General features: G+C 47.7%; 1 long non-coding RNA gene across 1 annotated transcript; it reads right to left on the bottom strand.

The window, feature by feature from the left end:
- Nucleotides 1–55434: 55434 nt before the first annotated feature.
- Nucleotides 55435–62949, bottom strand: LOC132252207 (uncharacterized). Its single transcript, XR_009464106.1, has 4 exons — nucleotides 62810–62949; nucleotides 59219–59332; nucleotides 57940–58055; nucleotides 55435–55983 (listed from the first exon to the last, which is right to left on the bottom strand). It is a non-coding gene; the product is annotated as an uncharacterized LOC132252207 (long non-coding RNA).
- Nucleotides 62950–72089: the final 9140 nt, after the last annotated feature.

The following is a 72089-nucleotide window of genomic DNA, read 5'->3' as shown; positions in this document are numbered from 1 at the left end:
ACATGCCTGCAGTAGCTCAGGCTAGAAGCTGGGAGGCACTAGAGCAACCCTACCTTCCCTTTTATAGTGCTGAGCTGAGGGGGCATGGCCAGGCTCCAGCAGGATGCTCTGATTAGGGAGTGTTCCCCCTCCCCCCCAATTGATAACACAGCATTTCATAGATTTCATAAACATTAGGGCTAAAAGGAACCTCATAAGATCATCGGGTCCAGCCCCCTGTGCAAGGGGCAGGAAGTCGTCTAGGGTCAAAGGATCTCAGCAAGATAAGCATTCAAATGTTTCTTAAAAGTGTCCAGAGTAGGTGCTTGCTAGGGGGAGTCTGTTCCAGGCCTTGGGGGCTCAGACAGTACAGAAATTTTTCCTTATGTCCAGCCTAAAATGGTCTTGCAGGAGTTTGTGACTGTTGGAGCTTGTCATCCCTTGGAGTGCTCTCGTGAACAGGCATTCCCCCAGATCCTGCTGCACACCCCTTATGTACTTATAGGCTGCCACCAAGTCACCCCTGAGCCTGCGCTTCTCCAGGCTGAAGAGTCCCATAGCTCACAGCCTCTTTTCATAAAGCCTGTTCTCATGGCCTCTGATCATGTATGTGGCTCTCCTCTGGACTCTTTCAAGCTTCTCCACGTCCTCCCTGAATTGTGGAGGCCAGAATTGGATGCAGTACTCCAGCTGCGGCCTCACCAAGGCCGAGTACGTCAGGAGGATGACATCCTGGGTCTTGCTCGAGATATATTGGTAGATGCAAGCCACAGTTTTATTCGCTTTGCCAGCTGTGGTATCGCATTGGTGGCTCATGTTCATCTTGTGGTCAGTCATGACCCCCTGTGGTGCTAGTGAGTGTAGCATTGCTGAGCCTATAAGCGTGATGTACAACCCCATCAGAAAACAAAGACTCTCTCATTAGTTAAACCTCTTCTTAAACAGCTTTTTCCAAGGAAGGAATGGAGGGACATTACCAGCTACCTGTTGATTAGCTCCAAAAAGCCCTAAGTGGACACTGTCCTGTTTGCCTTACACAGACACCTCTCAGCATTAGCTAGCATACCACATGCTGGCTACAGCCCATGCTGTGGGAGGGAGGAAGGGTGGGGGTCCCTGCTTGAGCGGAGGGAAGGGAGGGGGTGGGGGAGTTGGAGTAGGGGGAAGCCAGGCAGCTGCTGTTGTGCCTGCAAGTCTCTGCCAGAGCTCCAGCCAGGGAGCAGAGGGGAGGGCCAGCCCAGCTCTTTGGAGCAGAGAGCCCAGCCCAGAGAGCATGCTGGGATGCTGGGAAACTCTGGTTTAACTTAAAACCAGGAAGGAGTCTGAGATAGGCATTGCATAAACTGGTTTGATCCAAATCAGTTAAGTTTGGTACTACATTCAACCAGGTTTATCTCAAACTGGTTTCAGCCATTTTTAAACTGGTTTACATGCACTGAATGTCTGTTCTGTTAAATCAGTTTCTGATCACTTAAACTGGTTTGTTTGTAATGTCTGTCCCAAGCCACAATGTCATCTAATCTATGTCCCTGCTTATGGCAGGATCATCTTGCCATGGCTTTTTCTTGTGTAATATGTGAGCAACCTGCCCCCTTCCCTTTGTGGCTCCTGACCTGCCTGCCCCTAAAGCAACAACAGATGAGCTAGGAATTAAGACCTTGGCCTCTCACTAAAAGACCTGGGTGGGTTCAGTTCTTTGCTTTTCAGAAGACTTCTGTAGGACCCTTCATCTTTCTGAGCCCCAGTTCCCCCATCTGTATAATGGGAATTATTTTAATTTTGCTTGCTGTCACAGAGGTATTATATAGGTATACTCAGCAGTTTTTGCAAGTGTTGGGTACTAAGGGCCAGATTCTATTCCTCCTATTGGGTGTGTAAGCACACTGAGGTCTCTACATTAAATCCTATTCCACCTGCACAAGCCCCTGAAATATAGTGAATGCAAAAGGCAGGTGTGTTCTCCTGTTCCTGACTGCTCTTTTTGGACTCAGTCATAAGGGTTACATGATGGTTCATTACAAAAGTAGATGTGTGTGCAGATGCCTGTCCAAAAATGCTTACTCCAGATTATTTTACACCAGAGCAAATCTAGGCCAGAGTAAATGCATGTGTAGATGCACCAAGTAAGACTCTCACATAGAGGATAGGTATAGCAATACTGGGCAAAGAATAGATGCTTCCTCCCCAGATATCCCCAAACAGCCAACTGGCCATGACCTCTTCACTGTTTCTCTGTCCCAATATGGTAGTATCTGCCTCTTCCACTGAAAAATGGCATGGAGCCCTGGATCACTGTAACAAGTTGCCTTCCCCAGCGGCATTTTTTTTTCTTCTTATTTGCCATCTGCCACCTATGAGAGGTGCTCTTGCAGTCCCTTAATACTTCTTTTCTATCTTTTGTTGCATATCCTGCTTTTACTTTCCTGCCATATCTTGATGTCAATATTATTTAGATGTTCTTTCAAGTGGGAGACTGCCTATTGTACTTCTGTGTTGGGGTCCTCAGCCACCATGGGCCTTGCCCCCCGACTTTCTCTAGTTAGGCCTACCAGTCTAAACCCACCAGACAGGGTTTGACTCCAAGGTTCTAGCTCCTTAACCCTCTCTGGGCCTATGGCCCTCCTTTTGCTTTTGATCTGAAGCTCAGGCTTTCTGGCCCAGAGGCATGTTGGCAGGACACAAAACTAGATAGCCACAAGTTCAAGGCTAGGTAACAGCCTAGAACTCCTACTGCCTATGGCCACCCTTTCTTTCAGCCCAGACTACTAGCCAAGATTTCCCCACTAGGACCTAGTTTAGAAGTCCTGCACCCAGATCTGAGATGCTGGCCCTACATGGCTGCACACCCCTGTGCACTAGGCCCCTTGGCCTTTTAAGACTGCACCCAAAGCACTAATGAGGTCTCCTCCTCTCCTACAGCCTCAACCACAAACCAACAATCTATTCATCAAAAAAAATATAAACAGTAAGTCCACGGGCTGTAACTACAAACAAATAAAAATTAAAGAAGGCAGTGTGCCAGCTTACATTATTTCATGGCTCTGTGCTTCTGCTCCCCATTGTCTGTTGCGCTTCTCCTTGTGGTGCTACTGCCACTTCTCTGAGAGCCCTTGGAAATTCCCCTCACAGCAGCCAGACAGGCAGCCAAGCCTCTCTGTGGAGCTCTTGAGCACAAACTCCTTCCCCTTTGGCTGCTGCCCCAAACTGCCGCCAAGCCCAGGGATTTAAAGTTCTGGCTTGCCCCCTTCTGATCTCCTGCACCTCCGTTACAAGCCCCTCAGAACATTCAGTGGACATCCTCCTTATCGGGCCAAAGCAGTGGCAGACAGTTCCTCTGCAAGAGTCAAAATACCCCAGCCAATGCAGAGCAGGCTTAGCAGCAAGATACAAACTGAGCACAAATGTGTGGCAGGGAACTGGGGAAGTGGCAAAGGACTGGCAGGGTTTGTGAGCCCATGGTAGAACCACAACACTTTTGGGGATTTAATGCAGAAATGCACCCTGTGTGAGTGGTTTCTGGGTTTCAGCTCTGTGCCATTTTGCAAAGTATAGAAGCTGTTTACAGCCACCGGCTGCAGACCCCTGGCTATTTCGTTCCAGTTTTAGCAACTCCTGCTTTTAGTTCTGGACATGAATGCCGCATACCCCCAGAGGTTGGGAGGGCATGGCGAGCTCCTGCAGGTGGCAGCGGCGCTATTGGTGGTGGGAGTGTGCCGGCAGTGAGCAGTGAACTCCCGCACTGTCAGCGGTGGGGGGGGGTGGCAAGTGCCAACCAGTGGTCTGCAACCACTCGCAGACATCACCGGCAGTGTCGGCAACAGCCAGTGGCGACTGGGGACTGCCCACAGATGCTGCTGGTGGTGTCAGCGACGAGGTGTGGGGATGGCAAGCGGCAACTGCCAGCAGGCACTGCTGGCAATGTCAGCAGTGCCTTTTTGCAGGGGGTGCGCTGCCAAGCTCAGGGGGTGCATGAACACCCACATGCACCCCCTACATGTTGCCTATGGTTCTGGAGGTGCTTATGGTAGTCCCTGGCATATCAGTCATGAGGGCAGCAGGCAGGTGACCTTTAACAGAGCAAAGTGACATGGAGGAGCATCCAGTCATAGAAGGAAAGAAGGCAAAGACAGCCAGGAGTGTATGAATCATTGGAATTCTGCTATGTCTTCTTGGAACCAGAGCCCTTGATATAGGAGGGGAAGTTGTCTTGGGCTTCCATTTGCTTAGGGTCTGCTGAATGCCCTCTCCCCTCAGGTCATACCCCACAAACCAGGGAGCTGCATCAGATTTTTGCTTCTCTTTTACAAAATCTGTCCAGGTTCTGCTGTGGCATTGTAAGCATTATGCATAATCAACATTAGCCCTTTTTTCCTGTCATGATGGAACTTGCAGTTTACAGAGAGAGAGAAGTGACCTCTTTGTGCTGTGATATACATATTAAGAAGGTATTGTAAAGCTGATGAAACACTCCTGCACTGTTACTTAATACAGTCATTTGGTATCAGGCACCAGGAAAAACACAGCTACAAGGGCAAACTGAGGGAAAAAAAAAATGGTAGGAAATGGATGGAGCTGTGATTCCTTTTGTTGGAAAATCAATAAGTCAGTGGGTCTTGCAGTCCATTTGGCATTCTTATCCTACTTATAAATCCAAGCAGGAGACAGGCAACAAAGGGAGTGGGTGGCATTTCAGAGAGAGACAAATGCTGGATTCTGTCAACATAAAAAAACACAGGACATTTAAAGGTAACAGTTGCATAGCATTGCCCTGTGCTGTTACTCAGCCTTCTGCTTAAGAAAGCAGGAGGCCAGTCCAGGCCCTGCAAGTCTGTCTGCCTGCACTGAGTAAGCAGGACCCATTAAAACTCTGCAGGTGAAATAATGCTTTTTTGTCTGCAATGGCCTCCTGCACAAAGGACAGTTTGTGCACAAGGAGGTAGGGGTTCTCAGGCTTCCTGAAAGAGGCACTGAGACAGAGGCAGGGTAAAGCAATGGGGTGCCTGGGGCAGCAATGACATACGGAGGGAGCAGCAACTTCCAGCTGCTGCTGTCACCAGCATGATTGTGCCGCTGACAGTAACTCTTACTTTTTGCTCTCCCTTTCCCAAGGTCAGTGTCTGGGATAGCTTCCATTAGTAGTAGTTACACTACTGCACCAAGACACCTATATCTGGCTTTTGGAACACGCTAATTTAGGTCCAGACTTGGCATAGCATCAACTCTGTGGGTTCTCCAGGGCTCAAGCACTCACCAAAAAAAATCAGTGGGTTCTCAGCACCAAGGGAGCTGCTTGCAGATGTTAAAAAAAATTGCGTTAGCAGAAGGAACAGTGGGTGACTTCAACCTGGCTCTGCAGCATCTGTAAAGATTGGGTACTTCAGCAAGGCTTTTAGGTACTTTTAATCAGCTATTATATAAAAGTCCCTAAAAAGGCCTACTAAAGCACCTGATCTTTACAGACGCTGAAGAGCTGGCCAGAAGTAATGAAGTAATATATTGCCTCTTCTGGGCATGTGTGGGCTCTGCATGGGAACATACTGAGTTAAAAGTAAAGAGCCGGGGTTTTTTTGTTTGTTTGTTGTGGGTTTTTTTTAAATGTCTGCAAGCACCCACTGGCAAAAAAAAGAAAAGTCAGTACCTATGAGCTTTGGAAAATTTTGGCTCAAGTGTCTAAGAACCATCATTAGTCCAACAGGATTCCCAGACCGTGAGTGAGGACACATGGCATACATCATTGTAAGAGCATGTGATTTAAAAGGCGTTCATATCATGTGTGTTATAAGAGGAGCTGATGACTGCTGGGCCAATTGTTGCTATGCTGAAACGTCAAAAGCAACCCAAATCAGTCTGAAGACAGTACATCAAATGCCTTCAGACCCCTAGACACTGCAAAGCCCTCCAAACATCTCTCAGAAAGAAACTTACCAAATTTAGGATTGAAAATGATGACACTCAGGTTGAGGAAGAGTGGCAAGCTCTAAAGGAGATCATCCATGAGGATTGCACAGAATCAGTTGGCTTTATCACCCAATGCCATCAGGACTGGTTTGATGAAAACAATGCTGAGATCAAAGCCCTTCTCAATTGGAAGAGGAAAGTTTTCTGTTACGGGCAAAATCATCTTATGTCCAGTCAGAATTAGGAAACTTTATGACAGCTTAAAGTTGAAGCCAAGAGGAAGATTTAAGAAATCAAAAACAAATAGAAGAGAAGGTAAAAGAAATCCAACAATTTTTTGACAATCATGACATGGAGGTTCTTCAGTACAATCAAACATGTGTACGGATCAAGCTCTTGTGGACTCACCCCACTTAGAACTAAGGATGGCAGTACACTCCATCAAAAACCACAGGAAGGAGCACTAACAAAGCTCCTGAACTGAGAATCGATGGTGATGGATGAACCATAGAATCCATCCTACAGCATCTGTTAAGGGAAGCACTTACCAGTCCACCAACCTCTGAAGAAGTCCACCAGGTGATAAGACTGATGAAGAACAACAAAGCATCTGGCCCTAATGGCATACCAGCTGAGGTCTTCCCAGTCAGTGGGGAAACTATGACCAACAAGCTCCTCATGCTGTTTCTCAAAACTTGGAACACTCAGGAAATTCCCTCTGATCCAAGGAATGTCAATACCGGCGTTTTTAAAAAAGGAGATGTCTGACTTTGGAAACTATTGAGGTATTGCCCTCCTCTCCATCATTGGGAAATTCCTTGATCAAATTCTGTGGAATCAACTGCTCCCTCTTGCTGATGAAATCTTTCCTGAGCATCAGTGAGGCTTCAGACCATTGAGAGGCACCATGGACATGATTTTTGCAGCCTGGCAGATCCAGGAAAAATACTAAGAACAACACCAGAAATTGTATATGGTCCTTATTGATTTGACCAAAGCCTTTGACTCTGTTAACCATGAGGCTCTGTGGAAGATCTTGTTGAAGTTTGGCTGCCCAAGGAAATTTATCACCATCCTAAATCTTCTTCATGACCAGATGACTGCCTCCATCCTATGCAGTGGCCCTGCTATGGAGCCCTTTGCCATTTAAACTATTGTCAAGCAGAGCTGAATGATTACACCAATTCTGTTTTCCAACTTTCTTGTGGTCACCAAGATGCTTATCCATGACTCTCTGCCATGTGAACCTCAGGGTTACAGTGGACAATAAGTTGAATATGAGTCAACAATGTTCACTTGTTGCCAAGAAGGTTCACAGCATACTGGGTTGCATTAGTAGAAGCATTGCCAGCAGATTGAGGGAAGTAATTATACCCCTCTATTCTGTACTGGTGGGGCCATATCTGGAGTACTGTGTCCAGTTTTGGGCCCCTACTATAGAAAGGATGTGGACAAGTTGGAAAGAGTCCAGCAGCAACAAAAATGGTTAAGGGGCTAGGGCACATGACTTCTGAGGAGAGACTGAGGGAACTGGATTTTATTTAGTCTGTGAAAGAGAAGACTGAGGGAGGATTTGATAGCAGCTTTTAACTACCTGAAGGGTTGGTCCAAAGAGGATGGAGCTAGACTGTTCTCAGTGGTGGCAGATGACAGAACATGGAGCAATGGTCTCAAGTTGCAGCAAGGAAAGCTTAGGTTGGACATTACAAAAAAACTTTCTCACTAGGAGGGTGGTGAAGCATGGGAACAGGTTACCTAGCGAGGTGTTGGAATCTCCATCTTCAGAGGTTTTTAAGGCAGGCTTGACAAATGGGGATGTTCCAACTTTGAGCAGGGGGTTGGACTACATAATCTTCTGAGGTCCCTTCCAACACTAATTTTCTATGATTCTATGGTATCAGCATCGAATACAGGATGGCTGGTAACCTTTTCAATCTCTTCTGCCTTCGTGCCAAAACCAAAAATACTTCGGTCTTGATTGTGGAACTTAAGTTCTGATGATTGTACTGTCATTGCACATATTGAGGAGGACCTACAAATGACCCATAACCGCTTCTCTCAAGCATACCAGTTTGTGGGTCTGACTCAACATGAGAAAACAAAGGTGCTTCATCAGCCTGTTCTGGGTCAATCAACTCCACCTCTCCGCCCCCCCCCCCCCCCTCCGGAAAAGATGCTCATTGATGGACATGAGCTGGAGCATGTTGAACACTTTGCATACCTTGGCAGTCATCTCTCAGAGGAGGCCAACATCAATTAGGAGGTGCAGTATAGGATCCGATGTGCCAGCTCTGCCTTTGGAAGACTAAATCATCATGTGTGCAATGTTCACAACATCAGAACTCAAACAAAGCTATTACTATTATAAGGCTGTGGTAATCCTAACTCTTCTCTATGGCTGTGAAGCTTGGGTGACCTACAGGGACAACTTGAAAAGCTTTGAATGCTGTCACCAGCACTACCTTTGGACAATCCTTGGCATAAGTGAGAAGATAGTCACACAAATGCCAGTGTCCTCACTGACAGTGGTTCTCAACCTTTTTTGGACCAGGACCCAACTGTAAACATTGATGGCCAGTCCCAACCCAGTGCCCCTCACTCCCAACCCACTGCCCACTGCCCCCTGCCCCTGGGCCCCAGACCCCCAGTGTGTGGGGCAGGAGGTATGTGTGTGGGGCAGGGGGATGATATGGGGCATGGGTGGCCCCAAGCAGCCCCTCGCAAGCTGGAACTCTGCCAGCCTGCAAAGGAAAAGCCACAGTTTCCCATGTCTTTCTCTTTCAAAGGAAAATTCACTTTTAAAGTTTGTTGATGCATTTTTAAATTTGTTTGCAACCCGTTCGTATATTCTTGTGACCCATTTTTGGGTTATGACCCCTTGGTTGAGAAATGCTCCTCACCGGCACTTAAGACAACCAATATGGAAACATTGATTATTCAACATCAGCTGCAGTGGACAGGACATTGTGTGTGCATGCCTGATGTATGTTTACAAAAACACCTGCTATATTTCCAACTCATCCAAGGACAAAGGACACATGGGGGCCAGGAGAAATGCTTCAAGGACACCCTTAAGGTGAACATTAAGAAGTGCGGCATTGACATCACAGATTGGAAAAAACTTGCCTGGGACAGGGCTACATGGTGACACCTTGTGAGGAAAGGTACATCTTCCTTTGAGGAAAAGTATCTCACTCTGAAGGCAGAAAAATGACAGACTGGAAGGAAAGGAAACAAGACCAAGAAGTCTTGTTCAACTCTCTCATTAACCATCATCTCGTTCAACTTTCTCATTAATCGTCATCTATGGCGTTTTCCAGAGAGTCTATTACTCTAGGATCAGCCTTTGTAGCCATCAATGAACTCATCTCCAACCCTTTACTTGAGCCATGGGAGTGATCATCCTTGACTGTGAAGGATTGCCACTGCCATGGACTATGGATTAGTTTACTTGGATGTTACTCTATAGTAAATTTATTTCACAGTAAGGAGAGTACAGTGACTTGTTCTTCTAACCCAGCTCCTTGCAGTTGGTGCTGTTAAAGTCCTTGGCCAGTAGATCTTGAAAGACCACATGCACTTAGTGAACCATTACTCCAGTATGTAATTGATTAAGGGAAGAGTCTGATATGTTCTATATAGTAAATTTCCCATGCTGTAAAGTTACTGCACATCTTTCAAGGGATTACTTTACCCTGGATTTAAGTGATTTACTAGGTAGTAGGGCTGCGAGTTATGTATCTGCTTCACATTTACTACATAGTAAGCATGTCTATTTCCACACCCTGTGTTTTGCTTTAACAGCTGCAGGGTAGATACCCCAAGTAGCTAAAGATACTAGGTTCTATGCAGAATCTCCAATGAGTTTTTCTCTTCTGTTCAAAACCATCTCAGGGTATGTTTGTGATCTAGGGTATGTTTGAACCAGCTGCTTGTCTTCTATGGGTGTGGCCAGTAGTCATTTTAATCTGCAATTTAAATATTTGGTTCACCCTCCAGTTCTGCTTATTGGTAACACAACTAAGGATTCTTTATTTACTCTCTGGTTTTTATTATACAAAATAGGCCTGTGTGAATAGGGTCCTATTCGATTTGGATTTGGCTGAATGGACTCAATATAGATTAGACAGTGGCATTCTGATACATTGCAACCTGCCAGACATCTGACTCCTCAGGTACCTCAGCACTTTTACCTGTGCTGCTACATCCCCCTTCCCCCTCCCACCCCAGCCTGACACACAAACTGCAGGTACTTACTCAACCTGACAAAGGATTTTTCATCCCAAAAGCTGGCATCCCAGGCAGCTAAGCTGAGCTCACCTGGAGCCTCACAACTCCACTGCAACTGGCAAGCCTCAGGCCTGTCAAAGACGTGACAGGTCTGGGCTTTCCCCAGCCAGGACTGTGCATGTGTGTGGTAGCCGGAGGTTACGGTGCCTCCTAGCCACCTTTGACCAGGGGATCCTTGGTCCTGGCATTTACGGGGATGCCGTGCTGCCAGCAGTCCCACCAGGCCTCCCTGACCCTGACAGAGTGCAGTTTTAGTGGTTATGACCAGGACCAGGGGCTTCTTCTTTCCCCATAGCCCCAGCCAATAGCTCCAAGTTTGTCCTGTCACTCATCAGGGACATGTTTTTCTCCTGCTGGCTGGTGATGCAGTGAGTGCCCCCTCCAGCTCTGAGAGTGGGGCAGTAACGCTAACTGGTGAAAAAAAATCAAATGGAAATAGGTGCAGATGGAGTGAGGAGGGTGGCACTCAGCCTGTCTGCAGGTGGAGCTTGGGGAACCCCAGCAGCGGGAGGTTCACCTACAAGAACAGCAGCTGCTCCACCAACATAGGATCCAAGCAGGTATGGTGAAGTGTCACAACATCCCCAGCAATGCTGAACACCATCTCACTTGGAAGACTGGTTGATGGACAGGACAGGTGTTGCCGGGCAACTCTGGATAGATCCTGCCCCATCTGGCTGTGGATTGCCCAGTAGGACAAGGGGTCACAATACAGCAGCTCCAAGTCCTCGGTGAAATAGGTAGCCACCAAACCCTTGGCACTACCTACCCGAGGCTGAGGTCTGGTGCATTTGGACCCCAGCATTGAAGCCATGCCCTTGTCCCACATTGGCAGCAACTGGCATGGAGGAGACTGGCTGGTGCCAGTGCCGGTGCTGGGAGTGCTGGCACAGGAAAGTGGATCCTCCTCTTCCACACCTCCTTGCCTCTGCCTTTCTGCCTCTCTGACTCTGTTGACCAGCACCTACGTCCAGTGATCAAGCATTTTGGTGCTGCCAGTGCACAAGCTCCCCTTCACCCTTGGGTCACACATGCCCACCAGGATATGGACTGTACTGGACCACAAGGGATCCAGCCATCTCCTGATGCTCTCCTTCAGCCACCTCACCAGTGCCTGCACATCTGGTGACAGCAGCTTGCCCCAGCCAGGAACCTTGATCCCCTGGAATTTCTCCATTTGTTTTTCCAGTTCCCTCAGTATGGGGATAACCTGGCTAAGGAGGGCATTGGCAATGCTGAAGGTCTCGACGGCCTCGAGGAAGGGCTTGAAGACCACCAAGATCTGGGAAATGGTACCCCACTCAGCTCTGTTAAGGGGACCACTGATCCTGATCTCCCTGAGCAAGGTCATTTCACAGATGGCCTTCTGTTGCTCCACCAGCCTTCCCAGCAACAGGTATGTGGAGTTCCACCGAGTCTCCACGTCCTGCATGATTTTGTGCTGTGGGATGCTCAGCTCTGCCTGTTTCTCCCACAGCATCTTGCCCTGCTTGATGCTGCGGTGGAAGTAGCCCACCACCTTCCTGCATTTTAAAATAAGCTGTCTGGTAGTGCTAGTGGCGGTGTCATCACCAGCAGCCCTGTCCCCCTCCAAGGCATCCCTGACTATGAGGTGCAGCCTGTGTGCCATACAGCAGATGCCAAGAAAATTGGCATCAATGATGGCCTTGACCATATTGGCCCTGTTGTCAGTGACCATGAACCCGTGGGTGAGCTCGCCCTGCCCAACAAGCACCCCTGTACCATGTGGTACATGGCCACCATAATCTTCCTTGCCGTGTGCGACTCATCCAGCACCTTGGCTTGGAGAAGAGCCCACGATGGCCTGACTGATTGCACCAATGCCCTGTGAGTGAAAGGTAGGCATGATTGCCACCCTGGTTGCTCCAGATGTCCGAGGTGAAGTATAAGGCTACCTGCGGCCCTGCCTTGTGCAGCTCATCCTGCAAGTAGTCCCTGCATGCCTCATACAGGGAGGGCACCACTGTCCTGGTAAAGGTGGTGTATGTGGGCACTTAGTAAGATGGAACCACAAGCGCCTGAACCCTGGCCACTCAACTAAGGAGAAGGACTGGCTATCCAGAGCAAGCATCTCCCCAGTGCTTTGGGTGATCTCGTTCACCTTGGGCATGCACCTCACTTTGTCTGCAGCTTTCCCTCACCACTCCAGGGTGGCCTGCCTCTGCTTTGGGGGGAGGGGAGCTTTTGAGTGAGAGGGAGACTTCCCTTTGGGCATGCTCACACTAGTGCTAGGCTGAGCAGGAAGAAGGGAAAGGGGGTCCTGCCTCCTGAGTTGCAGAAGCTTTGCTGCAGTGGTGAAGTGTTTCACCTTCTTGCCCCAGCTGATCTGCCTTTGGCAGGGCTGGCATATAGCAAACCTGGGATCATCTGCCACCTCAGACTGATCCTGCACTACACTACTCCCCCACTTCTGAGTTGAGGGTGGGAATCCTGCCTTATTCCCCTCCTCAGCAGGCTGAAGCACAACAGCAGGAGGAGCTGACTCAGCTGAGCCATTTGCCTGAGCCTCCACAACTTCCACAACCACAACCTCAACCTCTTCTGAGGTGCTTTCTGGAGAAGGAGACCTGGGTCTAGGGGAACTCTGAGGGGTGTGGAGCACAAAGTCATATTTCTCCTTGGTCCCCATAATTGCTTTAGAAAGGGTGCCAAGGTCCCCTGGTTCCAGCTCCAGCTCCTCCTTTGGAAGTGGGAGGCTCATGCTGGGAGATGAAATTGGGGTGGAGGAGATGGTTATTCTGCTGCTGGTGCCTATTTCTGGAGTTAGGGGAGGTGGTGCAGGTACAGGGACATCAGGTACTGCTCCCTCCTCCTTGCTTCCACTGGCAGCAGAAGCCTCATGGCTGCTAGGGAGGAGGATGGATCTATGTTTGGGGGAGGGGGGCAGAACTTGTAGCTCTAGCCCTCCCTTTAGCCCCTCTCCCTCCTCTGCCAGAAGACCTGGCACCTGCCTTCCCAACATGGTTCATATTAATCTTTCCTGTGCTGGAAAATGTGTGTGTGTGATTTCTTCTGCGTTGTGTTTTCTTTACTCTGTGTTGTGTGTGGACTCTGCTATGATGATTATTGCTTATTAATAACTATATATAGTGTCTTCTGTGATGTGATATATGAATTAGGAATATGAATGTGTGACTTCTTCTTCTTCTTCCTCTGTGATGTGTTTCTTTCCTGTACTGTTCTGTGTTGTGTACCTAAAATACTGTATCTTCTTCTTCTTCTAGGACTCTGAGTTCTGTGTTGTGTGTGTTAATTTCAGTCTGAATCTGTATCTGACTTCTTCTTCTGTGTTGTCTTTAGTCTGTATGTAAACTAATTATAACAAATAATATTAATAACTAATAACTATATATAATCTCTTCTTCTTCTATGAATATCTGACTTCTTCTATGATGTGTGTGAGTGTGTGTAATATGTGCTTCCCTGCACAGTGATGGATCACACTGCCAGGGAAAACACTGAGCTTTCTCTTTAAAAAGTATTGGGAAAAAAAAGGCAAGAAATATAAATTGAAAGAAATGAATTGGATAAATAAAGTAGAGGGCTTCTAAGCTAAGCTAAGCTAAGCTATATCCTATCCAATCCTTTCTAAGAGCAAAAAGGAGCAGGTGACTGACTAGGAAGCCAAGCCAGTCCAGTACATTTCAGATGCTGTTGCTCATTCAGGTGAAACAGCTCACAAAAGGCACAGAAAGCCTGCAAACAGAGGCATTTATGCTGTTTCTATGTCCCTCCCCCAGAAACCATCATTGGAAGGGGACTCAGGGAGAGACCACACTCACTGGCTAGCTAGAGATATCAGTCCTTCCCCCCCTGCTCCCCCTCCCTCTTCTAAGTTTATGTTTCCCCTGAAATACCACCTCCGAATCTTCAAATCTTTTCTGAATCAATTCAGAGGCTCCAAATCGATTCAGAAAGTTTTAAGCTTCTAGCAATTCGATTAGGATTTGGAGATTCGGACTCCGAATTGGGCCAAATCTTCTCCAAATTCAATTGTGAACTGAAGCTTATAACAGCCCTATTACAAAGCACCCCCTTAATCTTTTTACTGGCAGATTTTTCTTGAGATGAGAGCTGAAATTTCTCTGTGATTGCCTGTTGAGCTCTCACCAGAAATGTATGTTTTATAGTTTCACTGTAGTTGGACATTTGTTGTTGTCTCTGACTGAAGTCACAGTGAAAACAACTTGGGAAACTGATTTCAGTCCAATGATAACATAACTAGGATTTTTTCCCTCCTTCCCTCACCACCCCGAATCTAGCATTACTGTAGTCTGTGTTTTGTTCGGAGTTTCAGGACTTGTTACTGATATTTGTGTGTTTCACAGTTATTTCCTGGAATGTGCCTGTCAATCCTTCCTATGTCAATCCTTCCTAAGGCTTGTTAGCTTCAAGATGATTTATTATGCAAGCACAATGCTTACCAAATGGAAGCATTGTCTTTTTTTCTTTCCCTGTGTGTGAATTGCTGGCATTTTATTTGTATACCCTTCTTAATGTTTGCATACTGATTGGTACTTATCTGTTACCATTTATTTTTTATTAGCTTGTGATGGAATTAGCACATCATTCATTAAGAACATGAACATAAACACCAAGTACAAAGAATGTAGAAAATTAACATGTAATACTCTGACAAATGACAACTATATTCCACTTCCATTTAGTTCATGACATTTATGAGGATAATAGTATTTCTCTAATTCTCTAATTTCTCTATAATTTTTTATTCTCCTAATGAATGAATTAGAAACACAGAACATATCACATAAAACATAGAAGGATCTTCTTCTCTAAATTACCTATGCCCTGTTAGAATCATAGAAAAGTAGGGTTGGAAGGGACCAGGAGGTCATCTAGTCCAACTCGCTACTTAAGGCAGGGTGATCTCCATCTAAATAATTCTAAACATCTGCTTGTCTAGATGCTGGCAACTTTTCAAGAATGGCAGGACAAACAAATGCAGCTCGATCTAAGCAGGCCACTGCTTATGACCTGACCATTGCTGCTACTACTGCTTACCTTGCTGCTGAATTGCTGCTGATGTCTAGACTCTGGAGGCCATGTAAAATCTCTTGGTTAGATGGATCTGGCCCACAGACATAGGTTGCTGACCCCTATTCTTTAAAATTTTTTGAAAATCCCTCTTGTACAAATATCAGGTGCAGTATCTGAAACATCAAAACCACTTTAACTTGTTCAGGTACAGCAGGAAGATGAGCAGATTTAGACTGGACATTAGGAAGAACTTCTTCACAGTTAGAGTGGCCAAGGTCTGGAACGGGCTCCCAAGGGAGGTGGTACTCTCCCCTACCCTGGGGGTCTTCAAGAAGAGATTGGATATGCATCTAGCTGGGGTCATCTAGACCCAGCACTCTTTCCTGCCTATGCAGGGGGTCGGACTCGATGATCTATTGAGGCCCCTTCTGACCCTAACATCTATGAATCTATGAGGGCACTGTCATGCCACTCCAAAGAGAGGAAGTGGTTGTTAAATATGCTTTAGAAATCCATGGAAAAGAACCATGTCTCCCACTATAGAGGAAGGCAAAATTGACCCCCCCGGGGCCTCTCCTCCAGTCAACACTGTGAAATTGGCTCTTCGAACTGTGATCAAGCCATGAAAATTGCTTTTTCTCGCTGTGAGTTAGGTAGGTCCCTAATCGTTAAACATGTAGTCAGGTTTTGCTCAAACTGGTTTTGTCTTGGTTTAACTCCATTGGCATCAATAGAGGCTTTTCAGGGCTTATACAGAGGGCACTGAGCAAAACTATCATCTGAGCAGAGAGTCTAGTTCAATGACTCATTGGACATTTTTCACAATGGAATATTTAAAAATGCCCAATAAGTTTGTAGTCTTTTACCTCCTGCTGTATACAGCAATGTGGGAGGCAACTATGTTGAGTGTCTATTGGAAAACCCCTGAGGTGACAGCTGAGCAACTTTAGGGAGGCTAGCAGTCAATGTCATTAACTCCCAGCAACCATCTCAGTGGGGCAGCAAGGGTGGGTTACTCTGCAGTTTGTGTTGGCTACAAATGTCCAACTCAGGATCCTTAAAATTCTGGTTTATTAGGTGGATTGAAACACTGTAATGAGTTAAATCATAAACCTTGGGGCTGGCCCCCCCCCCCCACACACACATGTACACACATACACACACACAGTAGCAAGCTACAGAGTCAGGTATACCTATCCTACAAGCGCTGGAGTCTGCCGTCGATGGCCAATCGAGGCTTCTTTCAGCGTGGTGTTATCCTCCAGAAGGGGGTCGCCGGCTGGTCCTTCTGGCTGGACAGGTCTGGTCGAGTTGGAGATCAAGAAGGCGCCACTGAGGGTCACTTTTCACTGCCTTTTATCTGTCCTTGGTACACTTTGGTGACTCCCCAGTTTTCAGGTTTGCCCAATCCAGGGGTCATTGACCCTTGTGGGACTTCCCCCCCCGCTCGGTGGCTACTGGATGGCATCTGTCAGCCCCAGGGGTCGTCCGCAAGAACGTGCAGGTTTGGGAGTCCATTGATGAATTTAGAATAGGGCTCCGGGAGTGGTCGATCTGGAGATACTCAGCCCAAAAGTTGGTCCCTGGCATCGATTAACTCAGGCCCGGGCTTCTAGCCCTTGATCAGTGACGTTTAGAGATTTCCCGGTTGTTACGTTGTCTTCTATTGAGTTTTTCCCTTGGTTGATCTGCAGCTTCCAGGTGATAATTACTGTCTGCTACTATGTTACACATTCAATCACGTTACACATTCAATCACTGATTCACTCCCTCTTTCAGAGGCCAGCCTGATACAGGGAAGGGCAGTTTGATTCCTGCCCTTGTTAACATTGTTACAATGTATAACTTACTTATGAAACTACATTCAGTTGAAAGTTGAAAGGTGAGGAGTATAAAATATAAGCTACAAATGCCATGGCACACAAATAGATAAAAATACCAAAATACAAGGGGAGATACAAAATGCACACATACAAATTTTAAAACACAATTCCTTATCTTAAAGTGAAAGAGAGAGGAAGGAAGAAAAAGTAGAAAAAGAGAAACATATCCAAAGAGGGGAGAGCAAATGCAGGCAAGAGGAAAGGGGGCTTTCTACTACATTTGTAGCTGATAACTTAACAGGGCTGCATGTTATTCAGATACCTCCATGGGAATAGGAATGAAATAACAGCCATGCATGCCTCTATTACCTTCCTCTCTTGCCTGCTGATCCCCCAGAATTATACTGAAATTAGGACAACTGATAGTGAAGGGTGGGAGTTAAGAAAATCTGCACAACGGCATGCAAATGCCTTCTTCCTTCCATCTCTCTATACCATAACATTCATGGAGAGAAAGTGCTGTACCTTCCAGCCCTAGACCCAGTCAATAACATCTCACTGGCATTAGCTGACTCACTGCTCATTACTCTCTTGGAGAGAAAATGATCTTTGGAGAAGATTTTAGATTGGCCAGACACAAGCTCCTCAGAACCCCTCTGGTGATACAGGGTAGTCCAGAACTCATGGGTTGTTAGCTTTCCATTGCAAGTTCAGTATTCACTTCCAGCTGCCACAGTGGAGTTTCTAAGCTTCCAGGAACCTGCCCCACAAGTCCAGTCTTTGCCCCTTATTCCCTGGAGAGGTTGTGAACTGATTCCCTGCCCCTCATGCTCCTGTCTGATGGCTTGCAAAGTTGGTCTGTGGACATATACTTCAGCCCAGATATACATTACCAAAACAGCCCCCTCGTGTGCTTATCTTATGTCAGGGTGAAGTTACATGGTACACTTAAACTACACTAAGGGCACTTAAAATGTGAGTGTTCACATACTAAAGCTTGTTAACTTGTGCTATATGCCCTCTGAGCATCTCAGAGTTACACCACTTTAGGCAAGGGTTAATTCTGAGCCATGCGACCTAGCTTGTGTTAGGATAACTTCAGTTTGATCCACCGAGATAAAATGAGCAATTTGCAGTCCTCCAGCATCCCAAGATGCATTACTTCCAGCCCCATCCCATGCCCCACCCAGAACAGGGCTAGAGCCTGTCCTGGATCCTAACTGCTTGCCAGCCCTCTGGTGGCAAGTCAAAGCTGTGCAGGCAAAAAATGGTATTAACCCATAATGTATGCTCACAGCATATTCTAACTTTAACACCAGCTTTAAGCCCAGACAGACAGTACATATCACGCCCCTCCCTGGTACAGGTACATCCTACCTTCTTACAGCTCATTGCCTATGCATACACCAGTCTAGACACAAGCATACTTCTAGTATAGCTTAGACAAACAGACTTCATTTCAGCTTACATGAATCCCACCTTTTCTCATACTCACATACAAACATTGAATACACACACTTACAGCCAGTATTCACCCATTCCCATAACCAGTATTTACAGAGGTATTACACTTGCACACACACACAATTACAGAGCCCAGTTTGACTTCATGAACAGCTAAAATCCCAAACCCAACAGCAACAGCATAAAGTTGAGAAAAAAGAACCCCCCACATGTCACTCAGCAGAGGTTTGTTGTTTTTTTTCCCTCTCCAAATGCAGAATAAATGCTTACCCATTTCTCCAAGTGGTTGCTAAGTCTCCCCTTGCTGACTGGCCCCTCAGGCCCCCCCTTCTCTCTCTCTCTTTGCCTAACTGAACACATTAGCTCCAGAATTAATTGACACACAGAATGGATGTCTTTTTGTTTTTAAAAAGGCTTTATGATTTTTTCCCAGTAGCAGCTCAGTGACTTGAATACAGGCAATTTCTCCTTTATTGGAAGAAAATTAGCCCATCAGGAGAGACATATTCTTACCCTATCACTTTAGGTAACCTGAGCTGGATACATTCCTGAGGGAGGGGGAAAACCTGCTCCGTCTACCTACATGACTAGTATCACATACCTGGGTGAGGGGCTTCCTTCCTGGTGGGCTAGAGTCTGCCTGGCAACTAGTGATGTATTGCAAATTGGTTGGTTCACAGCCAACAGGTGCTGGCCTGCATTGGACCAGGTAAATGAGGTCACAAGGGCTATATAAGTTAAGGACTGCCTGGGAGGAGGGGGTAGCAGCCATGAGGGATACTCAGGATTAAAGAAGAGCTGAACCATCTGAAACGTGCTCTCTCTCAAAACTTATGGTCAAGGAACTGCCTGCCTCCAGAGGGAATCTCCAGCTGCCTCTGGATGATACTTGTGAGTAAGCTACCTGAGATCTAACTAGATATATAGCTTGCAGTAACTCAGATGCGTGATCAAAGACTACCCCAGCCACAGGAGTTTGCTCTATGGGATTTCTCTGAAATTGCTCTACCTTGTACCTGATTCTAACCCTACCCTCTGTAACCAATAAAATTCTCCTTTGTATCTAGTGTGGGAGACTTATTGAGGGGTGGGTTTAATTATGCCCAGGAGGCCCCTTGGGTCTGTGTACTAAGGGAGACTATCCTTTTTGGCCCCCAACTTGGGGAAGTGCCCCAAGTTCTTGTATTGGGTCGAGTACCCATAGGACTACTAGGCCTGTGTTTCCCCAAGGACACAAGACCCAGACTGTCTCTTCTCGGGGTGGTGGTAGCACACGTTACCCCTGGACTCTGTGATGGGGCTCGAAAGGGGGTCTGCCAGGGCTTAGGTACCCCTGGAGAGACATGTGGTGTCTGGAAGGTGGGTGGGCATAGTGAGGTGGGAGGCTCAACGCAAGAGCTCCCCCTACTGGCCTGCAACAGAGCAGGGAAGTATTTTAGCAAAAACAATCTAAGAGGGAGTAGGGTATGGACTATTCCTGCTTGAGATCTCACTCTTGAGAAGTTCCACCCTTTCCATTCCTGAGCTTAGCCTAGGGGCTCTGTCTAGTAGTTTACAGCATGCATGCATGTACATATAAGATTCAGTGCACCTGCTGAAGCCTCCTCAGTGCATTTTACTCTTGGGCCTGCAAGGAAAGTGAGGAACATCAGCTGACCTGCAATTAGATCTGGCTGGTTTTTTGAAGGAGTTAATTGGGAGATGCATGTGGATAAATTGCCCCCCAAGTCTGCCTCACTGCTCCAAACAGTGCCCCCCCCCCCCCCCTTACAGCCTTTGTGACTGTATGGAGAAATTCCTGAGGGAGAGGAGGGAGCTTGCTTGTCCTCTGCCTTGTGTAACCCTAAGCTCTTATCTGAGGGTGCTGATGTTTTTTTTTAACTGACCAGTCGGCATCAGCTGTGGTCTGAAGATACCTGATTGTGGGTAGGTCCAGGTGGTGAGGTTAGAAAGGTTATAAATAAGGTTGCTCCATCTTGGGAGGGAGGCTGACATTTTAAGACACACACACAGAGGGATGGCCCTCTGGAGCACTCTCATCCTCTGGATGTGGAAGTGAGTAATTTACTAGAACCTAACTAGAAACTTAGTTTAATGTACTCTAGCCATGTATCAAAAAGCTTCCAAGCTGCTTGTATTTGCTCAGGCTTATTCTTGTGATACTCCTTGGACTTGTACGCCTCCCCATGCATATCCTTTCTACCCAATAAAGCTATTTATAGCCAGCCTTGTACATTCTTGAGAGGGATTGGGGAGGATTTTTTTTTTTTTTTGTTCCCTTTGGTCAGCTGGCTACTTTCTAAGCTTTAGACTATAAGAAGCACCCAGATGTATCCTTCTGGGCTTAAGCAACCCTTAGGTCTATGGAGTCTGTATCACAGGCGGCACAGGGCCCAGACAAAGACCAGTGTCTGGGTGATGGCAGTGTTAGCTCAGGCTTGCAGGTGTGCTCCAAGAAGTGGGTTAGCCAGACATAGGCACCCCAGGGGTGGCACTCGAAGCTTGGCTTTTGGTGGGGTGCAGTGAGGCAGGTGGCTCTACACAGGAGCACCCCCTACTGGCCTGCAACCACACAGGCAGACTTCTGGTACAAAAAACAACATTCCTGCTGACTAGGAAATTGCTATTCAAGTATAGCCTTTGGTAATGACTCCACAAATCACCCCAGAGCAATATTGTTAATCTCCATCTAACTGCCAGCTTGACAGCATTAACGAGCTTTCAACTTAGCCTAGAGCTTTTAAAAAATCAGCTCCTACCTACTGGTAATAACCAATAATATTAATTCAATAACATCCTCCATATTAATGTCCCCTCCTGAAGGTCAAGTTGGTAATAAAGTCACATGATAGAATTAATGTTAATATTAAAATTAATTACCTGCCATTTGATGTGTATTAATGATTTGATTATAACACTCTTTATAGCCATAACAGAGGGCCATTGACTGATATATTCCCCTTCTTTATAAATTTAATTAAAAATAAAGCACATTAAGCCATTTATTCACAAATCTCACACACCACAATCCAATCTTCATATGGTGTGAACAATCTACACTGTTTATTAAGTGTCATATTGGTAATTGTGGTCTCTTGCATAGGGTAAATCAGGTTTCAAGAATGGGCTGTGATCTACAGTGGCACTCATGTCCTAGCAGCAGTTATTAGCTGTGATTACAAATAGGCCACAGTTAAGCAGAGTGGATGGCGTGAAGGGAGAGTCAGACAACAGCATCAAAGATTTTGGGGCTGATTCATAAGACTTTTGAGCTATAGAGGACATTAAAAGACTTGTATATGTGAATGCTTTTTGATACAGCCCTGGACACATTAATACTGGATAGCCTTTACAAAACAGCTATTGATTTGTAATTTAGATGGCAAATAAAGGCACTGTCACACTCCAGAAGGCAAATGTGAGAGACTGAGGAACAGCAGGAGCAGGGAAGAGAAGTCTTGTGCTACTGGCAATTACAGAAAACACCCAAACTTCTTTGGATATTTGTTATGTTTGTATACAGGACTGTTTTTCACAATTTTTTTTTTTTCCCATGAGTCAGGTTCCTCTAAAGTGTAAGATTAAATATGGCAAGATTAAAACAATTTAAAAAGCAACCAAAGTTGAGGTTCTCTTTGTCAGTGAAAGGTACTTCGAGGCATTCAGACCCTGGCAGTGACAGCCAACCAGTGGTTGCTGACCCTGTGAAACGGTTACATGCACCAAGATAAAGCTCCTGTCTCTTTTAAAATTTGTAGTTGTTTTAAAAAAAAAAAAAAAAATCTATTGCTATAAAATTTTCTCATGAAATGCTTTGTTTTTACTTTTTCCCCCAGTCAATACTTCTAAATTTTTCACTTCCAAGTGGCATTTTTCATTTAAAAAATGGTTGAAAAGAAAAGGTGGGGTGGGGCAAGAGGGGAGGAGAGAAAAAGAAAAGAAAAAAAGGCAGCAGTTGCTGCAGCAGAACAGAATACAGGGTCTGGCTCCCCCTCCTTCACAGTTGGCATGACTAGAATGGAGTCCATGGGGTGGGGGGTACAGACTGAGGGCTTGGGCTGCCTGGCATGCTGCCCTCCCCTTGGGGCCTCCAGGGCATAGCAGGTGGGATCTGGTATGGTAGGGCAGAGTGGGGTTGGGTGGAAAAGCTCGGTGCTGCTGAGAGCTCCCTGCTGCCATGGCGAGGTGCCCCCCGCCCACCCAGCAGCAATGAGGGGTACAACTCCATGCCACTGCCCCCACTGTTGCTGGACAGGCAGGGGGCACTGTCAGGGCAGTGCAGGGCTTGCAGTGGGAAGGAACTTCCTTACCTGGCCCTGCCCTGCCCTGCCCTGCCACACTGGGTCCCACCCACTGGGCCCCAGAGGCCCCAGGGGGAGGGCAGCTGCATGGGGAGCCTGAGCCCTTATCCCATGTATACAGCTTGGGGGCACATGCCCCTCTGTTCTCCCCCCAGGAGTGTGTGCAGTGGTGGGGAGCCAGCCTCCCCTGCCCCCCAGATGAGCCACTTGCAGCTCCATCCCACTCCCTGCTGGGGCCTTGTGGCCATGCGTTCTGGCCCTGGGACCCAAGCCCCACACACTGCCCTGGCTAGGCAGCAGCCCCAGCCCTGCCCAACTCCCTCCCTCCCTCCCTATGGGGGTCTCCATCCTTCCTTCCCCCCCCCCCCCCCCCCCCGTCAGACGTACCTGTGGAAGCTGCTCTCCAGGCTGCCTGGAGGCCATATGCATGTATGAGCATGCACTTGGTACCCTCTGCCTGATTGCCTTCCTCCTGCTCCCCTCAAATCCTTGCAGCCTAGAATTCTGCCAGCCTGCAGATTCATAGATGTTAGGGTCAGAAGGGACCTCAATAGATCATCAAACATAGGCAGGAAAGTGTGCTGGGTTCAGATGACCCCAGCCAGATGCCTATCTAGCCTCCTCTTGTAGACCCCCAGGGTAGGGAAGAGCACCACCTCCCTTGGGAGCCCATTCCAGATTTTGGCCACTCTAACTGTGAAGAAGTTCTTTGTAATGTCCAGTCTAAATTTGCTCTCTGCTAGCTTGTGGCCACTATTTCTTGTGACCCCCAGGGGCGCCTTGGTGAGCAGAGCTTTGCCAATTCCCTTCTGTGCCCCCATGATGAATTTATAGGCAGCCACAAGGTCGTCTCTCAACCTTCTCTTGTGAAGGCTGAAGAGGTCCAGGTGCTCTAGTCTCTCCTCATAGGGCTTGGCCTGCAAGCCCTTAACCATATGAGTGGCCCTTCTCTGGACCCTCTCAGGTTATCCACATCCCTCTTGAAGTGTGGCGCCCAAAATTGAACGCAGTACCCCAACTGTGGTTGGACCAGTGCCTGATAGAGGGGAAGTATCATCTCCTTGGTTCTGTTTGTCATGCATCTACTGATGCACGATAAAGTGCAGGTAGCTTTGCTGATGACTTCATCACACTGATGACTCATGTTCATCTTGGAGTCCACTAGGACTCCAAGTTCCCTTTCTGCTTCTGTGCTACTGAGTAATTTCTTAGGCAGTAAGTGTGCTGGACATTTTTCCTCCCTAGGTGCAGCACTTTGCATTTCTCCTTGTTGAATTGCATTCTATTGTTTTCTGCCCATTTGTCCAACCTGTCCAGGTCTGCCTGTAGTTGTTCCCTGCCCTCCGGCGTGTCCGCTTCTCCCCACAGTTTTGTATCATCCGCAAACTTGGACAGAGTACACTTCACTCCCTCGTCCAAGTCGCTGATGAAGACATTGAAGAGTATCAGTCCAAGGACCGAGCCCTGCGGGACCCCACTGCCCACGCCCTTCCAGGTTGATACTGACCCATCCACAACCACTGTCTGGGTACAACCCTCTAGCCAATTTGCCACCCGCCGGACTGCGTAATCATCCAAGTCACGGCCTCTTAATTTGCTCACCAGTATGGGGTGGGATACCATATCGAAGGCCTTCCTGAAGTCCAAGTAAATGATGTCTACCCCTACTCCTGTGTCCAGGTGTTTTGTAACCTGGTCATAAAAAGAGACTAGATTAGTCTGGCATGATCTACCTGCTATGAACCCGTGCTGGTTTCCCCTCAGCATAATTTTTCCTGCTGGGCTCTCACATATATGAGTCTTAATAATCTTTTCAAAGACTTTACCAAGGATGGAGGTGAGACTGACTGGCCTGTAGTTGCTTGAATCCTCCTTCCTCCCCTTCTCGAAAATAGGGACCACATTGGCCCTTTTCCAGTCCTCTGGGACCTGGCCCATGCACCATGAATGCTCAAATAGTTTTGCCAGTGGCTGTGCAATGACATCAGCCAGTGCCTTCAGTACTCTTGGATGGAGCTCATCTGGGCTTGTCGACTTAAACTCATCCAGTCCTTCCAAGTGACACTGCAACATCTCAGGGTCAACGCTTGGTAGTCTGGCAGTCTGCTGTTGCCTCTCTACAATCCCATTGTGAGACTTGTCTTGCCCCTCATTTAGGAACACTGAGGCAAAGAACTCATTGAGGAGTTCAGCCTTGTCCCCCTGTCTGTCACCAATTGCTTTTGCCCATTTAGTAGGGGTCTTATTCCTCCCTGGGCCTTCCTTTTACTCCTTGGATATCTGAAAAACAATTTTTTGTTATCCTTAACTTGAGATGCCATCCTCAGCTCCATGGTAGCTTCGGCCCGTTTAACTGCCTCCCCACAAGTGCGAGCAGAGGAGGTATTCTCTTCTTCCCGTTTCCACTGTTTATATGCCCCCTTTTTGCCCTTGGGCTGCTCTGGATTTCTCTGGTCAGCCAAGGAAGCCTCTTGGCCCCTTTTCCCCCGCATCGGGATTTTCTCCCTCTGTGCCCGAAGGATTGCTTCCTTAAGGCACAGCCACCCTTCCTGGGCTCCCATCTCACCCAATCTCTTACTCTGCAGTGCGTCGTTGACTAAACGCCTGAGTTTGCTGAAGTCAGCCTTCCTAAAATCTAGCACTTCCACCCTACTAGTTACCTTTCCCACTCTATACCTTGTGGTAAATTCTATTATTTGGTGGTCACTGTCCCCCAGGTGACCACTGATCTGTAAGTCCCCTACCATGTCATCCCCCACTGCCAGTACCAGATCCAGTAAGGCATTCCCCGTAGTGGGACCATGTACCTCCTGTGTCAGGTGGAGGTCCTGTGCACAGGATAGGAACCGGCATGAACGGTGGGAGTTTGCTGTCTGCGTCTCTCAGCAGATGTCAGGGTAGTTTAGGTCCCCCATGACTACCGCTTCCTTAGTCTTTATGGTCTCTGAGAGCTGCCTCGGGAGTTCCAAATCTAGTTCTTCCCCTTGGTGTTGGGGTCTGTAGCATACCCCTACCACCAAATCTCTTTCCCCTTGACCTCCATGTATCCTAACCCACAATCCTTCTATTTTTCTCCTCCCCCAATTCCATTTTGATAAGGGTTGATGTATAATGCTCCTTGACATAGAGTGCAACCCCTCCCCCTCTCCTCCCCACTCTATCCTTTCTGTACAGCTCAATGTGTACCACCCAGTTGTGGGTAGAGTCCCACCAGGTTTCTGTTAACCCCACTAAGTTGTAAGTGTTTTCTGCAAGCAGGAGTGCTAGTTCATCCTGCTTATTCCCCATGCTCCTAGCATTAGTGTATAGGCACTTGAGCCCTGTGACTGGTGTCTTTGTCGCCCCCCAGCTCTGACGTTCAATGGGCCCCTTATTGCTTACCTGCTTATTGCTTACCTGTGCTGTACTGCTGGAAGGAGATCAGCCAACCTGTTGGAGAAAAGACTTTTACCTTTCGCTGAGAGGTGAAGTCCATCGTGCCCCAGGAAGTCCCTTGCCAGTAAGTGTGGGTCGTGGTCCAGGAAGCCAAATCCTGCACTATGGCATCAACTTCTGAGCCGCAGGTTGACCTCTCTGCTGCAGGCGCTGTAATGCTTAGTGCGACCTCTGACTAGGAGGACGGATGAGAAGACCACCTGCACCCGTCTCCCTAAGCCTGGCCCCCAGAGCCCTGTAGTCACCCATGACACGGTCAGGACTACTCCTGGCTGCGTCATTGGTTCCTACATGGATGAGGACCATGGGATAGTAGTCCAAAGGCCAGATCAGGTCAGGAGTCCTTGTCGTGACATCCTGGATCTTGGCCTCTGGCAGGCAACACACCTCACACGCCATGGCATCTAGGCAGCAGATGTTTCCCTCTGCTCCTCTCAGTAGGGAGTTGTCCACTACGATGACCCATCTCCTCTTCCTCTGGTAGCTTGTCTGGCCCTCAGCTTGCTCGGGGATGGATTGGGGCACCTTCCGTGTCATTTCCTCCACTGCACTCTCCTCCAGTGCAGCCAGGGCTTCATATCTGTTTCCCCAACTGCACCAGTGGATCCATTTCTGCAGCAAGCGGCCTGGTCCTGGAGGTGACTGTTGTCCATCCTTCTGTATCAACTTTGGGGCTTCTGCAGTCCGCTCCTCTGCCTGGTGTCTGGCTCTGCAGAGAAAGGAAGTACCCATCAATCTCCTCCTCAATTGCCCTGATCCTCCTCAACCTGCTCACCTCTGTCTGGAGTACCACAGATAGCTGTGCAGAAGTGGAAAATCTATGCGTTTCTCTGTTAAAATGAAAAATCTGTATTTTTCTTGGTTAAAAGGGAAAATCCACATACTTTTTCATGGGAAATGGAAAACCCAGATCCCTGTTGATCACCACCTCGGAGGCAGGATTTGCCTCTTGCTGAGCAATGGCCTGATAGAAACTAGTTGCTCCTGCAGTGTGGTCTGCAGCAGACACTGTCTCAAAGACAGCCATGCCATACAAATCAAGTGCCAAGGACTGTGGTTGAGAGAGCATCTGATCAGGGGTGGGGGAGCAGAACACTAGTTCACTGGCAGCACGTAAGGGAAAGCCATGGCTTAGCTTATTCTGTACCTATCTCTCGGTGTGTTGTGCTGGGCACCTGGGGGAATTGCTAGGGAGCCATCCATGCTCTCCTTTGAGGGAAGCTGTGCAAGCAAACCTTTCTTCAGATAGCAGTGCTGTGCCATTCTGGGATTTACTCTGCCTGTAATGTGACTTAATTGTCCCTATATATTCATCCAGGGCAGTGACTAGATATATAGCGGCCCCCAGGGCACTTGTACACATAATGGAGTTTAATCCTCATAAAATTAAATAGGTTTATTAAATTTAAAATTGTTTATTTTAGAACGTTGCATCAATGTTTGTATGTAATAGCCTTTACAATGAATTAAGCTCAGTGCACAATTCCCACTAAATTCCAGCAGGGGGATCTGCATAACAATCCACTCCACTGATCTCTTTGAGTGCTGGCAAACCAACAGTCCCCTAACTCCTGAAACACACACCTCCCCCTTCCAAGATGTAGGTGTGTACAGGGAGCTTCATGCCAAGCTGTGGTCACCTGCACAGTCATCTGCCCTCTGCCACTCTCATAGCCCTGGACTCCCCAGGTCCAAACAGACTAGGTCCAAAAGTTTCCTCGGGTCCAAAGTGAGAGACATTATATTAAATTAAATTATTTTTCAGTGTGACAGCATTCCCCTCCACCTGAAGCTGTTCTGCAGTTATTTACCAGAATGACTGATTCTGCCAGTTTTTCCTGCCCCCTGTGGGTCCCTCTGTCAGCTGCTGTTAATTTGCTGATAATTGACCATATTCTGCCTTCAACCTCATGCAGGGGGAGGCGGCGAAACCAGGTTTTGATCAAGGCAAATTACAGGTGGGGGATGGATTTTGGTTTTCCCCCTGTATGTGTTTCATTTAACCTGCCATGTTGAAACTTTACCCCTGCTTCCCTCCTGTCTGCTTGCTGCCAACTGCAGCACCCATCCCAGAGCTGAAGAACTGATAGACCACAAAACGAGCATGAGCCACCAATGCGATGCCGTAGCTGGCAGAGCTAATCAAACACTGGCATGCATCTACTGAGGCATCTTGAGCAAGGCTAAGGATGTCATCCTCCCACTCTACTCAGCCTTGGTGAGATTGCAGCTCAAGCTGGAGTACTGCGTCCAGTTCTAGGCGCTGCATTTCAGGAAGGAGGTGGAGAAGCTTGAGAGAGTCCAAAGGAGGGCCACGCATATGATCAGAGGCTAGAGACCAGGTCTTATGGGGAGAGGCTGAAAGACTTAAGACTGTTCAGCCTGGAAAAGAGAACTTGGGGGCAGTCGGTAAGTATATCAGGGGCATACATCAAGTCATGGGGGAGCATTTATTCACCAATGCCCCCCAGGGGAGGACAAGAAACAATGGGCACAAACTGATGGAAGATTGCCTTTAGAAAAACTTCTTTCCAAGTTGAGTGCCGAAGATTTGGAACGGGGACTGCCCAGACATGGTACAGTCACCCACCCTGGCGATCTTTAAAAGGCATCTTGACACCTACCTTGTTGGGGTCATCTGACCCCAGCAGTCTTTCCTGCCCAAGTGCAGGGGGGCTGGGTCCAATGATCTGTAAAGTCCTTTCCAGCCCCTAACAACTATGAAACTCAAGGGGCTAAAAGTAATATTGGAGCATATTTAGTGGAACTGGATGCAGCTCATGATCTGTTGGGCCTGATCCCATAAGGTGTGAAGCAGTTTCTAGTCCTGTGAAAATCAGGGAAAGTTGAGGAGTCTCAGCATCTTCACAGATCAGGCCTGTTATAAATATCTGTTACAGAATCAGTTCTGTGGCTCTAGCAGTGAGTCAGCACAGGCTTTGCTCTTCTTAGTTAAAAGGATATATCAAAGTAAACAGCAATGCAAGTAGCAATGTATGTCTACAGTGCTAACTGCAATGCCATATAGAGATGCACAGGCTAGCTATAAATGAAGTAATCAGGGCAGTGTATCGGCTTACAGCAGGGGCAGGCAAAATACAGCCCATGGGCTGCATCCATCCTGCCAGGCCACTCTATCTGGCCTGCAGGGCACCTAAGAAGTTTAGAAAATTAATATGTATCTGTTCCTGGCTGCCTATCAAAGATGACAGGAGCCAGGGGCAATGGGACCCATGGGAAGCTGGCAGGAGTTGGGTAGAAGGCCCAGCTCCACCCCCCCTCTGCCCCCCCCCCCCAGAAGCCTCTGCCTGCAGTTGCTTTCCCTGCACGTGGCTGCTCCAGCACCACGTGGCCCCTGGCTGCATCACTGGACCAAGTACCCCAGGGCCATGCCAGTACACCAGGGCCAGGAGAGGGAGTACCAGGGCCTTAGTCTATAAGGTGCCACACTGCCCCGCCTTCTGCCTAAGGTTCAGACTAATATGGCTAACTACGTCTCTCTGTAAATGAAGTAGCTCAGATCTTGGAACGTGTCTTCTTTTTTAGTGAGGTATGAGCCCTCCCTGAGCTCCGAAAGAGCCCTGTCTGAGCTCCATACTGCTGCAGTATGACTGCTTCCAGTACCCAGGTTAGCTCATTTACAACTAGCTTGACTATTTTTGCACTATTATGCAAGCTGCAATTTAGAAATATCAAAAGGAAAGAAAAGTAATACAAAAAGTCCTTGGCATGTTATATCTTTGAAGTCAGAGGCAGGTGTGAGTCAGTGAACCTATGTGCATGCCAAAGATGGGAGGTAATTTTATTATCCTTATTCTAGAAGTGAAGAATCTTGAGAGAGGAATTCCTTCTGAGGATGCAGAGTGACAAGTTACTCTGGGCATGTCTGCTGTGTCTCCAGGGCAAGCCTGAGAGCAACACTGAGAAGAGGACCTTGCTCACTCATTCCTGCTGTTCTGAGATCTCCAAGTTAGAAAAGAAGCTGTGAAAATGTAAATAGGTGGACGTTTGGAAGACAATAAGTAAAAATAGGAGGCGGTTGGGGAAGAGAGAGAAAAGTGTGAAAGAATGCAACAGCTTCAGCTAAGGGCTGGTTACTTGGTGTGGCAAAGACAAGCTTGGGAGATTTCTGGCCTGTCCTGGTTTATTTCAACTTCTAACTGAAACACACTTGTAATCATTAAAGCACCCACTGATATATATCTTAAGGACTATATTCCCTCAGAGAGCACTTTCTTTCTAACAGTTATTATCCAGCCAGAGACCTTTAGTTGTTATTTAATCAAAAACTTCATGAGGTTCATCAAAGAAAAACTTCAATATCTATCCAAGAAATATGTTGAAAAATAGGTTTTATTATTTTAAAGCAGAACTTATTTTTCTTGCTTTCTGGCTGTTTTTGAAGGAGTTCTTTATATGCAAAATTCATTAATTTAACTACAACTGCTTCATTTCTCACCCTTCCTGGGCTAGCCAGTAGGAACTAAACCAGTAGATAATGCCTGAACTTCCAATTGTATTAATGTGCATGAACCCTGCTGCATTACTCAAGAGTTCATATGCGCAAAAGACTCTGTCCATGTAGATATGATTACAGGTTTGGGGATGAGAGAGGCATGGGTGTCTATGCAGGTAGGTGAGCAGAAGATTGATTCATGTTGGGCTGAGTTGCTACACCTGGTGTCTGAAAATAAACATTTACACAGAAATACAGCAAATTGCCGGCATCCTCTTTGTCTGCAATCTGCAAATCAAAGGGATATCTGGTAGACAAAGGGGTGAAATACACAAAAGTTGCAGCACCACTTGGTGAACAACGGGGCTTATTACAGGTCTTTGAGTGCATGTCTGTTTACATGATACTGAAGTGGCTTTGGGAGGGAGAGATAAATGAAAGGGTGAACTGAAGAACAGACAGTTTCCTTGCCTGATGCAGGAATGTCACTTCCATTTACAGGCTAAGATCCAGATCCTATTCTACCTATTGGGTGTCTAAATGGACTTAGGTGCCTAAGTATGTTCCTATTCTACCCCATTTAAGTTCTAAAAATCCATTAGTGCATCTGCTTTTGTAACGCCTGTGAGTGGGGGGGGGGGGGGAAGAGTGGGGCAAGAGCAAAGCCCCAGGAAACCCAAACAAGGTATACTCACCCCAGGTGCAGTGGAAAGCTCAGCTGGAATGAGGAACATGCTGCTGCATTTCCAAAGCATGAGCTCCCAGGGGATTGGTGGAAGGAAGGCATGAAAGGGTATTTCCAGCCCCAGGGAGGGGCAGTTAAGAGAGGACCACAGCCAGTGAAATGAGGTGATGCTGGAAGTCCCCCATGTCAACAGCAGCCCCTGGCCAGCAGCGGGAGAGGGAAGCAGATACTCTAGTCAGAGTGCTTAGAGGACAACTTAAGCTGTGGGACATGTGGAGTCAAAAATCACTCGGAGATGGTCAGGAGAGGATTTAAGTGGCGGGGTCACTAAGAAGTGGTTTGTGAGTTTCTATGGGCATGGTCCCACTGCTGTTTTTTTTTTTTTTTTTTTTCTCTCTTCTGTTTTGGGGGATTGTCCTCCCTCTCCCAGTGCTGAATAAAGTGGCTAGAAGGAGAACTCCCCACTTGGAAGGTGCTTGGAGGTCCTGAACTGGAGGAGGCAAGCCAGGGGAAGAATCCAGTGGAATGGTTTTTATTAATTTTTTGTTTGATGAATGACATCATCCTTAAAATGGCTGACCTGGATTGATTGACCCAGGAACCAAAACGCCAATTAAATCGATGCCTCCCAATTGTTCATTTAATTATTTGATCAGGATCCCAAAATGGACTGGGTCAGGCCAATTAACCCAGGAATGGGAGGCGTCTTAAGTTAACTTTTTTTTTTTTTTTTTAGTACTTCCTTGATTATCTGATGGAGTCCTTAAGGGACTGACCTGGACTGATTAACCCAGGAACCTGGGAGGAATTAATTTAAGGTCCTTGGCCTGGTGAACTTTAGATGGACTGATCTTAGTTGATAGGCCTATGAACCAAAGTCTGATTGACTTAAAATGGTCTCAGGGGGCTCAAGTGAATGGATCTAAACTCACATGCATCCATTTGGCCTCCCAGCACTTAACTGCTAGCAGCATTGGGGCAATACAAGATCTGGGCCCTGACATGTGCCATCCAGGAAATGGTTAGGGTGGGGTGTGAGGGGAAGTGAAGCCCCACAAAAAAAGCTCTCCAAGAGGACCTACTGGGATTCCTGCCAACCAATACATCCAGTTCCCAATAATTAAAGGACATCGGGATGTGGCAGGTGAGAAAAGAACATTGGAGGTTGGTGATGGCAGTACTGTCCAGTGCCCCAATGGCGTATTCTGGTACGGCATTGGGTAGGCATGAGCCACAGCCCAAGGTTCCCTCTAACCTGCATACATGCATGGCCATACACAAAAAAACAAAAACAAACAAACAAAAAAACTTGCAGCACACTAACTTTTTAATGCTGTGCGGCCACCCAGAGAGGAGCTGGGCTGCAGCTTCCTGGAAACCTGGAGTGCCGCAGAGGCACCAGAGCTGGCGCAGGACACTTACTGGCAGTAAGTTACTGCTCAGCTGTGCTCCACTTCTCATTGTCCTGGCATCCCCGTGGGGAGGGAGAGTGGTGTGGGGCAGGTAGTGGCTTCTCCATGAAGTGAGGCGGGGGTGGGGACAGGGGCTGGGGCAGAGCTGGGCACTGTGTGGGCTCCTCTGGCTCCGGGGAACTGCTCCACTCTCCAGCCCCTTCAGGTGAAGTTTGCCCCAAGCCCCAACACCATGTGCCTACTTGCCAGCATCAGGATGCACATGGCTCCACACCACTTCCAAAGGCTATGGAGGCAATGTTGATCATTTTTGAAAGAGTGGTGAAATCTGCCAGATGGGGAAGAGATGTAGCTAGACATGTAATTGTGACATTTCTCAATAATACATTTCCTAGTGTTTGATCCAGTCTTGATTTAAATGTCCCAGACAACTGGACTATATATAGCAATGTACTATTCCATTTATTCTATTCTGTTCTTATATACCTTCAGTGTTTCACAGTACCTGAGAGCTTTACAGAGTATATTAAATGGTGTGATTTATGTCTGTCATATGCAATCCATTCTCTCCTACATACTCTCCTCAGGTGGAGAATTATACGTAAACTTTTCTGTTTTGGTAGAGTTTTATATTTTAATTTTTTATTGTATACTTTGTACAATATTGGAGTAACAGTACTGGAGAACAACTATTGCAAACGAGAGGCATGCACAAAAAAATCTACTTAAAACTATGCAGGTGGAAAAGAGCTGCTTATATCTGAAGACATAAATAAAATAATTTTGATTATATAGGGGTGTGTGTGTGTGTGTGTGTGTGTGTATACATACACTTAGTTAGTATTTTAAGACTCTTTTCTCCCAAATAATGTTGTGAGAATAACTTGTTCAGTGCGCTGGAAGGGGGAGGCGGGACCAATTCAGGAATAGACCGAAGCAGCATGCTCACAGACCAAAGCAGCGCGCTCACGGATCACTATGCCTAAGAGGGAACATTGCCATAGCCATACAGCACCTATCTCTGAGAACACCCCATCTTCTTACCCTTAAGAGTGAGTTGCAGAGAGGAGAACCCACCCACGTTTTGGATCCACCCACCTTAGGCATTAACAGTTTTTCAGGGACTCAAGTAGGGTGCGATAGAATAACACTTAAGTGCTTTAGTTTGCTTACTCACCTATTAGGTAGAGCAGAATCTGGTCCCTGGCATCTCTGGCAATCAATGCCCAGCACTTGCTGAAGTATTCTAAAGACCCTCCACTCAGACATCTCTACAGAGATGTGCTTGGGACTTACTTTTAAACCATTGTTATAGACAGAATATAAGATAGCACCTTTAATCCCCAGATATTCTAAAAAGCACAATTGCGCACACAAATCTCCGTGGCCTTGTCTATGCATAGAACTGTTATCACTTTAACTATATCAGTCTCTATTTAATGAAAAACAGCTGCCCATTGAAGATGCAGATATACCTGTAGAAATGTGCTTTATGCCAGAATAAATATTCCTGTAAGAAAAAGGCATAAATATTTCCAGTATAAGACTCCTTTATATCATTATAACTTCATTCAAATTGGGCATTTCAAGGAATTCATTTTTCAGTAGTTAAATCACTTTTTGTTTAAAAAAAAAAAAATTATACTGATACAGGCATGCAAATCTAATAAGACAATTTTTGTAATGTTCTCAAGAGTTTTAGACTTAAGGCATCCTTTGTCACACTTGAGGCACCCCTTGGAAAATGCCAGCTTTGCTTTCACTTGTTTTTTGACTACAGAAAAATAATAGGGTAATTCCTCTGTTGCAAATAACTCAGAAAGACCACAGCAAGTCGGAATTCTTGAACACTATGGATTTCTATTTGAAATCTCTGCTGTAATGCAACTATCTCTGGGGTACAGCAGAGCATCCATCAATGCTACACCACAATGGGCTGTGGAATCAAACTGAATGTGCAAGCTGACATTATTACCAAGGCTGCAAATGTGCTGGGCCCTGAGGTATACAGTCATACCCCTGCAAAAATAGCTATGGTTTGATTGATAAGGTCTAATGATCACATGTACAGCTTTCTCTCCTCTACTTAAAGGCCCCATTAGCAGTGCAGAGCTCTATTAGTTTCTATATGAGCCTTGGGTCAGTCTGTGGCTCTGGCAAGAAGAGCCTCTTCTGGAATCACGTGGCGTAAGTTGATGGGTTCCCTATCCAAACACTGCTATAGCTCAATCTGTGGGTTCTGATAAGACAGGGTGGGCCATTATTTTGGGTGGAGGGCCACTTAGCGAGTTTTGGCAAGCTGTTGAGGGCCGCATGGGTAACTCTACCCTTTGACAGGTGCCCTACTCCCTAGTTGTCATCTTGGGACTGGAAGTCCCTCCTCTTGTCCCTGAGCCAGAGGCAAATAAATATTAATTAAAAAAAAAAAAAAATTTCTAGGGGTCCTGTGGGCCTGATAGAATGGCCTTGCAGGCTGGATGTGGCCCGCAGGCCATATTTTGCCCACCCCTGTGACGAGCAGCTAGGTTATCGTAGGGTGGAAAGGGACTTCATGGGTTGTCTAGTCCAACTGCATGTACAAATGCAAGATCAGCTATTCCTAAAGCAGCCCACACAAATGATCCAGCCTCTTTTTGGAAATCTCCACTGAAAGAGATTCTACAGGTTCTTTGGGAAGCATCTCCTATGGACTAAGGTCTAGACTAAAGCCTGTCTTTAATTTCATTTTTTTCAATCAACCCTAATGAATGAGGTAACCCTTATATAAATTCCCTTCTGGAGCTGGGTCTATGCATTGATCTTGGTACACCCTGGATGCATCTACATGAGATGGTAAATATGCAGGTAGATTATTTCTATTGCACGTTAGTGTGGTAGGCAAAAACCACGTTAATTCATTAATGCACAGTAGAGTTAGTCTTTTGTGTGATGCTAATGAACAGTAGCTTGTGCCAGTGCTACTATGCAGTAGTGCTCATTATGGCACATTAAGTTAGTACCTATTATTACAGGTACTAAACTTAATGCACCATAATTATGGAGCATTAATGAACATGTAGATGTGCCCCCTGTGTACAAACATCACAGGATATGCTGGCCCTTCTAGCATCCCAATGTGACATATATTTTCTTCCCTGTTTTTCTATTGACCTGTAAAAAGGTCTGGATTTTAAAATGAGTTCAGAAGATCAATCAAGCAGGAAAACCAGATTTCTGTTGATTTTCCTGCTTGCCCAGTAACCTACATTCTCCCTGTTTAGACCCAGCCAGCATTTGCTGTTTAAACCATTTACAGTCTCTTAGGACTTTTGAAGGCATATTGTCCCCAGACTTTTCTTCTCCTTAGAATTCTAAGTTGGAAAATGACCCCCCTGCTTCCCGTGTCCCACCTGCATCACTGCCTCTTTCAGATTAATTACACATGTTGCTGCTGTTTTCTTGTTGGAGATGAATGTCTTGTGCATTTAATTCCTCCAGGGGATGGTAGAATCACTTGAGACCAATTTTTTCCCTCATGTACTTAATGGGGCTTTTGCTTGAAAGTAGTTGTAAAATTTCAGTGGCTCTTCTACCACAATATTTTGTTTCCTGGCTGCAACTTAAAATTTCTGCCTCATTCTACACATTGGTCATTAACCTAAGTCCCAATTCTTACTGCATTTGCTTGAAATGTGTAGGAAGTTGAGTTGACATCACTGGATGATTATTGTCTGTGAACTAAACACATCAAAATACCTTGTTTCATAATTTCTAGGGTCAGAAGGGACCTGAATAGATCATCAAGTATGAGCCCCTGCCCTGGGCAAGAATGAGTGCTGGGATCATAATACCACAGCCAGAAATATATCCAACCTCCTCTTGAAGACCCCCAAGGTAGGAGAGCACCACCTCCCTTGGGAGCCCATTCCAGAGCTTGGCAGCCCTAACTGTAAAGTAATGTCTCCTGATACCTAGCCTGAACCTGCTCTCAATCAGCTTGTGGCTATTATTCCTTGTTATCCCAGGTGGTGCCCGGGGGAACAGAGCCTCACCTATTTTCCACTGGTCCCCCCTGGTGAGTTTATAGGTGGTCACCAGATCCGTTCTCAGTCTTCTCTTGTGGAGACTGAATAGATTCAGGCACTTCAGTCTATCCTTGTAGGTCCTGGCCTTTTGCCCCCTGATCATGTGAGTGGCCCTTCTCTGGACCCTCTCAAGGTTAGCCACATCCCTCTTGAAGTGCAGCACCCAGAACTGGATGCAGTACTCCAACTGTGGCCTGATTAGCACCACATAGAGGGGGAGGATTACCTCCCTGCACCTGCTTGTGATGCATCTGTAGATGTATTGCAAGGTGTAGTTAGCCTTACTGACCACTTCCTCACATTGGGAGCTCATGTCTATCCTGGAGTCAACAATGACTCCAAGATCCCTTTTAACCATTGTGTTGTTGAGAAGAGTATTCCCCAGCCTATGGGTATGTTGCAGGTTCCATCTCCCTAGATGCAGCACCTTGCATTTGTCTGCATTGAATTCCACTCTATTCCCATTTGCCCACCTCTGTAACTTGTCTAGATCTAGTTGGATTCTGTACCACCCCTCCAGTTCTCCCCACATCTTTGTCATCAGCGAATTTGGACAGCGTGCTTTCCACGCCAACCTCCAAGTCCCCAATAAATATGCTGAATAGCACAGGCCTGAGGACCGAGCCCTGGGGAACTCCACTGCCCACATCCCTCCAGGTCAAAAACAACTCATCCACCACCACTCTCTGAGCGTGACCATCTAGCGAATTTGCCACCCATCTGACTGTGTAGGCATCAATGCCGTAATTGCCTAGCTTTTTTATGAGAATGGGGTGAGAAACAGTGTCAAAAGCCTTCTTGAAGTCCAGGTAGACGACACCTACTTCAACGCCTGCATCAAAGGACTTTGTGACCTGGCTGTAGAAGGAAACAAGGCTAGTCAGGCAGGATCTGCCCACAATGAACCCGTGTTGGTTGCCCCTGAGCATTACCTCCCATGCTGGGCCCCTGCAGATGTGCTCCTTGATAATTTTCTCAAAGGTCTTCCCAAGGACCGAAGTGAAACTAATTGGTCTATAGTTACCTGGGTCCTTCTTTCTCCCCTTCTTGTAAATTGGCCCTTTTCCAGTCCTCTGGAACCTGGCCAGAGCACCACAAGTGCTCATACAGCTATGCCAGGGGCCCTGCTATGACCTCTGCCAATTCCCTCAGTACCCTCTGATGAAAAGCATCCAGACCTGCTGATTTAAACCTGTCTAGCCCCTCCAAAAGTTCCATAACTAAATCATCCCTAACCCTAGACATGGCGTCTCGTCCCCTGAGCCTGTCCGTAATCCTAGGGGGGAAGTTGTCCCGGTCCCTGCTAAGGAAAATGGAGGCAAAGAACTCGTTGAAGAGATCAGCTGTTTCCTTTGCTTAAATCACCAGATTGCTAAGCCTGTCCTGTAGGGGCCCTATGTTCCCTGGTGCCGCATCCTTGTTCCCTATATGTTTGAAAAAGGACTTTTTGTTATCCTTAATTCTGGTTGCCAGCCCTAGTTCCGTCTCTGCCTTGGCCTTCCTAATTGCCTCCCTGCAATCACGAGCAACGGAGGTGTAATCCTCCTTGGTGATTGCCCCTTGCTTCCACTGACTATATGCCACCTTGTTTGCCCTCAGGTCCTCCTGGATGCCTTCACTGAGCCGAGGGGGCTTTTTAGCACTCTTGCCCCTTTTGGTTTGCAATGGGACTGACTCCCTCTCAGCTCAGAGGATCGTCTCCTTAAGGAACAACCATCCGTCCTGGACTCCCGTCTCATTGAGTCTCTGAGTCCCCAATGTCTCTCTTACTAATCTCCTTAGCTCATTGATGCCTACCTGGCTGGGGTCATTTGAGCCCAGTTTTCCTCTTGCCCAGGCAGGAGGTCGGACTTGAAGATCTACAAGGTCCCTTCTGACCCTACAGCTATGAATCTATGATTCTATGATATGATAGAACTTGGCCATCCTGAAGTGAAGGACTTTTGCCTTACTGCTTGCTTTCACCACCCTGTGTCAGATAGTAAATTCCAGCAGACGATGGTCACTAATGCCTAGAAAGTCGAGCCTAGGTAATTGTGTGCTAGTCTGTAACCCTGTGAGGACTATCTTCTTTATGAATGCCTTCATGAAGACTGCAGTATTAGCCTGGCCTGTGACCAGACTATTTTTTTTCCAAAAGACTAATTTTTACAAAAGATCTTGTAGTTTTTGGTAGAAGGGACCATGATAGATCAGGGAGGAGTCAGGGAGCACAGCAGTAGATAGGGCAGGGAGCAGAAAGCAGAGTAGGAGATCAGACAGGGGCATGGATAGGAAGCAGAGGAGGAGATTGGGAAGGGGGCACAGAGTAGGGAGCAGAAAACAGAGCAAAAGTTTGGGAAGAGGAAGAGGAGGAGCAGACTAGCACTTGGGGAGGGCATGGGGCTAATTTGTGGTATGCCTGCCAAAAAGGTTACTCCCCAGTCAAGGCGCTATTGATCAGTAACTGATGCTCTTTTCTTTCACAGCAACCCAATATTCCACTCCCTGTGAGCTTTCAAGTATCTTAAGTTTTGAGCTTCTCATGCTCTCTCTTTTTTTTTACTATAGCTTCCCTTTTCTGAGACCAGCTTGGGTATCCTGCAAAATCTGTGAACTCAGCTGCTGCATTCCTGTTGTGCTGGGCATGCATGCCACAGCCAAAAATCATCTGTCAGTGAAAAGCCACTCTGCTATTCATGGTACTTTGTTCTGACCTTACCCTTTTTGCCCTCATTGCATGAGAAGCAGAATGTTCTGTCAAGTCTTCTGGCACTCTTTTCTCAGTTACTTGGCTCCATTTCTCTAAACAAAATGCTTTTCATAAGTTGTGCTTGCCACAGTGCTAAAAATCCACCAGAATTCAAGAGAAGAGACTGAGCTTTCTTTTAGAATTTGGACATATGCCTACTCTCTTTCAGATGCTTACAATAGAAATGGGCTCATTTTTCTGCCAAGCCTCAGCAGCTTGGTTTCAATAGGAATTCCAAACATTCCCCAATCTGCACCCAAGAAAAGTCCCTTTTATGTGTGGTGATTGCAGGCTATTTTAGGAGCCCACCTAAGAGGAAAAAAATGCTGTATAACTAAAACTAGTAAAGGGTTTATTCATGGGTGGAGAATGCAACTACAAAGCTTTTGTCAGAAAGTACAGGAAGCTTTTGGGTACAGAAAGGAAACTGGGTACTTCTCTGGCATGTAGAAGACCTAGGGTCTTTCTGTTGTGGAGCTGGGAGTGGAGCCTAGGCCTCCCACCTCCCAGTTGTGTATGCTAACCACCAGATTATAGAACCAGCAGCATCTGGGTAAAATGCTTATCTGGGGTGTGGGAGACCCAAACTGGCTTCATTGGGTACTTGCACACATGATTTGACCACGTACACATGATGAAAAGTGACAAAAAAATTGCCACTTGTCTAGCATAGTGGTGTTACCATGTACACGTGCACACTGTTGGGTTTTTTTTTGTTGTTTTTTTGTACCACAATTTATTTGAACCTGGCAACTTAGACCACCTCCAATGTATTTTAGTTAATTTGTGGCCAATTGTTCTGACAGAGGTTCCCAACTCCCGGGCTGCAGCTTGGTACCGGACCATGAAGGATTGGCTGCCGATCTGCAGGAGGGTTGGCTGCTGGACTGGAAGTCCGGAAGTGACTGGCATACTGCGAACCAGCGGCCAACCCTTTTTTATACTCAGTACAAAAAAGGGTTGGCTGCCAGTCAGCAGTATGTCGGTCATTTCTGGTCTGCAGTATGCTGGTCCACAGTTTGCCAGTCCCTGGTCGCTTCCAGTCTGCGGTCACTTCTGGTCCACAGATCGCTGGTCCATGGTTAAAAAGGTGGGAACCACTGTTCTATGACACTTAATTTTATCATGGCAAACCCACCATGTGTACATGTCACATACAAGTCAACTCATCGCTTTACATGTTCTGATGGCCCTTGGCCACCAGGTGCCACTGCAATTCACTGGTAATTCCATGTAATGTTCAGTTTGTCGTGTGTCTTGTGTAATGAATGCTTTATCACAGCAGGTGTTGCTGCAGAACCTAACATGGATCAATGTTCTGCTTACAGATCAATCCTACCTTAATAAGTTCATTAATTTAAAGTTGTTTTTTTTTTTAATGCAAGCTGATTCTGTTAGTTGTCTCAAAATTTACTCACAGCTATGATGTGTGTTGGTGTCTTGAGGACTGGGGAGCTTGAACTGTGCCAGACAGCCTGCCGCACAGGACCCCCATTTTTAATGGAAAATCCTCTGCGGGAAACCAGTTGGCATTGCTCAGTGAAACATATTTGCAATGGTGCCTACTGTGTACTTCTGGTGTCCAGTTCAATGCTGCTGACCCCTGTCTTAATAATTACTCTTAACACTGCTAGACCCTGTTCTCCCTCTCACTGTTTCCTGGTCCAAACTATCACACGGCACTGTTTTTGTGCAGCCTTTTTCTCAGTGCTGAAAAACAGGCTTCACTCAGCAATACAGATTTGAAAATAGCCCCTGATGTTGGGTTCTACTAGGTACCACTGGCATCCAGTTCAATACTGCTGACCCCTGTCTTACTTGCTCCTCTTGATTCTTTTAGACCTAGGCATCCCTCTCACTGTTTCCTGATCTTGCCCACCCAGTTATATCTCAAGATTAAAAATTCCCAATACCTGATTTGCAATGTTTCTTACCACCCCCTGCTTTTTATAGATGCCATCCATGGTAACATGTTGTCTGCTTATCAGAACACTTCTATACCCAAGCCACAATTTAAGGCTTTGTAAATTACTGTGTATTACTTTGTGTACACTCAATTTTTTTAAGCATTCCCATTATCACAGCCACAGCTATGCCCCACATCCCAATGCTGAAATTCCATGCTGTATGCCCTGGGGTGGCCATCAGGGCTGAAGCCCCCCCCCAACACATCACACATGAACCATTTCCCCAACCGGTCAAGGGACAACCACAGATAGCCAACAGCTGCCAGCCGCAAGGCATTTGCCAATGTGTGCATTGCTTGTAAACACAGAAATGTACAAGAATAAGATTTTATCATCTTCTTAAATTAATGTCACATTCTGAAGTATTACTCTGCATCAGAAAAAGTTGCCCAGAAATGGTGGTTCTGCAGGGGAAGAGAAGAGATCGTGGTTTCTTCCCTCCCCTTACAGCATATTTCCCAAGCTGTATGTCCCTAAGTCTTCTGTGAAAATACCTATGCACTTGGTGCCACTAAACATCCATCAGCAGGGTCAATGTATCTGAGGTCAAGCAATACACAGTTGCAGGGTAATTGGGGGAGAGACATAGCATTTAGCCTGACATGTTCACACCCACATCAAGCAATTATTTAATTGTCTCCCCTATTACCATATCCCCAATCTCCCCCCAATGGAAAACTTACCAACAGCTCAGCTTCTGCCCCTGGCTCATGTTCCCATCCTTGCTGGTGGGGCTGGTGTGCTTCAGGGAAGTAGGAGAGGGATAGGGTAAATCCACACCACAATGGGTGGCTGAAAAATTACCACAGTGGGTTGCAGGAGCATTATGAGGATATAATTGTGGAAGGGGTCCTCTTGACCCATCCTGACCTAGCAGTCCTTCTCACTTTCTCATCCCCTCTCCTGACCAGCACCCTGTTTTTGTAAGCAGTTAGCCCATTGCTGAGAACTGGTGTGCACTCGGTGTGAGGCATTTGCACATATTCCCCAACTTTTGCCTCCCCGGGGTCCCCCAAAATGTAAAGTTACCTGCAGGAGAAGCATGCCTTAATGGTTCCCCCTGACACTACTGAACCTTGCTGTACCTGTCACTGTATTCTCGGCAGAACCCCTCATTCTTGTGCCAAACCCAGATATTTTCTATGCCCCACGTCTGGTTATGCGAGTGTGCACAGGCATCTGGGGGAAAGGATGGTTTCCTGAGGTCTCCCCAGCCTGCACACCCTTTTTGCAAGCAGATCACTCATTTCTGAAAACTGGGGTGCACACAATGATCCAGAATCACTAATGCGCAGTACAGTTGGAGCTCCCTCATGTACCCTGAAGTGTAAATTTCCCTACAGGCAAAGCATGCCTTACATGGTCCTCTTGAAACTTCCTGACCTAGGAAAACTTTTCACTTTCTCTTCCTCTCTATCAACCAGCACCCAGTCTTTTCAAGTGGGTCCCCTATTGCTGAGAAATGGGGTTCATTCAGCACTAGGTATTCACATTCGGTCTCTGACTTTCAGGTCTCAGGGGTCCCCCAAAGTGTATCATGGCATGCATGCTAGCCATGCAATAATGGGTCCTGCACACACTGCTGAACCTTGCTGTACCTGTCACTGTTTCCTCGTCTGCTCGACTCAGACTGTCCCTGAAGTGATCCCGATGAACACTTTGATTTGACGCCAAAAATTGCTACTCTCCTGTGCAATATGTTTGGTCTTTTAACTTGGCACAGGTGCTAGGGGAGTGGGGCGGGGTCTGAACTTTAATGTGAGAGGTCAGCTCAAGTTCTATAAATTGCACACGCTGCACTTTTGGGCCGACGTGCAAGTGAGTGGACACCACCACGTAGGTCTAGGTCTGCATGGACCTTCACTGACATGAAGAGCCTCATTTGTGTTTTGGGGCACCCTGAGGTTGTGCATCAATTTGAAATGAGCCTGAGAGCCAACTGGCACATTTACATTGATGTCACCAGCAGAATGTCAGAGCGTGGTCACAACAGGAGCACGGAACAGGAAAGATGCTGCAGGCCAAGTTCTGTAGGGATGTTTCCAAGGCACAGTGCCTGGGCACACCTGTTCATCACGTACTTCATTACCGGTATCTAAATCCACTTATGGAGGTAATGGATTGATGTGGAATGCACCCCACTGGGACCACCAGGGTATCCTCTCCTGAGGCCAGTTCCAGTGCGCTCAGCTTTCCAGCCATGCTGGCCACATGTGCTGCTGTTAGCAACTCTAGTTTACAACAAAGCACAGGGTGCAGGGACATGTCACATGCTAATTCTGAACAGCAGGAGGAGAGACCAGGGATCTCCACCTCCATACCAGGTATAAGAAAGCAGTGACCAATGCTTGGTAAACTGTTAATTACATTGAAAGCTCATTACAGTTGTCTGTGAGCTTTGAGGGCATGGGGGTTAACTGGCCCAGTTATGCCTATGTAGCCAAATTCTTTACAGACAATCAGGGACTGCTCCCTTCCCCTCAACAGGTATACAGTTTCATCGCCTCTTGGTAAAACCTCTGTATGCTGACCTGAGGTTTCACAAAGTCAGTCACTTGCATGTTGCATACTGCACTAAAATTTTGTCTGTTTACCAGATTTGTTTTACTTTTTTTCCTGTCATATTCATTTCCAGTTCTGAGTGCAACCCCCTGCCGAGGACTATTAGGCAGACAAACAAGGGACCTGGTGTAAAAACAGATAGGTTGAGGAAAAGCCTTAATGAATGCATGAACTGGATCAAGGAACTAGTTAGACAGGTTCGACAGTCTGTAGGTAGTGTTATGGGTGTCATTTGTAGAAGCAGCCATGCATATGCAAGGAGACATACAGAACATTGCGATGTTCATCAGGTGCTCTCAGGTGTACTGGTCACTGTTCTGGTGCTGATGGTCTTTGGGGTGGGGCCATCTGGCCATCATGCAGCTTCTCGTGGCAATCCACTGCCACAGGTCTCATGTATTCAACCACTCACAATTGAGAGACCTCAGTTGAGCTCCAGTTAGAGACTGCCTTGCTGTTTTGACTAATCTTTTTTATGAGGTTCTAATCTTAAAGTTTTATTTTGTAGTTTTGCTACCTTTTTTTTCCTTCACTGGCTAATTCACTGGCAAAAATAGTTTTGCTAGCAGCACTAGCTCAACAGTAGCATTATTTCAGTTAAGAACAATGACTGATACTTAATTATTAGGGCTGTGCAAAACAGCACCGTTTCGTTTAGACTTCCATTTTGCTATTTTGACAGGACAGTGTTTTGTTTTGAGTTTTGTTTCATTTCAAAAGCACCATTCCCTTTTGTTTAGTCAAAACTGTTTCACTGTTTCAACACTGTTTCAACTTTTCTCCCATAATGGGGAAGCACAAAACTGCCTATAACTTTGTAATTTCTTGCCTGTTTCAGATGAAACTTGCAGGGATGGTAGCCCCTTCTGAGGCCATGAATCCTGCCAAGTTTCAAGGAGATAGGTACAGGGGTTTCTGGGAATCTGCACCCCAGGCTGCTGACAAGGAAATTCGTGACGTGCAACTGTGTGTGTGTGTGTGTGTGTGTGTGTGTTAAGACGCAGCGGGGTGAAAACTGCAGGCATGGTAGCCCCTTCTGAAGCCATGAAGCCTTCCAGCTGTCAAGGAGATAGGTGCAGGGAGTTCTGGGAAACTGCACCTCAAACTGTTCAGAGCAAAACGTGTGATACTTGTAAATGTGAAGGCATAGAAAAATCTCAGTTCAAACAGTGCTTTTTATGCTGTTTTTTTGTCCCTCCCCCAGAGCACTGGGACCTCAGGGAAGGATCACAGTCACTGGCCAGCTACACCTGTCAATATTAGAACAGTCTTTCCCCCTCTTCTACCTCCCTCTCCTTATTTCATAGACATTAAGGCTGGAAGGGACCTCGGAAGATTATCGTTTCCAGCCCCCTGCCCCAGGGACAGGAAGTCAGCTAGGGTCAAAGGATCCCAGCAAGATAGAGGTCCAGATGTTTCTTAAAGGAGTCCAGAGTACCCTCTGGAGGCAGTCTATTCCAGGCCTTGGGGACTTTGACAGTAAAGAAGTTTTTCCTTATGTCCAGCATGAAACAGTCTTGGAGGAGTTTGTGACCGTTTGACCTTCTTATCCGCTGGGGTGCTCTGGTGAACAGGCATTCCCGCAGATCCTGATGGGGGAATCTCTCTTTAGCTGCAAGCAAGCCCAGCTTCAAAACTTAAAACGTTTTGAAACTTTTGAAACATTTCAACTGCCCTCGTTTTGTTTTGAGGCTGTTTTGAAACCTTTCATTTTGGTTCAATTTCACAGTTTTGAGCTTGAAATGAGTCATGCAGTGTTGAAATGAAACAGCCAGAGAAATTTCGCACAGCCCTATTCATTGTATTCTTGTTCTGTTCTCACTTCGTATTACCGTTTCATGTAAATTCAGTTTACTGTTGTCATTCACATATTTCTAACTTCAGACATACAGTCATTGTTTAAATAGGAGTAGATGTGCATTTTGGTATGTGCATTTTTTGGTCTGTAGTCATAGTTTTTATGCTTGGGCATTGGATGACACTTTGTGTCTGTGAACCTCACTTGTGATTACTGGCCAGGAAAAAAAATCACTAGCTATGTTCAGTCATTGTGAACAGTATTTGACCAGTGAATGAGACACAATTACAAACAACACCACTGAGTATCATTGAAGCTTAATGTAAAGAATGGCATCGGTCTCTGTTGCGTGCCCTACCTGGTAAAGCTGTGGTATTGCTCAATACCCCAGACACAGAAGTACCCCAAGGCTGTGCTGCCTTACCCCTATGTCCAGATATTTACCATGAATAGGGAATACATGGAGGGCTTTTGTGGAAGTGTGCAATATTGCACAGATAAAATGATCCATAATGGGGGCTGCAGCTGTTCATCACCTCAGATTGGTGCAAAGCAGTTTGGGGAAGGTGGCCAGTGAGGAAGGTAAGCTTTAAGGGGGGTGCCAAGGTATTTAGGCAACTGCAGGACAATTCACCTTCCCTCTGATTCATTTAGTGGGTGCCCATCAACACACTTTGGCCACTGCAAGCCTGGCCTCCTGGCTCTCCAAAAGGAGACAAGGCTTGTATGTGAGGCAAATGCCTTGCCCCCACCCACCCCTCTCTACAGGTTGAATGATCCAGAGCTAACATGCAGTCATGGGAAAGCCCATGATTTCCTGGATGGGGTCAGGGGGTAGGGGGGTCCACTGGACAATTAGGATAAGGGGCTGGCCACTTCCCTGCCATCACCACAGGTGCCTTCTTTGCGTAGACACCAGTGGGACAGCAAGCCCTCTTGCCACCAATGTGCCCTGAGCATCCCCCTGCAGCATGTATCCTGGTCAGTTTGAGATGATTTGTTTCAGCAGGCAGCCCCAGTGACTCTGCTCTCCTCCTATTCGTCCTGCTAGTGCTCTGGGCACACCTGAGATCATGGATCAGAACACTGAGCTATGATCACATTGGGAGCAAGCCTGGGCTTCTACAAAATCTCTGTAGATGCCTGGAATTATATCCGTTGCAGAGGTACATGCACCTGCCCTCCACCACCGAGGACGAGATAGCTATAGGTATTGACACCTTCCTGGGGGCTTGATGGGGACATTGAAAGCACAGCCGATCATCCAGGGGCTGCTAAATAAACAAATGCTTGTAGTTTCCCTCCCATCTGTCTACTTGCATAGGGGGTGCTAACGGGATGGGGGGGGGGGCAGGGCTGACTAGACAGCTGCACACATTCCCTTTTTATGAATTAGCCAGTGAAGGAAAAAATTGCAATTTTATTCTAAAAGTTTATTTTAATGTCAGTTAAATGAACCATAAGAGAAGAGATACTAACAGCTAGAAACATGTAACCATTACTTGCCCTTGCACATGACTCGCCCCCACTTTGCACCCTATACCATGAGCTTAATCAGTGTCTTCCTATGGATGAGACATCAAAGAAGCAATGCTACTCAAAACTGATAACCAAAGCTGATAACTGTTGAGCTAGCAGCCCCTTTCCCCCCACCCTCAGACACCCACTTCACCCATTGTCAGAAGTTTTAATTTTGCTTTCGTATGTAAGATACATGCATTCACTATACACTGCTAGTAACTGATAAGGACCCATTATCCCTCATTTTCCCCCACCACCTACACCAAAAAGTTTTCTTGGGGTTAATAATAAAACCATGATTAAGTACAGGCATAGAGCCCAACACCAGTCATTTTCCCTTCCCATGTTGCACTGTGCAAATGTGACTGTCTGACTTGAATAACTTTTTGCTTTGAGTCTTTGGTCAATTCACTTAAGCATGAGAACCTGATACCCAATAGTGGATACTCTTCCCACCCCAGCCCTGCTCTGTATCCTCCTCCCCTTCATCCTTAAAGCATAATAGGGCTATCCTTCTGCAGTTAGAGGAGGGGTTCCCATCATTTGCACCCACAGACACTATCAGTTAGTTATTCTCAATGCTGCCCTTATTGAGGCACTTAAGCATCTCTTGTCTCAACTTTCCTTCTTGACCCTGGCTACACAAAGAAATATATAGCTATCTCTACAAATTCTTTTGCGCTGGTCATGAGCTTTCTGAAATTGTCTTTCTTCCTGAGTTCCAGCCATCCAAAGACCTGGCATATGTCATCACCCAAGTGATCACCAGTCATCACTGGCATTTGGCACATGGCCACCAAAACCTCCATCATGCCTTCCCTTGACCATCACTGGTGGTGGCATTACTCACACATTTGCTCTGCTCCAGTGCATGCTGGTGTCCGAGTTTTGTGTGTCTTTGCTACAACCGCAGTGGTAGAGGTAGCTTGTAAGAAGGTCAAAGAAAAACCATTCCCTGTAAGTGTCACCACCAAAGGAACTGCTCCCTTCCCTCCAACCATTGCATGCAGAACTGAGAGCAAGGAGTGGACATAGTGCCCCCTTACAGTCACCCCATCCCTCATTCCCACACTATGATGCAAGGAAATTTTACTAGCCTGAACCTTTCTAATGTTCCTTTTCCCTATAACTTGCAAGTTACAGGTCATATTTCTTGGGGTGTCTCCTGCACAGAACAGACAGATTTGTCTTGCAAGCTTATAACTTCTTGGCTCAGTGTAATGGTGGAGTCGGAGGCATCCTTCTCCTCCTCTTCCTCCCCTGCTCCTCCTTCTCTTCTCTCATATTGAGGAAATTTTATGGGGAGACTACAGTCATGTTCAGGATAACTTCTTGATCCAGGTTCTCCATCTCCTGTGGCAGCTCCAAACATTCTGCATCCAACTGGGAATGCTTGAAGGGAGTTTGAGCATTGGCTACCACACTTCCAGCCTCATTATCAGGACAGCCTGTATACTGGCCCTAGGGTGGTGACTCTGTGGCCATCTCCAGCACACCCATCACACTGAATGACCTCAGGCAAGTGTCTCCAGTGTCCTTCATTAGAATGGTCACCAACTTGTCATAGAAGGGGATTACTTTGCATGCCACCCCAGAACAAGAATGATTGTCTTTGGCATGATGTAAAGCACATTTTAGGGACTTGATCTTACTATGACAATGTTCCCAGTCATGATTGTAGCCCCATTACTTCATTTATTCAGCAATGGATGCGTAAAACAGATTATTTTGTCTATTTTTCAGCTGCATGAGCACCTTCCTTTCACCCCAAATATCAATCAAGGCCTCAGCTTCAGCATGAGCCCAGTTGGGGCTCCAGTTTTTAGAAGTATTTGGCTGCTCCTCCAAGCTCAATGGATATTGCCTTTTCTTTTTATCCTCCATTGCCTAATTTTGGCGGGTGAGCTGTGATGCTCAGAGAGACCATTTGCAGTGCCTGATACTTTATGACCTGGTCTCAGCTTATGTGTCCTCTATGCCAAAACTTCTTTACCTCTTATAAAGTTATGCATACCTATACAGATGTGATCTGTGCCTTAATCAGGCAGTCATGCCACTGTGATCCTTTTTGAGTCAAGACGGTGCCATTGATAACCATAGTCTGAAACTAATTGTCGGCCTGATTATCCAAAATGGTGCCAAAGGCTTGTGCTGGTAAAACCCAGATTTTGAATGGAACTTCACTGAAAGCCATTGCTGCTTGGTCATCAATTGGCCCATGCTCCTAGCACCCTTGATGGAATTGTTTCCGCATGCTTTCTATGTTCTAACAGTACCTATTGTTAAGGTGGGTGAAGGGGACACGTGCTACCACTGAGCCAGACTACTCAGAATCTGGGGTGAGCATCCAAATATTGAATGTTGAGCACCCCCAAAGTTAGGTGGTTGAGGGCATGCCACGGTAAGAGGGGGGACCCCAAGAGTGAGGTACGGCTCTGATGCTGGCTGAGCAACAGAGCTAGGCAGTCTAAGTGTGGGGCAAAGCCTGGGATTGCCAGGTGACCCCTTGTACCCTGACCTATCAGAATGCAGGGAGAGCAGCCAAAACTTGACTGTTAAGTGAGGGAGGACCCCCCCGACAAGGGTGGGGCTGGGCTCTGATGCTGGCTGAGCAACAGTGCCAGACAGTCTAGGTGTGGGGCAAAGCCTGGGATTGCCAGGTAACTAGGTCTGTATCCAGATCTGTCAGAATTTGGGGAGAGCAGCTGAAACTTGACTGTTGAGCACCCCCAAAGTTAGGTAAGCGTGGTCATGCCACAGCGAGAGGGGGGATCCTGAGAGCGGGGCTGGGCTCTGATGCTGGCTGAGCAACAGAGCCAGGCAGTCTAGGTGTGGGGCAAAGCCCGGGATTACCTGGTGAACCTGTGAAAGAACTCCATCCCAGCCTCTTCTCTTAGGTTTTTTTTTTTTCTCCTTTCTCTTTCTTTGTCTTTTCACGTGCCTGTCAACCTGGTTGCCTTGGCAACTGGGTTGCTGCATACATGACCACAGAACATGGGGGCAGAGGCTTAAGCTTATGTCACTCCAGTAGGTAACTGTGATGTTTTTCAAATTGATAGGCTGGCATCAAATAACACCTGTCCCTGACTGGACCCAGGTGGTGAGGTCAGGAGGGCTATTTAAGAGGGTCTCTCCAGGAAGAAGGAGGTTGGACATTTTAGAACATGCATACACAGAAGCGTGGACCTCTGCAGCTCTGTGTCTCAGACTCAGGATGCATAAGTGAGTAACTCAACAGAAACTTAACTAGGAACTTAGTTGACTGTAATCTACTTGCATATCAAAAGGATGACAAGCTACTTAGATTTGCTCAAGGTCGGTTTTCTTTCTATATTTTGCTATTGGTATTCCTTCCCCACCCTATCCCTCTTTGATCAATACATCTATCTCCTTTAGCACAGCTCACTGTGTGTCTGTGAGAGGGAAGGGACCCACTAAGGTGGGCTCAGCTATTTTACTTTTCTCTCCCAAGTGGGGCTGCTGGTAAATGCTTCAGGCTAATAGAAGCACCCCAGAATCCCAAGGTCTACATTACAGGGTCTGTGTTTCCTGGGTGGCACAGAGCCCAGACAGACTTGAGGTGGCAGTGGTACCCCAGGCTTACAGATGTGCTCCAGGAATGGGTTCGGCCAGGCATGAGGCACCCGAGGAAAGGTGCTCAGAACTTGTTTTTTGGCCGGGCACAGTGAGGCGGGCAGCTCAGCTCAGGAGGATCTCCTACTGGCCCGCCACAGCCTCTTGTAGCCAGATCTGTCAACATTTGGGTAGAGCAGCCAAAACTTGACTGCTGAGCACCCTCAAAGTTAGGTGAGTGAGGGTATGCTAAGGTAAGAGGTGGGAACCCCAAGACCAGGGCTGGACTCTGATACTGGATGAGCTACAGAGCCAGGCAGTCTAGGTGTGGGGAAAAACCTGGGATTGCCAGGTGACCCCAGTACCCAGACCCATCAGAATTTGGGCTGAGCACCCAAACCTGATGCTGGTTGCTGACACCAAACTCAGGGACCATTTGCAAATGTCTACTGCTTTGTGGACCCCATTATTCTTTGATGAAGGAGCTGCATGAAAAAAGAGGTTACAGGGTAGGGGTACTCAAGAAACCCTTCTAACCACCAAAATGCATTTAAGATGCATTTAAAAGATGCAGACAGGGGCAAGCAGGGCATGGTAGGGCATTAGATATGTAAGCAAACAGTGGTAGGGGAGCTACTGTGAGAAATTGCTGGGCCACACACATTCTGGCTGCTGCAGATGGAGAGTGTGCTCAGTGGGACAAAGTAAGACCTTCTTCTACTTTGCTGTTAAGGTTGATTGAAATTGTGTTGCTGAGTTTTTTTCAGGAAATTAAACAAAATTTTTGGTTTAGCCAATGCACTGATGAGATGCATTTGATTATGTTGGAACTGGGGCGGGGGAGGGTGGGGGGAGTGTTTCCATGGTGGATGGGAGGGGAAAGGTGGTTGCTTGAGGCAGACACAGCTGAATTCTTTGCTTTGTTGTGTTGGGTGGAGGGGGGCAAGGAAGGGGAACAAAAGGACATCTGGCCTTTCTGGAGACTCTGGCCATTGGCCATCTGGATGAGTGGGGGTTCCAGCATCTCCAAAGGTGGTCAGAGAGGTAGGAGGTTGTTTGGGTGGCTTCCTGTGGTTTATTTAAATATGATCCAATGGGAAAACAGGAGGTTTGGAGGGGTGGTGAGTAATGAAATCCCAGAGGGGGAAAAATGCATGTGTGGGGTGGGTGGGTTGGTGGGGGGGGGGAGGCAGGCATTGGGGTCAGTGCTATTGCTTGCAGGGGCACTGGGGACAGGAGAGGCTGACCATGTAGAGGACGAGTGCATGGCCAGCTGCCTCAAATGGAAGGGCAGTGTAGCAACAGCCCATGAGGGGGAAGAACCTGCCTGCAGATACTGGTGGGAGCAGCGGTGGGGGAAGGTAGGGGAGTGGACATGGAGCACGCGGAAAATGTGGGCAGTCACCCATACATATTCAGCCCTTTAGCAAACCTAACATGAAATCTATCTGGGCAGCCCAAGTCTCAAACTGGGCTCCACAGCAGAAAGGTGTCTGGTCAGCAACCCCAAGGTTTGGTCAATGATGGCATTACATGACAAAAGGGGTGACTCCTTGGACAAATATGGGATGCAACCCCTGCAGCTTTTCCTAGATTCATAGATGCTAGGGTCAGAAGGGACCTCAATAGATCATCGAGTCCGACCCCCTGCATAAGCAGGAAAGAGTGCTGGGTCTAGCTGACCCCAGCTAGATACTCATCTAACTTCCTCTTGAAGACCCCCAGGGTAGGGGAGAGCACCACCTCCCTTGGGAGCCCGTTCCAGACCTTGGCCACTCTAACTGTGAAGAAGTTCCTCCTAATGTCCAATCTAAATCTGCTCTCTGCTAGCTTGTGGCCATTATTTCTTGTAACCCCCGGGGGTGCCTTGGTGAATAAATACTCACCAATTCCCTTCTGTGTCCCCGTGATGAACTTATAGGCAGCCACAAGGTCGCCTCTCAACCTTCTCTTGCGGAGGCTGAAAAGGTCCAGTTTCTCTAGTCTCTCCTCGTAGGGCTTGGTCTGCAGGCCCTTAACCATGTGAGTGGCCCTTCTCTGGACCCTCTCCAGGTTATCCACATCCCTCTTGAATTGCGGCGCCCAGAATTGCACGCAGTACTCCAACTGCGGTCTGACCAGCGCCCGATAGAGGGGAAGTATCACCTCCTTGGACCTATTCGTCATGCATCTGCTGATGCACGATAAAGTGCCATTGGCTTTTTTGATGGCTTCGTCACACTGCCGACTCATGTTCATCTTGGAGTCCACTAGGACTCCAAGATCCCTTTCCACTTCCGTGCCACCCAGCAGGTCATTCCCTAGGCAGTAGGTGTGCTGGACATTTTTCCTCCCTAGGTGCAGCACTTTGCATTTCTCCTTGTTGAACTGCATCCTGTTGTTTTCTGCCCACTTGTCCAACCTGTCCAGATCTGCTTGCAGCTGTTCCCTGCCCTCCAGCGTGTCTACTTCTCCCCATAGCTTTGTGTCACCTGCAAACTTGGACAGAGTACATTTCACTCCCTCGTCCAAGTCGCTGATGAAGATATTAAAGAGTATCGGTCCAAGGACCAAGCCCTGTGGGACCCCACTGCCCAGTGACAGGATAAACATATGTAAAGGCCTTTTGGCCCCATCCCTCCACCGGATGCAGCCCTTCAAGAGCAGCTCAGCTGCATGCATCTGCTATGCTCCAGCCAGCTGGGCGGGGAGTGGGAGGAGGAGCAGGGAGAAGGGACAAGTGTGTGGGGCGGTGGGGAACCACTACAAAGGGCTGAAGCAGTGTGAGGCTCCATTCTTCCCACCTCCTCCCCAGACCAAAAGCCCCAGAGTGGTGCAGACTGTCAGCACTGGTCTGTTCCCTCTACCTCTACCAGAAAACTCCAAGCAAATGTCCTGGGTGCCTTAGAACCTGGCAGTCAAATGTGCCACAGGACCCAGGGGACCACTCCCAGCCAGAGCACCCAGCTTTGAGTGCCAGAGTACCCCTAGTCCCCTGCGCACTGCCCTCACTTACTTGTGACTGCCCATGCTTTCCCAGGGAGCAGGCAGGGAACGGTTAACCTGCCCAGGTGCTGCCACCACTGCTGCTATCTGGGCCACAAAAGCAGCAGCCTGGCAGCAGGGCCAGTTGGGCACACAGTGGCGGGTAGCACAAGGGGCAGGAGGGAGTCCCAGGGGTGGGGGAGATCCCAGAAGGTGGGGGGGGGGGGATTCTTACCTTCTAGTCCTCTGCTGGCCTGCATGCGTGACTGCTCTGAGCATGAGCTAGCGCTGACACCCATCAGCACATGTACAGTTCAGTGTAACATGTAACAAGGCCCCCAGAGAGCTAAACCAAGTCTCCTACTTCCTTAACTATTGGGTTCAGGGGCAATGCATAGGGGGTGCATGCGGGTGCATGTGCACCTCCTGAGCATAGTGGTGCACCCCTTACAAAAAGGTGTCGCCAACACTGTTAGCAGTGCCTGCAGGCACTCACCGCTCGCCACCCAACTACCAACACCGCTGGCAGTGTCTGCAGGCAGTCCACAATCACCGCTGGCTGCCACTGGTGGCCGCCCAGCCCTGGTCAGCACTCGCCACCCCACCCCCTCACTGCTGACAGCACTGGGAGCATCTGTGGGAGCTCCCGCTTATTGTTGCTGTGCTCCCACTACCACTGTGCCCCCCAAGCTGCCAGGGGCAAAAGGGTCTTGTGAGGGTCTTGTAAAGTGTGTGGTCATGCTTGTGTACCCCACCAGCTAGCCTAATCCAAGTTCGGGGTTTGCAGCGGAAAGGTATCTGGTCAGTGCTTCAAAAGTTTTGTCAGTGAAGGAATTACATGCCAAAAGAGGTTGACCCCTTTGGACCTTGTGCAGGTCTGGTAAAATGTGTGTAGTTGTGTATGTGAGCCTGTCAGTCAGCCTAGTCCAAATCAGGGTTTGCAGTGGGTGGGGGAAATGGTCAGCACCCCAAAAGTTTTGTAGGTGAAGGCAGGAAAAAGGTATCCGATGACTGAGTGGGTGAGAAAAGTGGTAAACATGTAGGTATCAGACAACACACCTTTTGTAAGAAGAAGCTTTCACAGTAACACGTGATCATTCTTGGAATACAAAAATGGAACGAGCATGAGTTTTATCATGCTAATAAATGTAATTGCTAGCCCTATCTAAACAATGACCTACCCTAGTGCATGCAGGCAACTGCTCTTGCTTGTTCCCCCCGCAGCCACCCTTCTCCCCCAAAACACTACACTGCCAGGGACTGCTGTGTTATAGTCAGAAACAAACAGGGACTAGATCGCTGGGACCCCCAAAATAAAACACCCCCAAACTTCCTACCATACAATGTGGGCTGGAAGGCCAGCAACACAGATTTTGAACACTACCCAAAACACCCACAAAGTTGCTCATGCCGGCTACGTGCTGTGTTCAGGGAGAAAATAAATGGAGAGCCACACAGAGGATTTGAACAATATGTTTATTCCAGTAAAATTTATATATTTTTAAAAGGATAATAATTACAAAAAATTAAAAATATTAGAAATAATGATTAACTTTAAAGTCAGAAGACAGAATACATTGCTTACAGTAGGCATGCCAATGTATAACATGATGAAAAACTTGTTACAATTAAGTAAAATATATCACTTAATTAAACTAGATGGCACATGTGACGTCACAAATGCCCCCTGCTGTAATTTAGTAGTAAGAGATTAGCAGGATAGAGTTGTTATGCAGCTCTCTCTCGTGTATTTTATTTGTAATAGCACATTGAGCAATTGTGAGTTTTTGGACATGTCACGTGCAAAATAGGTACTGGAAACATCGTGTCACATTGAGGGACACAGAAAGACATGAAGAATAGATTGATTGAAAAACAAACAAACAAACCCAAACAAACTCATGCCCGTGTACAAGTGCTCACAGTCTTCAAATCAGGCCCCTCACACAGCTGGTGAATATTGTAGCCACTTGGGTCTTAGGTTTTCTTATTCTGATTCTCTCCATCCCCATTCACAATTTTGAAGAGGCTCCGTTTTGCCCTAATGAAGAACAGGAAAAAAATTTAAAATCTTGAAAGTTTTTATGTAACGAGGAAAAAGATTCCTCTCTCAGCTTCAGTGGTAATTTAAACCACCACTGAATAAATCCTGGCCACTTCAATCCTGCCATTTCTCACTCAGTCTAAACCCACAGACATGAATGACACATGCCCCCAGAGGTTGGGGAGGGCGGGGCATGGCAACCACCCACAGGCAGTAGTTGTAGTCTCAGTGGCAGGGGCACAGCAGTGGCAAGCGGGGACCGCATGCAGGTGGCCACGGTCACATCATCAGCGAGGGCAGGCCAAGCGGAGACTGGCTGCAGGCAGCTGCAGGCGGCCACAGTGGTGAGACGGGGGGGGGGGGGGGCAGTGGTGAGCGGCAGGTGGTGAGCTGGGACCGCCTGCAGCTGTCGTCCACACTGTTGCTGGTGGTGAGCAGCAAGTGGGGACTGCCCCCAGCTGTGTCAGCAGCAAAAGGGAGCAGGGGGCCACGACCGCCCACAGAAGCCAGTGGTGGCCAATCTCAGGAGGGGTGCGTGCCCCTCCTACGCCCACAGAACTTCCTAACTCCACTCAACTTCAACTTCCCATCCTAAACTTTGCATATTTATTTTTTAATTAAAGACAAGCATAGTACTGGAGTAGGAGATTATAAAATCCTATTCCCTTATCAAAGGGCCCAGTCCCAACATTCTGTAATTCTAACAGAGGATGTGCTGTTTCTTATTTAAGGAAACAAGTATAAATGCTTGCTGACAAACACGACAGGGAAATGTGCAAATTAGCATAGCTATATACCCTCACAGAAATGCAAAACACCAGCCAAACCACAAAGATTATGTTTTCCCTTTCATACATAAAAATATCTTACTAATTAATCAACATTTCACATTAGCTGGAATCTACACAGCTCCACATATGCCAATACACCCTGGGACTCATGAGCTGTCAAACTCCTAATTCTAATTAAAGATGGAGCATATTGTTTGCAACAATATACAATTATTTCTGAATATAAGGCTGAGGTGTATGCAGCTATGCCTCTCTCTTTCCTCCTCCATGCACCTTTATTCATGCTCTCTATCAATGCACCCCTATTTGTTTTTAAGTAGTGTGTAAAGATTTTCTTGGCCAATACTGACAGCCGATGATTAACAAACCATATCGACTGATGCTGATCTGATAACTGATATTTAGTAACAGTGCAAGACATTTTAAACTACTGCCATAAATAAACCTTTGTGTTTGTTTGTTTTGCATTTATAAACACACACATCTCCTGCCTGGGCCAGCCCTCAATGAGGAAGGCAGCGACTCACTTATTCCCATGCACATCGCTCCCTTGCCATTGGCTCCTACCCGCAGCCCCACTCCCTGCACAGCCCATGCTGCTGTCTTCAATGGGTGGGGCAGACCCTTATGTGGACAGTGGTGCCAGGCACATTTGGAGCCCCAGAGCATGCCACTGCCTCAGTGCCAGTGGGCCCTGTGCAGCTAAGCTCCCACAGACACTGGGGAGAAGCCGCTTTTGCAAAGGTGTCTAGTGAAGTGGGATGTCCCTTGAGCAGCACCTTACCCTGCCCACCCGCAGCTCAATGCCTCCGTAGCAGCCCTGGCACTCCAGTCCCTGATGCACATGTGGTGTTGCCATGGCAGCAGGAGCCAGTAACAGTCCCTTTGTTGCTAAGTGTGGTGCCCTGTGACTACTCCCTGGCGCCCCCTCCCACTACTTACCAGGTCTGCTGTGGGCTCAGGCTGGTGGCAAGGTGAGGGGACTGGACTATACTCACCAGGGTGCTTCAGGAACACAGCCATAATTAGCAGCTACAATGACCAAAAACTGATACCTGATAACGTCATTTCTCCTTGTATCGGTGCCAATCCAATAGTCCACCAATATATTGGTGCACCCTTAAAAAAAAGTTTACAATAGCCACCATAATGACAAACTCACATGAGTAGTTGTTAAATGGCAAAGGAACATGTGGCATGAATGAAGTGGCTGTATCCATCCATTATTCATTTCCAAATGTTCATACTTTTGAGGATTCTGTGCGGTATAACAGCATTCTAGAGGAATTATATCCAGAGCCAGAAGAAAATTTTCAACAGAAACTATTTAAGCAAAAAATGTGGCGATACCAAAATATTTCTCAATTTTCTGTAGATTTCACCAACTATTTCCCCCCCTGCCCCGCAAAACTTCTGCTCAGTTTTTGTTTGCAACTTTCCTTTGCCTTTATTCTAGACAAATTGTGGAGGCTAAAAAGCCTTGAAATCTAGATCAAACAATTTCCAGTTCCAAATGGCATGTTTTTCAGCTCTGCAATTCACCAAAAGTTTCAGAACATTTCCCCCCCTCCCTCCCCTTTTTTTCCCTCCATTTTTCAAAATTGCCTACCAACCAAACTTCTCTTTTTTCGTTCTGGGTGTTAGAGGGACTCCAGCATACATACACTCCACCATAGTTACTTCTCAAATGAAGAAGCACATTTTGCCCCTCAGTTACAATCTAGTTCACTGAGTCTATTATATGCTGCTAAACAAGAATAGAGGTATTAATCTAACCCCCCAGTGTATTCACACATCTTTTGGGGCACAAACCTTTACACAGCAATTGCCTAGTATGGTCTTAGAATGAAGGAGAATACAGAATCCAAGTAGGGGCATCATTACAGCCACTGGAATTCAAAACAGACCTGCAGGGACTGAACTGACTGTTACATTTCTGTACTAAACAGAGAAAAACAAACTTGGAGAATAAAACAAGTTTTAAATTAAAGAAGGTGACTGTAAGGAAAAAAAAAAGAGAGTACAGTGTGCACCCCTTTTGAAACATGCTACTTCAGCTTTGGAAACAAAATGGCTGCTGAAATCTTTACATTGTGAAACTTCTTCGGAAAATGAAAAATAAAATGTACTGTCATGCTTCCACGGTGTTGCACTCTATCATGCTTCATAGACTGCTTGTGTTTCATGTCCCATGCACAAGATTGCTTAATAGCAATCATTTTTAGTGATTACTGCCTACAACCATCTTTTGCCAGGCCAGAACCTTACGCCATGATATGACTGGATTACTTAACATGAGTCTCTGGATTAAGAGAAATGAGAGGGTGTTATTAGCATTAGAGAACAACTCCTGGAAGAAAGTGAGACCCCCCTGCCCCCCCCCCCCATGCCAAATAGCATTTTGCCTCCTTCTCCATCTCTATACTTCTTACTTAACTTACCTGTTAGTTCTGAAAAACCCTCTCAGGCTTCCTTTTTCTTGGTCCAAAGTGAGACTAGGATTCCTCTGTGAGAAGAAGAGAGATGGCTGCCTGCTTTCCTGGAGAGTGTCAGGCCTTGTTACCCAGGGTTCATTAAGACATAAGAAAACAGCTTTTTTTTTTTTGCCATAAAACATTTTGGAAACCCCCTTTCCTTCCTTCCTTCCCCGAAGCAGTTTTCATGTGGACAATGCACAAAACAGATCCCATGTGCCCTGGCCAGCTCAGTGGAAGCCATTTGCTTTCGGCTTCCCCCAGGCAAAGGTCTCTGAAGGGAACTCACAGCATTAGGCTCTGGGGCAGCTGCAGTTTTCAGATGGAGATTTATGGAGCTTGCTGCTATTGTAACACACATCATGCTCTGACAGAGCTCCTGGTGTAAGCTTGAAGTGTGGGTGACCTGAATTTGTGTGTGCTAGTCAGACAGGAAAGGGCAGAGAATTAGGGGAGAACTGAGGAAGATCATTGTGTGGGGAAGTGAGCTTGTGGGTTGGAAGAAAGGAAGAGCAGGTGACTTAATAGTTCTATAGTGTTTAAGACCAACAGGGGCCATTTACTTTGACACCATCTACAAACCATTTTGTTTCACTCAAGCTAAAAGACTTTAATTAGACTAAAGCATTTCAGGCCCTGGAAAACAAAATTGTATACCTCTGATAGAGAAGAGGAGAGACTGACACGATAAAACTTGAAGCCCCTATGCTGGCAGGGACTTGGTTAAGGGAGATGTGCCCAGATGATGTCAGCAAGTGATCCCCACCTTATTTTCCTTTCCCCCAACCCACACAACACATGCCTACTCTCCTGAGAGCTGCCAATGTGCTGGCTTTTAATCTACCCAACACGAGTCCTGCTAAGGCCATGAAATACAAATTTTTGTAATCAAAGAATCATGAGGTACTCATTAAAAACCTTGGAATAATCTATGCTGCAGCTACATAACTGCCCTTCCTAATCATGTCTGGATCTGTAATCTTTTCAGAAAAGACCATGTGTGCATTTTGTAGCGAAGGGAAGATGGAGCAATAGTGAGAGACCAAGGGAGAGGAGGCAGGGGTGCATATGGATTGTAAAAGAAGGGAAGGAGGTATATGTATTCGTTGGGGAGAGGGAGCAGAAACAAGTGGGTTGGAGGTTGGAAAAGGGGGGCAGGGGGTGTGGGTTCATGTATGCATGCTGGGAAAGTATGTGAGATGGAGGAAGTGGGTATGAGGGGTTGGTATAGGAGAGGCAGTGCTAGGTGCATCTTGGCAGACACTTTGAAAGGAGGAGGGAAAGGGAGATGGTACAGAGCGGACAAAATATGTGGGAGGGTGAAGGGGGGGGAAATGATGATGGTGAGGTGTACTGTGGAGGACAGAAGGAGAAGGCAGAGAGAGGAGTTGGGATATGTACAAAGGGAGAGGGGAGAATGGCGTGAGGTCATATACCTAGCTCAACTCATCTGGGATTAGGTTGAGATATCCCTCCCACACACCCTTAGAAAACCATTTCACTGCTGAACTAACCCATGGCTGAATGCTTTTTTCCCCACAGATCAAAAGCTAGGACTTAAGCCTGCTGTGCTACACCAACTCCCTCACCCCCACCCCACACGCACACTATCACTTTGTGCCAGGTACAATTTTAGTCTGTTTACCCCAGCAGGTGCCTGTTGCATAGGGAAGAATAGGAAAGCTCTTGTAGTGAGCCAGTGCTTCCAGTTTCACCCTGGCTTTCCCTGGGAGAGACCTGGGGGTTCTCCAAAGGGCCCTGCCATGTGGAACTGGGGTGATTTTTCAACTAGTCTTGTTGCAGACCTGGAAATGAGGTGGCTGGGGTGGCACAATTAGTCATGTTGCTTGTTCCTTTCCAAACAGCCTAGCCAATCCAGTTTGATACCTAAAATCATATTAAGGAAGGCAAGCTGTCTGGCCAAGGAAATCTTGATCAGAACAAAAAGGAATTGGTTTCCCAGAGTCACAGAAAGAATCACAAACACAATTTCTATACCATTTTGGCTTCAGAGGGGTTATTTCTTCCAGATTAAGTACAGTAAGAATTTTGGCAGTAACTCTCTATTGGCTAGGGGTGGGAAAAGTATCTACTAAATCAGAAACGTGCAAAAATCTTTCATGTTAATGGTTGGGTTCAATATTAACACAAACATATGCAGGTGTTAGTGCATTTAGATAGTGCCTGACTGCCTGTGAGAGCAGGTCGTCCTCACTGTAGAGAGTGAACACATCATTAATGAGAGCAGCATGATGTATGCTCAGGTTTGTAGGAGAAATCTTTTGCCTACTATGTCACTCAAACACCTCAGTTGGCAAAACTTTCTTTTTCCCTGGAGAAATCTGACCCTGCTAGGTGTCATGGGTCAAGTCTACACATGGTAAAATTCTTTGGAGTTGGAAAATGTGGCAAAGTGGGTCTCCTCACCTAGCCACAGTGCTAGGTTCCCCACTTGCCATTAGGCATGCCACGCACCTGATCGCCTGCCATGCCTTGTTCTTAATTAATTAATAGTTGTTAATTAAGGTGGGAGGCTGCCCATTTTATGCCCCAATGCCAGGGGGGCGCTATCTGCAGGTCCAAATGTCCCCTACACCACAGCCCATGCCTCGCAGATGGCATTCCGATGTTTACAGTGCTCCCAGCCTACAGCCGGACCAAGCTTAGGCTGCACCATCAGGCCTCAGTCGCACATATTCATACCGCTCTCCTCTCACTAGGGCCTCTCTCACTCTACCCTCTCTCACAGAGTCTCTTTCATACATCAACGACTCATCCTGCCTTGCTCCCTCTTGGAGCAGGCCCCTTAGGCCATAGGCTTAGCTAGTTCATCCCTTGGGTGGCAGACGTACCATCTTTTGGGCCTCTCCTGAGACCCTCGCCTGGGTAGTGGCTAGCCAATTACCCGTCCGGGTCTAAGCTTGCTCTAGCCCCTTTCAGGGAGCAACTCTATATACATAAACATGCTGGGCACTCAGCCCTCTGGTTTTCCTTCCCCCCCCCCCGCACTGGGGCTGTTCATCTCTGTCCCTTTCTGGGGCCACCTGTCACCAAGGTGTTCTTATCCCCTCACTTGGGGCTATTCATCTCTGCCCCCCTCACTCAGGGCTACTCGCCACCTCCTCTCTTGGGGCTACTCATCCCTGTCCTCTTCACTCGGGGCTCCACACCACCCTATCACCTAGGGCTCCAGATCTGTTCCCCCCTCACCTGGAGCTACCCCTTCATTGGGGTCCTCATTTCCACCCCCCTCACTGGGGCTTTACACTGCCCCCTCACTTGGGGCCATGGGTCTTCACTCCCCGGTGGGCTCAGGTGTCCATAGCAGTGCCTGGCCCCCTAACTACCTCTGGTGTTACTTAACCCACCTGAAGATAAGGGCTAGGGTTAAGGTGCCCCTACCCACCTTACATCGGGGTGATAACTGGCCTGGCATTTCCTGGGGGCTACCGTGCCACTGAGAGCCCCACCAGGTCACCTACTCCCAGCAGGGTGCAGTTTTAGGTCATGCCCAGAACCAGGAGCCTCCAGTCCATTCCCTACAGCTGCTGCCCTTACCTCCAGAATGTTATGGAGCCTTGCAGCCAGATGATGCTACTGCCTCCTTTGCCAGCAGGAAACTGATCTGTTTATATGGGTGGCCAGAGATCTAAAATGGTTGCCGCAATCAAGCACCTGCTGGCTGCTTGGCTCTGGTCTTAAAGTGGCAGGCACCAACAGTGCCCTGCCACACACCTTCCCCCTTAAAATGGTACCTGGGGAAGGTTTTCCCCAGCTGCTCCTCCAAAGCAGGCTTCCCTTGGAGCCTGTGAGAGCCCTCAAGTGGTGAGCCACCCCCAAAGGTGCTCCGCCACACACCTTCCCCCTTAGAATGAGATCTGCGGGGCTTCACTTGGCTGCCTTCCCTGCTGGGCTCGGCCCCAGCCTACTGCAGCCCCTGCCATGTGGCAAGTACCCCAAAGGTGCTCTAACACACAAAATGAAGAGATCATGATGATGTCCTAATACATGCTGCACATGGCTCTGTTTGAAGGTGAAAATGCACCCGAGATCGGAGCTATGACTCCAGAAAATGCAGGGTTTCCCCACAGAGTACAGGGGTTCCTCTCAGAAGAGAGAGGGTCTGTCTATGACTGTCCAAGCAAGTGTGACTAGGAATAACAAGGATATGCTAACCTGAACAACAGTGTGTGTTTTAAAAGATATGGTCTGACCAGGGACTCATCTCCCATGACAGAAGCCAGCACTTGAGTCCTTAAAACTGGGTTGGACAAAGTCTTGTAGATGATGGTGGGAACAAACAATTCTGGGGCTCCCATGACAACACTTGTCATATAGAGATGGTATTGAATGAGTTAGAAAGTGGAAGATGAAGAAAATGGATAAGAAGTGTTAGATGACAGAGCAGGTTAAGAGACTCATCCCATTTCTTTCTGTCCCTTAATTCACTACGCTGTTCTCAAGTCATTATCTATCTATCAAAAGACTTGTCTGCACACAGAAGTCTAATTCCAAAATGGGTTAATAAAAGTGATACAACTTTTCTGTATGGACTGGCTTATATTGGTATAAAAACTCTTTAAGCTTGGGTTGTGCCTTATCATGAGTTGGGATCTCAGGGGTGGCCATTATGCCCCTTGGTGGCTCCAGCTCTGCCTCAAGGGCACCTTCTTGTCTCACCTGCTACGTATTGATGATAAATAATAGATAGAGAGACTGCCCACAGGCCTTTGCATGGCCCTAGTCCCGTGGAACCCCTAGTAGTCCTCAGGCCCCGTCCTGGGCCTCACTCCACAGCTATGCCACATGGGGCACCTCAAGCCTTATGGGCTAACTGCATCGCTCCAAATCCTCCCCTACACCATGCCCAATGCCTCGTGGATGTTACAAGGATGCTGTTCCCTCTGTTTGGGCCTTGGCCTCTGCCCCTTTTATCTTGCTTGGCCTTTTAGCTAGGCCCACTACGTCAGACCTAGCTCTGAGGCCCTACCTCTTGTTTGTCTCTTCAGTCAATGGACCCCTGGCCTCTGTCTGCTGGACCCAGACTCCTGTGTGGTCATGCCCCTCTGGTGCTGGGCCCCCAGCCCGTGTGGCCCCACCCCTCTGGTACCAGGCCCCAGTCCCTGTGTGGCCCTATGTGCTTAATGTAGCCCTGTGCCCATTCTGGGCTCAACAATCTCTCATGACTGCGCCCCTCTCGGGTGCTGACATCTTGGTCTTTGTGTAGCTGTGCCTCACTAAGGCATCAGGTCCCTGACCCCAGTGTGGCTCTGCAGCCTTGTACTATGCCCTTCTCCAGACTCAACCAAAGCTCAAGCCTTGAATCTACTCCTGACAGGGCTCGAGATGATCATATGCTCTTTTTGGGCAGTAATGGGACTTCCATAAGGGACTTCCCTTACAGTCCCATCCCAAACCACCAGATTAAACATTAACATAAGCCATAAGCCCCTGGTCTATAACAAAAAACAAACATATAATAGAAACAGCCCTCCACCTCTTTAAAAGAGCAAGACTTCCTTTCTTCCAGCAGGTATACCTGCCAGCCTTGGCTATACTCAGGCCTTGACACTCAACCCCCTTGACTCTCAGACCCTCTGAACCCAGCTTAGCCCTTCTAGGCATATGGACCACTGGCATGCCCCTCAAACCCTCTAGGGGCTAACATAAAGCAAGAGCCACTTGCCTGCAAATCAGTCTTTCTCTGCTCAGGGAACTCACCCCTGTTTCTAGGCCTGCAGAGTTCTTTAGCTCAATCCAGGTACCTTTAGGAGCCCTGCAGCCAGGAGTTCCTCACCTTGTAGCTGGTGGGGAAAAGACTACCTGACCCAGACCAGCTCTGGGCTTATATAGCTCAAACTTGATCCGTCTTCCAGTCAGGTGAGTCCCTCATTAGCTTCCCCTGACACCTGCTGGCAAGGTCTTAGGCTGCTCTTCCTCTTAAAGGAGCAGGCACATCCCAGTGCCCTGTAATATGCCTTTAGAACAGGGGCAGGCAATTATTTCAGGTGCAGTGCCACTTACTGAGTTTTGGTGAGCTGTTGAGGGCTGCATGGGTAACCCTGCCCCTTGACAGTTGCCCTGCTTCCAGTCAGCATATTGGAACTGGGCATCCTGCCCCCACCAACCCCTGACCTTTGCCACTGGAAGTCCTTCCCCTTGCCCGGAAGCATTCCTTTTGGGAGGGAGGGTGCTGCAATCTTGAAACCAGAAAAAAAACCCATATCATATTTTAAAAAATCTACTATATCTTATTTTAATTTTATTTTAAAATAACTTTGTACTGATATATGTGTTTGTGAAGTGTATTGAGAGGTGATTGCTTAATAGCTCAAAATACAGTCCTACTGTATATTGTGTGTGGACAGTAAGGGGGTGTATGTGGAGACTATAGTTGGGGGAGTGTGTGTGTTTTGTGTGTGGGAATGGTAGGTGGGTATGGAGGGGTATAGGGTATGTGGTTGGGGTGGGGGCTATGGAGTTATGGTGGGTGGGGAGGGAGACAGAGAGATGGGGCCAGGCCACTGGCTCTGTCATGTGCGGCTCTTGAACACTGTGCAAGAGCCTCATGCAATGAAGACGCTGTGCCCAGGCTCCGCACCCCTTCCACCCCACCCTGGGTCTCCGCTGGCCCCAGGACACTGGCATTGGCTCCATGCTCCCACCCACCACCATCACTCCCCTGCTATTTCCCTACTTATCCTTCTGCATGCCTGCCTGCCATTGCTGCCTTTGCTTCCCAGCTCCCACTGCCACCAGTCCCCCACCTGCCACCACTTCCCACAGCCCCTGCTGTTCCCCCCACCACTCCCCATGCTGCCTCCACTTTCCACAGGCCCCCCGCTATCTCCCCCACTGTCCCTATGCCACTGCTGTTTTCTGCAGCCCCCAATACTCCCTGCACTGCTGCTGCTTCCCACAGCCCCTTGGCTGCTCCCCTTGCTTCTCCCCATGCCATTGCCACTTCCTGTGGCCTGCAGCTGCTCCCCATGTTTCTCCCCATGCTTCTGCCACTTCCCACAGCCTCCCCACCACCTGTGCTCCCCCCCCCCCGCATGCCACTTACCATGCCCCCCCCCCCCCCCACAAGCACTACCCTCTGTTAGGGTGCCTAATAGATGGAAAAGAAACTGGCCTTTAGACTCCTAAGTTTGATTCTAGTCTACCCTGCTTGAGGAGATACAGCACCTTGAAAATCCCACCTCAAATTATAAGATTGGACCTGGGGAAAAATATGTGAAGACAGAAGCTTTAGATGAAATGTAGCTTCACAGGAATTCTTCTCAATGCTTATTGATCGGCTGGCTCTGATTTCCCAGAAAGACATGATCTGTCATGATGTGTAATAGCTCCCCACTGAAGCATCTTATTGTAACAGCACCTAGGAATCTAATAGGTTGTCATATCATATTCTGCTTCTGAAAAGTGCTATAATCACCCCAAAAAGTACTGTAGTATATTGTGCCCCAGAAGTATCTATGGTTTAGTAATGCACTGCCTACCCTGCAGTACTGTACTCTTCAAAGCTGGCCATAACCTACAGTAATGCATGAGTTGTTAGGCAAAATTTTTCTCCCCAGAGGCTAGTTATAATTCCTTCCCCCCTCCCCCCTCCCACCCGCTATAAACTGGTTTGTAATGCCTTGTTAGTGACATTTAATTTACTAGCTCACTGTTTACTGCCATGGAGAATTACTTTGATTAATCACAACTGCTGCTATTACCTTATGTAATAAAAAAAAATGAAATAAAGACTCCTAAGTGATTCATTGAGAATAAATTCCTCCCCTGATTCCCATGAAAGAGATTTCTGTAATCTTGATGGCATTGCTTCCTTCAGCTCATTTAGCTTAATCTGTAATCCCTGCTGAGGGAAGTTTTTTAGCTTTTGGAGAGTAAGACCCTGCTTTTAGGGCTGGGAAAGAACAAATGGGTGTTGCAAGGCCAGTGAACTCTTAAGAACTCTGGCAGCTGTTGGTGAAGCTGCTTGCATGATACTGGGAGTGTCAAGATTACTTCATCACTCAGTGGAAACCCTGAAAAATATGTTTCCCGTATCTGTAATAGGTGCTGATCCTGTGCTGGCTATGCAGGCAGCAGGATGGTTTGGACCTCTTCAGAAGAGGAATCTACCAGGTAAAGGACTAGCACCTAGTTCTCTGCTATACAGGAGTACAGGTTGAAGCAGGGGCAGGCAATTATTTTGGGCAGAGGGCCGCTTAGCGAGTTTTGGCAAGCTGTCGAAAGCTGCACCCCCTGGTCGCTGTCTTGGGACTGGAAGTCCCACCCCTGACCTATAACCCTTGCCACCAGAAGAAGTCCCTCCTCTTGCCCCTGGAAGTATTCCTTCGGAGAAGAGGGTTTCCTATGTTAGAGCCGGAAAAAATACAAATTGTGTACTAAAAATCAAATACTCATAATATTATATTTTAATTCAATTACAATATATATATTTTGTTCTGATATGTGTGTGTTTGTGCTTTATATGCAGAAGTGATTGAGTAATAGCCCCAAATGCAGTCTTACTCTCGTATAGTGTGTGGGGTGTGCAGAGGTGTCAGGGGATATGGGTGGGTGGGTGGGTGGGTGGGTGGATGTGGGGTTTGTGGGGAGGTGTGTGTGTGTGTGTGTGTGTGTGTGTGTGTGTGTGTGGTATTTGTGGGATGTATGATTGTGTCTGGGGGAGGGTGTGGCTGTGGGGTTTACAAGAAGGGTTGCAAGAGGGCCCTTGCTGCCCGAAGCCTCATGGCCGCGTTTGTATTCATAGACATAGTTTTCATAGATACCAGGGCTGGAAGGGACCTCGGAAGATCTCGAGTCCAGCCCCCTGCCCAAAGGGCAGGAAGACAGCTGGGGTCATAGGATCCCAGCAAGATAAGCATCCAAATTTCTCTTGAAGGTGTTCAATGTAGGTGCTTGAACCACTTCCGATGGCAAGCTATTCCAGACCTTGGGGGCTCAGACAGTAAAGAAATTCTTCCTTATGTCCAGCCTGAAACGGTCTTGCAGTAGTTTATAACCATTCAACCTCATCATCCCCTGGGGCGCTGTGGTGAACAAATGTTCCCCCAGATACTGGTGGTCACCTCTGATAAACTTATTGGTGGCCATCAGATCACCCCTGAGCCTGTGCTTTTCCAGGCTACAGAGTCCTATAGCTCTCAGCCTGTCATTGTAAGATCTGTTTTCCTGACCTCTGATCATGTGCATGGCTCTTCTCTGGACTCTCTCAAGCTCCTCCACATCCTTTTTGAATTGTGGGGCCCAAAACTGGACCTAGTACTCCAGCTGCAGCCTCACTGAGGCTGAGTACAAGGGGAGAATGACGTCCTGGGATTTGCTTGAGAAGCATCTATGGATGCAAGCCAGCGTTCTGCTCACTTTACTAGCCGCAGCATCATATTGAAGGTTCATGTTCATCTTGTGGTCAATTATGATCCCCCAGTCTCTTTCTTCTGTAGTGCTAGGCAGTGTAGCACTGCTGAACCTATAAGGATGCTGCAGGTTTTTCCTCCCAAGGTGGAGAACCTTGCATTTTTCAGTGTTAAACACCATCAGGTTCTCATCCGCCCACTTCTTGAGCCTGTCGAGGTCAGCCTGGATCACTCTCCTGTCTTCAGGTGTGGATGCTTTGCCCCAAAGTTTGGTGTCATCGGTGAACTTGGCCAGTCTGCTTCTGACTCCAATGTCCACATCATTAATGAAGATGTTGAACAGTATGGGTCCAAAGACAGAGCCTTGGGGGACCACACTGGTCACAGGACACCATGATGATTGACTTTGTTCAACTATCACCCTCTGGGTCCGACCATGGAGCCAATTTCCCAGCCAGCGGATTGTGGTGGACCAAAGGCCACAGTTGGCCATTTTCGCCAAGAGATGATCATGGGATACCAGATCGAAGGCTTTTCTGAAGTCAAGATATATGACATCAATCTCTTCTCCTTGTCCAGGTGATAAGTCACCTGGTCGTAGAAGGAAATGAGATTGGTCAAACAAGACCTCCCCGCAACAAACCCATGCTGGCTATCCCTTAAGATGTTGGCGTCGGCCAGTCCATTAAGGATGGCCTCTTATTAAACTTTTCTAAGACCTTCCCCGGGATAGATGTAGTTTGCCAGATCCACTTTCCTCCCTTTCTTGAAGATAGGCACTACTTTGGCCTTCTTCCAGTCTTCGGGCACTACACCAGAGCACCAGGAGTTATAATCCTATTGCCCCCAGGAGGCCGAGGGTTGCTGGGGAAGGGCCTGTCAGGCTCATGGGGTGGGGAGCAGTGCAGGGGGCTCCCAGAGCCACTGGGGGCAGCACAAACCAGTGGGGATGTGGCCTGGGATGTGGGCAGCCCAGGGAGGTGGCATGGAAATTGCATCATGGGCCTGAAGCTTGGGGCGGCAAAGGCCTGGTTGCCCCCACTCATGGGCAGCCCAGGGTTAGCCACCACCCTGGGAGGAAGGCTCAGTCCCCCCCACCCTTTAGAGGCCCAGCGGCCTGGCAGCAGCTCACCCTCCAGTCCTGGGACAGGTGGGGAGGCTGCGCCAGGAGCTGGAGCAGAGCCGCGGCTGCTTTTCTGCTTTAGAAACTCCTGCGGATTCTAGGAGGCTGGGGGCCCTGAGGAAACTCCTGGCTGGCCCTGGGGGCAGTGCAGTGGGCTGCCTGAGGTCACTGGGGATGGCATGTGGCCCGGGACGTGGGAAGCCTAGGGATGTGGTGCAGAAGTTACATACTGCGCCTGAGGCTTGGGATGGCAATGGCCTGGCTGCCCCCCCACCTTCCACAGGCAGCCCTGGCAGGTGCCACCACCCCTTGGGGAAGGCCCAGCCCTGGCCCTCCCTGCAGGGGCCTAGAGGCCTGGAAGCAGCTCGCCCCCCAGCCCCAGGATGTGTGGGAGGCTGCACCAGGAGCTGGACAGGAGCTGCAGATGCTTTTTTGCTCTAAAAGCTCCTGAGGCCTCTCTGAGCTTCCTGTGCCCTGAGCTGGGACCCTGCCAGGTTGTGGCTCCCCCAGAAGCCTTGGAAGGTGACCCATGGTGCCCCCAGGGGCTGGCCAGGAGCTTCTCTGGGGCTCCTGGGCTGATCACGGCCGCAGGAGCTTCTGGAGCAGAAAAATGGCTGTGGCTGGTGCAGCCTCCCCACCCATCCTGGGGCCAGGGAGTGAGCTACTGCTAGGCCCCTGTGGGGTGGGGGCACCCAGGCCTTCTCCCCAGAGTGGTGGAACCCACCAGAGTCTTCCCTGGTGGAGGCAGCCAGGCCATTAACACCCCAAGCCTCAGGGGCGGGATGCAAGCTTTGTGCCACCTCCCCATGCCCCGGGCCATGTCCGCTCTGAGTTGTGCCACCCCCAGTGACCCCAGGAACCCCCCATGCTTCCCCCAGGGCTGGACAGGGGGTTTGGGAGCCAGCAACAGCCAGGTGGTGCCCCAGGACCAGTGTCAGCAGGGCCCAGAGCAGGGTGGCAGGAGCCCAGAGCACAGCTGGCCGGGCTCTATGGAGCCAGACTGGGCTGCTCCAGCAGGGAGAGAGGGAAGCCACCCCACTCTGGGCTCCACCAGTGCTAGCTCCCATGCACCCCCTCACTCCCAACCCCCCCGCCCTAGCCCTGTGGCCAGGCAGGAACCAGCACATACAGCCCCAACCCCCTCTACCTAAGTTTCCCACTCTTGTACAGGTGGAAACAGCCCCATGGTCCCTCCAGCTGTGGGGGTGGTGCAGGGTGGCCCTGTCTTCCAGGGGCCTGCTGTGACTTCCCCTGGGTCCTACTGTCCCTGGCTCCTGTCACTTTTGACAGGAACCAGAGGCAAATAAATATTAATTTTAAAAAAATGTTTAGGGGCCCCATGGGTGGGACAGAATGGGCTTGCGGGCCAGATTCGGCTTGTGGACCATATTTTGCCCAACCCTGTGTTGAAGGGAAGATTTTCCTTGTGATTAGAAAGGATTCAAAGTATTAAATGGGCTGGAGATTTTCAGCCCCACCTCTCTGGCTATGGCTATTGCATGTAGTGAGAGGTGGTGTCCTTCCTTGAGTTTTGGAGTTGCATTAGGGTTTGGGATGCAAGCACCATTGCAGTGTTATAGTATTTCAGATCTGGGTGATTTTCATGCCATTCACCACAGGTGTAGCTCAATGAGTCAGGTAAGCCTGAACCAACTTTGCTGGTATTTGTTTTGTGTCCCTGGGGGTCTTCAAAAGGAGGCCAGATAATCACCTAGCCCGGGTCATTTGACCCCAGCATTCTATACTGCCCATGGCAGGGGGGCAGACTTGATGATCTGCTTAGGTCCCTTCCGACCCTACCAACTATACTGTGCTGGTACATTTCATGATGATAAACACCACAATGGGTCTGTGTAACAGGGGACCTGTACTGGTTCCTGTTTGAGAGAAGAAACCATGACAACATACTTATCAAAGACAAATGCATGGCCTGTGTTCTAGAAGCTCTAGATTTGGAGAAGATTATAAGTGATGGGCAGTTCTGGAAAGAGCAAGAACAAGAACCATTTTTTTGCCATATCTTCAATAAGGGATTGGCCAAACATGAAAGGGAAATAGTAAGGTAAGGGATGGTGTGTTATTCTGGGTAGAGCATGGGCAGGGGACTGAGAGGGAAATGTTACAGGTTTGGGGACCACAAAAGTATTGGCAGTCACTCCTGTAGATGGCTCATAACCTCCACTTGAGAGGACATCTGGGGCATGATAAGACAGAAGCCCACCTTAAGTCATGGGCCCAGTTAATTATGAAGTGCGAAAGATGGAACCTACTAACAGACTGCAGGTCTACCACATCAATCTTCTAATGAAATGGCATGGGTTGGAGGGATGGTATACACCCA

The sequence above is a fragment of the Alligator mississippiensis genome, chromosome 8, assembly GCF_030867095.1.
Source record: "Alligator mississippiensis isolate rAllMis1 chromosome 8, rAllMis1, whole genome shotgun sequence".
Lineage (NCBI taxonomy): Eukaryota > Metazoa > Chordata > Crocodylia > Alligatoridae > Alligator > Alligator mississippiensis.
Note: the sequence above shows the minus strand (reverse complement) of the source record. Positions and strands in the feature narration are given on the sequence as shown.